This window comes from Mercenaria mercenaria, chromosome 8 (genome assembly GCF_021730395.1).
Source record: "Mercenaria mercenaria strain notata chromosome 8, MADL_Memer_1, whole genome shotgun sequence".
NCBI classification, from domain to species: Eukaryota; Metazoa; Mollusca; class Bivalvia; order Venerida; family Veneridae; genus Mercenaria; species Mercenaria mercenaria.
Window position 1 is genome coordinate 24,369,215 of NC_069368.1, and position 53,799 is coordinate 24,423,013.

The 53,799-nt window shown below is 34.9% G+C and overlaps 2 protein-coding genes across 2 annotated transcripts in view; both read right to left on the reverse strand.

The window, feature by feature from the left end:
• Positions 1-3,192: 3,192 nt before the first annotated feature.
• Positions 3,193-41,353, reverse strand: LOC123565456 (prelamin-A/C-like). Its single transcript, XM_053549551.1, has 11 exons — positions 40,828-41,353; positions 24,538-24,670; positions 23,693-23,842; positions 21,886-22,056; positions 20,197-20,322; positions 15,079-15,299; positions 14,148-14,358; positions 13,716-13,820; positions 13,124-13,237; positions 8,776-8,868; positions 3,193-8,122 (listed from the first exon to the last, which is right to left on the reverse strand). Exons 1-11 carry the CDS (start codon positions 41,229-41,231, stop codon positions 8,102-8,104), a joined length of 1,749 nt encoding a protein of 582 aa, XP_053405526.1. The 5' UTR covers positions 41,232-41,353; the 3' UTR covers positions 3,193-8,101.
• An 11,272-nt stretch (positions 41,354-52,625) lies between these two features.
• The window catches only part of LOC123565835 (fibrinogen alpha-2 chain-like), a 14,478-nt gene continuing 13,304 nt past the window's right edge, over positions 52,626-53,799 (reverse strand). Inside the window, exon 7 of the mRNA XM_045359615.2 lies at positions 52,626-53,587. The gene's annotated coding sequence lies outside the window, so the exon portion shown is untranslated. The remainder of the gene's footprint in view (positions 53,588-53,799) is intronic.

The window sequence follows — 53,799 nt, forward strand, 5'->3', positions numbered from 1 at the left end:
GGATCTCTTGAAGTTCAGTTGAACTTTGCTTGAACTTGACCAGACCAGCAAAATTTGTACAAGTTATTATACCCACAAAATGAAGTTTGGTGGGGTGGGGATATAGGAGTGAGCTTGTTGGTCTGCCTGTCAGTCTGTTGGTTTTCATGGTTTCCAGACAATAACTTTTGAAAGACTTGACCGATTTACATAATTTTTTGTACCCAAATGTAACATCAGAAAATACAGGGCAAGTTCGACTTTGAGGTCAGTAGGTCAAAGGTCAAGGTCACAGTGACCCTGAACAGTTAAACTGTTTCTGGATGATAACTTGAGAACACTTGGGCCAAGGGTCATAAATTTTGGTACACAGGTGTAATATCATGAAATACAGGTAAAGTTCGACTGACTTCAGTAGGTCAAAGGTCAAGGTCACAGTGACACAGAACAGTTAAACGGTTTCCGGATGATTACTTGAGAACTCTCGGGCCTAGAATTATAAGTTTTTGTACACAGTCGTAACATGATAAAATACAGGTCAAGTTTGATTTTGAGGTTAGTAGGTCAAAGGTCAAGGTCAGAATGACACAAAACAGTTAAATGGTTTCTGGATGATAACTTGAGAACGCTTGGGCCAGGATCATGAAAATTGATAGGGAGGTTGGTCATGACTAGCAGATAATCTCTAGTGATTTTGAGGTCAGTAGGTCACAGGTCAAGGTCAAAGTGACCCGGAACATATCGGACAATAACTTCAAAACGCTTTGGCTTAGGATCACAAAACTTAATAGGGAGGTTGGTCATGACCAGCAGATGACCCCTATCGATTTCGAGATCAAAAGGTCGAAAGTCAGAGTGACCCGGAACATTTAAACATTTTCCGGACAATAACTTGAGAATGCTTGGGCCGAGGATCATGAAACTATAGGGAGGTTGATCATGACCAGCAGATGACCCCAATTGATTTTGAGGTCAGTAGGTCAAGGTCAAGCAAGTTCGGCTTTGACATTGGCTTAGTTCTGTGACAAGGCCATAAAAATCTTCTTGTATGAAACCACAACACTTAGACCTTTGATATTTGGTTTGTAGCAATTTGTTCAATATGTACCCCTTGGGTAAAGAGGCCCTGCCCTGGGGGTCCCAAGTTTGATATAGACTTATATAGGAATAAGCTTTAAAAAATCTTCTTGTCTGAAACCATACGAACTAGGCTTTTGATATTTGGTATGATGCACTGTCTAGTAGTCCTCTACCAAAATTGTTCAAATTATGCCCCTGGGGTTAAAAGAGGCCCCGCCCTGGGGTCACTTAGTTATTATGTGAGTTACCGGTATATAGGAAATACTTAAAACAAGAGGGCCAAGATGGCCCTAGGTCCCTCACCTGAGAAACACACCATAACAGTGTAAACATGTTTGACTTAGTGATTTCATGGAAAAAAAATATTCTGACCAATTATCATTAAAATTGGAGCAAAAATCTTGAGTGTAAATAAGTACTTTCTTTGATTTGACATAGTGACCTAGTTTTTGACCCCAGATGACCAATATTCGAACTTGACCTAGATTTCATCAAGGCAATCATTCTGACCAAAATTCATGAAGAGTAATTGAAAAATACAGCCTCTATCGCATACACAAGGTTTTTCTTTGATTTGACCTAGTTTTTGAGCCCAGATGACCCGTTTTCGAACTCAGCCTAGATTTCATCAACGTAATCATTCTGACCAAAATTCATGAAGATTAATTGAAAAATACAGCCTCTATCGCATACACAAGCTTTTTCTTTGGTTTGACCTAGTGACCTAGTTATTGATCCCAGATTACTCGTTTTTGAACTCGGCCTAGATATCATCAACGCAATCATTCTGACCAAAATTCATGAAGATTAATTGAAAAATACAGCCTCTATCGCATACACAAGGTTTTTCTTTGATTTGACCTAGTGACCTAGTTTTTGACCCCAGATGACCCATTTTCGAACTCCACCTAGATTTCATCAAGATAATTCTGACCAAAATTCATGAAGATCAATTGAAAAATACAGCCTCTATCACATACACAAGGTTTTTCTTTGATTTGACCTAGTTTTTGACCCCAGATGACACATTTTCGAACTCAGCCTAGATTTCATCAAGGTTATCATTCTGACCAAATTTCATGAAGATCAGTTGAAAAATACTGCCTCTATCGCATACACAAGCTAAATGTTGACAGACGACAGACAGACGAACATAGAGTGATCAGAAAAACTCACCTGAGCATCTAAAAATCATCTGATCCTAGTTCCAAGACTGTTTAATTATAATTACCTGATGACCCCAAGTAATATGTCACTTGACTATGACCTTGACCTACTGTCTTGTTTTTTAAGATACAGCCTTGAAATTTTGATGACATACACAGTTTTGCACACAAATCTTAAAACTGAATTTCGACCATGAATGTGACCTACTGACTTTCTTAATATTTTATCATCAGTGACATTTGAAACATGTAGCTCGTATTACTCAGGTAAGCAATCCAGGGTCATCATGACCCTCTTGTTGATTTATGTACATGTTGTAAATGAATAGCGATTAATAAAAAATTGTTTAAACCAATGATGCTACAGACCCAAGTTTGATGAAAGACTATCAAAAATTGTTTAGAATTTTCTATTTTTAGCTCTTGCAACCCCTTAAAAAGGCCAAGCATCCTAATTTAAACAAACTCGATAGTGGACCATGCCAGGATGATATAATGTTTGGTGCAATTCTGACTAGTTTGAAGTTTGACAAGTATGAATCGAACCATTCCTAGGTGTTTACTATATACTGATGAGTCTACTGAAGGACAAAATGAAAATACCTCCTTTTCTTGAAATGGGACATGAAATTTTAGGAAGCAAGTTCTAAAGGGGAAATATGCCATCAGATGCGACAACTTCAGTATTACCAAGCAAAGCAAACCTCCACAACGTATGAATCTGGTAATAAGGCTTAACCCTTACCCTGCTTTATTTCTAAAATGGACTGGTCCATTATTCAATTTGGGCAGTACCACTTATTATTCAAAGGGGATTTCACTAAAAATTTACTGAATGAATAGCGAACAGTGCAGACCATGATCAGACTGCACAGATTGCAGAAGGCTGATATTGGTCTGCACTGGTCACAAAGGCAAAATCATTTGCCGCCAGCAGGCTAAAGGTTAATAAAGAAACCAACACCACTTTGTTACAAATATTTTATTACATATAAAAGCTTGAATATGACAAGTCTACCACCAAAGTGCAAAACCTATAGATAGAAAAAAAATAGTACACAAAAAGGGTTAATATTAGCTTGAAATAAAAAAAATAGAAGCTGGGTATTTTGCAGGGACTTGTTAGAACAGTGCAACCCCTCTTGGTAGGAACCCTTCAAAGACAGGAAGTCAGAGTAAGTTATCCCTGAACTGGACTTTTCTTTAGCCGATTTGTGTTCTATGGTGCACCAACACTGTACATATTTTATGGTAGCAAATAGGACTGAAAATTTTGGTTTCACATATCAGTTACATCAAAATGAAAATCTGAGGTACAGAATCAAAACATTTATACCTGCTGGAATCACAGAGATACAGCAAATCCAGGTGTTCAAATCCTGTAAGTCGCCTCTTATGGTCAAACAAGGGTAAGACAATAGTCTGATTCTTTTCATATACAATACACCCCAGAATCAAAAGGGACAAGCTTTTCATTTTGGTTCCAAGAAGGGTTCCACTGTATTTGCTGATAAAAGACATTAAATTTGACAGAAAAAATATTACCTTTTATTATTCATGTAAATTCCATAAGCAATTAAAAACTGCTTTTTTTTTAAAGAAAAATAATGGAAGCCATTACGAAATATAAATCTATCTAAATAGTGATAACTATCAAAAGAAATGCAAAATTCCGAAGATGATTTGAAATATTGGGTGCCTCATTCATTTCAAAATATGAATATCAAGAAATAAATGGAAAGCTTTAGACCTTTTCACAACCTGATGTTGATAGCGTAGTTGTGTGTAATATTTTCAGGAAATACTGGCATTCAAACTAGAATTCATTGGTAACTTCCTCCTAGCAGTATATTAATGTCATTTTTTACTATAAGGGGAGACCTCTGCATAGAAGATTGACTTGCTTCAGCGACTAAATCACTAAATCTAATTTACTAAGCTGGTCTATGTTCCTGGATGTGTAACCAGTACAAACCATGTAATCATATGCCAATTATTCAATTTCCAACAGAGTTATCTGTTCCTTAAAGGGTCCAAATTTGTAAGAACATGCACTCGTATCGTAAAAACATTTAACTACAGCTAAACTTTATATGCACTAATTTCTTTATTTCATGAGCAGTGTCGCTAAAAACACAAAAAATGTGAATGTTTCGAGCAAAAAATATAAAACAAAATGATATAAAAACATGGGAGTAACAAAACATACACAGAGCTTTAAAAAATCACAATCTGATTCAACATAATAAACAAGGTAATATAAAGATGCTGCAAATATCAAATGAAACTAATTGTAGTCGATTACAGAATGTGGTAATATATTTATAAGCAAATGGAGAAAAAAAATCTATACTAACACTACCTTGTGTCACGAGGACTTTTTTCAATACAACACCGAGCAACACAATATAATTATCTTTTTTGTCAATTTAAAACGAAGCTGTCTCCGCCCCCAAACTTATGGTCTTTTCAATCAAGTCAAGACTATGAAAAATTATTGCTGAACAATGGGATAATTGTGGCAAGATTTTTTTCTGCTAAAAAAAGAAAGTTTTAACATCAGACTTACTTAGTAGTATGTTTTTCCCAAAATGAACTCTTAGACTGACCAAAAAAGAATGATGCTAAATGGATTTAGGTTTCAAAATGTATCAAGTAAGCACTGCAAAAACTGACACAACCTTGCTAAAAGAAAATTACAACAGCAAGACTAGTGTCATGCATCTGGTACAAGAAATAAATACCCAAATGTTCTTTGCAAGTTTATGCCAAAATGCAGTAACTGAAAAAATCAATTTTGGTCACTTTCAACATTTCAGGGCTGTATTAAAAAAAAAAAAAATGTAAATAATATGCTTTTTCATCATAATCTTAACAAAAAAATTCTAAGAAAACGGGTAATTACCAAAAACAATTCAACGGACTAGAAATTTTCTTGTACATTTTCCTAACAATTTTAAACATTTTTAATAACGATATAAATGAAAACAATTGCACAGATTTTAATTGATCAAAAAACAATACAAAAAAGTGATTAAAACAAAGGACACTGTTACACTGCAAACATTTACAAAGGTGAGGCATTTTACAGGATGACAACCAAGATAATCACATAGTTAACAGATGATATAACATTCACCTTCCAAATTTTCTTCCTTATATTTTTTATTTTTTTTTTTTTTTTTTTTTTTTTTGCAGTGCAGACAGTATTTTTATTTCTATGACAAAATGGGTTTGTTGTAAGGCACAAAAAGGTGTTTTAACAAGAAAACAGTTCTTCATTTTTTTGTAAATATATTTAGTACTCCCAAACACAGATTTTGTTTCCACTGACCAAATTGGTGCACGTTAACAATTATCATAGCATGAATTTGCGAATTATTAGGCAGATATTTATGAATCAAAATGTGCAAACCAAAAGCACAAAAATAAAGTTTCCCCAATAATTTATCTACATTATTACGGCATCTTTTCTGAATGCCACATTTCTTCAGAATCATAATTACCCAAATATCCTAAAATTTGACTACAAACTTCCTATTCATCACAATTACAAATATTTTTATAAAATTTCTGCATTTATTTCCCCATTTTTATGCTAGTGGTATATATGTAAAATCTACTAACAGGCCAGTTTTTTTTATATCTTTTTAAATATTACAAAAAAAAATCTTTAAGATTTTACACATATTTCGTGAAGTAACTGTATTCCAGCACAATACACAACATTGAATATATATGTATATATAAAACAAGCATTTATAACTTAATAATTATATCTTCTATACCATCAACTATTTCTACTTACATAGTTAACCCAAAATCATTTTTATCAGATTTATTCTACAAATTTCTACATTTACCTAGAACATTCCTTCCGAAAAGATTTTATAACTATAAGAACATTATTAATAGATGAACATTTTTTCCTGTTTTTCTCATCCTTCAAAAACTTCAAGTATGATATGAAAATCAGATTCATTTTATTGGATGCAAGATAAAGATTTTAATTATCAAGGGTGCGTGCAATAGACATCCAAATGTGTATAAATAAAGCACTTTCGCCCCTCTTAAAAAGGTTAGTATTCTAACTATAGTAAATACAAACTTATGTACAACAAATTGATAAAACTTCAATAAATGAGATTCAATTAGTCTGGAAGGCTTCTAACTCTCTACTACTCTTTTACCTGGCAAGAAACAAAACTAGGCCAAAATTTTAAATGCATCCTAACAGAAAGTGGTGAACTGACATTTATTTATTTTTCCTACTGATTTTGCATATGATGTCATCAAGAAAGTACTAAACATATACTGACAACAGCTCATCGATTTCTGAGCAATTTTGTATCCTCCCATTTACTACAATTTCAGGCAACAAAAAGATGAAAATCATCCACTTTTTCTATGGACCATGGGAACTATCTCAACTATAATCATAAATTAGTTGGTCCGCATAAAATTGTCACAACCATTATACATAAACATCCTTGCCAAAATGTCTTAAAAATAACTTACTTTTACTTTTTGTCTATTGAAACTCACTAAAAAATTGTAAATCTGTGTAGCATGGAAACCAAGTAACGATTGCAAAATCGGTGGGCATATAATGTACTTGCATGTAAACACAATTATAAAACTTCATCTTGCTTCAATTTCTACAGGGCAACTTAATTTCATTTTTATAAAAAAGGTTTTCAGAAATTAATATCCAAACATTGGTATAAATGCACAGTAAAACATTTATGCATAAACCCTGTCTAAAATGAAAAAAAAATTCTATCAAATACTTTGTGCACTATAAATTATTTAAAGACTGGCTAAATTCAGCTGGACGAAAAATAGTTCTTACACATAGCAGACTTTTTTTATTAACCTCGCCTGTAACTGCCATTTCACAGATGACCATTTAAATACATAGCAAAGCATTCTAAAACATTTCTTCTCAAATATGAATATCATACAAATTGCAATGATGATTATATAAAACATCTGAAATGAGTATAAATGAGAAATACATGAACTGAACACTTGATGTGTAAAATTCAAACTTATTCATGAATTTTTTGACTTTTTAACAGATTTTCCACAATATTCAGATATATAAACAATTTGATGCCACAAAAATATTACTATTTCTCAGCTCTATCACATTTTATTTTCATGTTTCAATAATCAAGGTATGTGTTTATTTCGAAATAAGATAGAAACATCCTTCACCAAGTGCACACCAGATACTTTTTTTTTTTTTTTGTTATATCTGGTATTAACATGTGAAAGTATATTTTGATCAAATTCCACAAACTAATTATCTTTTCATTTCATATCTTTTGGCTTTTAATAAAATTGTATAAATATTATAGTTTCATAACAAATATAATCAGTGAAAATAAATTTGATATTTTTCACATAAAATTACCAAATATATTTCACTTTTATATTTCAATAAATCGCTGAAAAACATCAGATAAAAATATATGACAATAAATTTTTTATCTGTTGTGAAATACACAATCAGAAAAAAAAAACTGGACCTGTATATATCAATTTTTCAAGACTGAAATTTAGATTTGAAAGACATTAAAATACTAAATACTCTATTAGTCCTATATTCGAAAAAAGACTGCATATATCTTAATGAAACTTTGCAAGTTTCAACAAACGCCAATCAGCAAAGTTCCATCTATATAGGTAAGTCTTAACGAGGCCAAAACAAAATGAGTATTTTCGCATTTTCAAGTCTACATCTATAAATAAGACTGAAGAATAATGGAATCGGGTCATGTAGATATGGTGAAACAGTGTGTCTATCCCTGATGGTTCACCAAGCATGATGATCTGACTGTGAGATATAGCTGCCTATTTGTTCCTTCTCTTTACATTATAGAGCACTTTTCCTGAAAGTAAAAAAAAAAAGTTTCCTTATACAGAAGATTCTAATATTATCAACCTTCACAGTAGCTATGGAAATTGTGATACATTTGTAATGCACATAAAGCTGTGAAGTCTCAACTTCAGAAACCATAATTCTCACATATCTTTTGGCACAAATTTGTGGCAACCAATCCTTTCTGGCATACACTTGTGCAGTGAAACAGAGATTCATTCCTGACCTAAGTGATCAAAGTGTTCCAATTCGTTTCATAAGTTGCCTGCAGCAAAATTGCTGCCAATACAAGCTAAGGATCTTTTCAGCCAGTTACATAAAACATATGAGTGCCTTATAGATATTGGCTGACATACCAAAATCAAAGAAATTATTAAACAGTAGAAGCGAATGTTTGGTGCTACATCATCAGTGTTATTACGCATATCTTGGTTTTAATTCAAAATGGAAATGTTTGAAAGAACTGTCACACAAAATAAATCTTGCCAGATAGTAACTGTGACAACAATAACTCTTCTAAAATTTCTTTCTTTTAAGTACATATACATTACAATTTTGGAACATATGTAGTTTCTTTGAGAAGCATACATGCCTATTCATTTTAATGAAAATGGTACAGAAAACCACAAAGGCGAAAATAGGTAAAATTCAATAAAGACTCACCCGTCCATCAACTTCATCGTCCCCGTCACGCAGGGTTCTGTAAGTTCTGGTTATTCTACGTTGTGTTTTCTTTAACACTCTAGATGCCATTTCCTACAATACAAATAGTCCATATTCATGACAAGCTTCTTCTTTAACAAAAAATCTGAACATCATTTTAAGGTAGTTGTTAAATACACTGCTCCCACAGAAGATAAACTGCTTAACCTACAGGCTGCTGGCCGCAAGCGGTTTTGCTTTTGCGACCAGTGAAGACCCAAGATCAGCCTGCACATCTGTGCAATCTGATCATGGTCTGCACTGTTCGCTATTCAGTCAGTAAATTTTCAGAAAACACCCCTTTGAAAAACAAGATATGTCCGTAAGACAGCGCGCTCCGCTATTCGGCGATTTGACAGTTAAATGAATATATGTCTCAATAAGAGACCTCAACTTAAAAAGGAAGATACACCAAGGGGCATAATTCTGATAAGAACACAAATTAGAGTTATTGGGATTGTTAGAGGAGTTTCAAGTCATTTTCTTACATAATACCAAAGTTATGTCCATAAACCAAGTTTGTCAAAAGATTTAAGTATGAAAGGGGCATAATTTGGTCAAAAATACAAACCAGAGTTATGGGGATTGTTACCACACATGCAGATGATGTTTAAGTTTCAAGTCTTTATCTTAAATTGTACTAAGGTTACATCTAGAGAGCCAAGTTTGTCAAAAAACTTTAAGTACGAAAGGGGCATAATTCTGTCAAAAATACAATTAGAGTTAATGGGATTGTAACCACACATGTAGATGATGATTATGAAGAAACCTTTTTAATTTTAAGTCATTATCTTTTAAAGTACCAAAGATATGTCTATAAACAAAGCTTTCAAATTTTTTTTACATGACTTATTCTAAGTATAACACCTTGGTGACCTTGACCTTGGATATAATGGGCCCAGCCCCTGCACATACTTTGTTTGTATGCTGGACAATGTTTGTGTGAACTTACAGTAAGATATAAGCAATAGTAACAAAGATATGACCGAAAAACAAAGGTTGCCGAAAAACTAACCTTAAAAATAACCTAAGTATAACACCATGGTGACCTTGACCTTAGGTATAATGAGCCCAGTCCCTGCACATACTTTGTTTGTATACTGGACAATGTTTATGTGATCTTACAGTAAGATATAAGCAATAGTAACAAAGACATGACAGAAAAACAAAGGTTGCCGAAAAACTTTAACCTTAAAAATAAGCCAAGTATAACACCTTGGTGACCTTGACCTTGGATATAATGGGCCCAGTCCCTGCACATACTTTGTTTATATGCTGAACAATGTTCATGTAATCTTACAGTAAGATATAAGCAATAGTAACAAAGACATGACAGAAAAACAAAGGTTGCCGAAAAAAACTTTAACCTTAAAAATAAGCAAAGTATAACATCTTGGTGGCCTTGACCTTAAGTATAATGGGCCCAGCCCCTGCACATACTTTGTTTGTATGCTGGACAATGTTTATGTGAAGTTACAGTAAGATATAAATGACAGTAACAAAGATATGACAGAACAAGAGCTGTCTCCATAGGATGACACATGCCCCCGATGGCACTTTGAATGAATATATAGTTTTGGCCGATGTTAGAGTTAGGACCTTTGACCTACGGAACTGGGTGTTGCGCGCGACACGTCGTCTTACTGTGTCACACATTCATGCGTAGTTATTTTAAAATCCATGCATGAATGACAAAGATATGGACCGGACACGCCCAACAATGCACTATCTTTTAACGTCTAAGTGTGACCTTGACCTTTGAGCTACGGACCTGGGTCTTGCGCGCGACACGTCGTCTTACTGTGGTACACATTCATGCCAAGTTATTTGAAAATCCATCCATCGATGACAAAGATATGGACCGGACACGCCCATCAATGCACTATCCTTTAATGTCTAAGTGTGACCTTGACCTTTGAGCTACGGACCTGGGTCTTGCGCGCGACACGTCGTCTTACTGTGGTACACATTCATGCCAAGTTATTTGAAAATCCATCCATCGATGACAAAGATATGGACCGGACACGAAAATTGCGGACAGACTGACAGACCGACAGACAGACCGACAGACGGTTCAAAAACTATATGCCTCCCTTCGGGGGCATAAAAACAAAGGTTGCCGAAAAACTTTAACCAAGAAAGCTCACGCCGACGCCAGGGCAAGTAGTGTAGCCCCATTATTCTCAGAACAGGGAAGCAAATAATTGGTATTGCCAAAATTAAATGATGGACCAGTCCATTATAGAAATTTAGCAGGGTAAGGGCTAAACTAATTTATTTCACACTGTGGTAACATATTTTTGTTTGGAAAGGTATTTAAAGAAATAATTACAAATACAGCGCTTCTCAAAAGCCAACTGTTTAAAATCGGAGATGGATACAGTAAAAACACAGCTTGCTCGAGCTATTCCCATGATCCCAGCTGTTTTCTTCATATTTTCTTTATTTGGATCATTCTGTACCCTGAATAACTCGGGGCACTTTGCACATCTCCCATGTAACCTAGACTGATCAGAGTTTTATTGTATATCATTTTCACCTTTTTTACAAAAACTCAACTGTGACTAGAACAAAGTTGTCTGATCCATTTTTTTTCACAGTCTGTTCACTTTTTTTGTTCAAACAGGCTTGAAGTGGACAGTGCGCTCGACTATTCTTAGTGCTTGATAGTATAATATAAGCAATGAGTAAAACTTTAACATTATAATAAGCATATTCTAAGTCGAAAAGGGACCATAATTCAGTCAAAATGCTTGATAGAGTTGCCTCTTCCTTTTTACAGACTGGGGTCATGATGGTAAACAAGTATGCAAAATATGACAGCAATATCTCAATGGACTTTGAAAATATTTGGGGTGGTACGCAAACTTTAACATTTATTCTAAGTCGAAAAGGGGCCATAATTCAGTCAAAATGCTTGATAGAGTTGCCTCCTCCTTTTTACAGACTGGGGTCATGATGATAAACAAGTATGCAAAATATGAAAGCAATATCTCAATGGACTTTGAAAATATTTGGGGTGGTACGCAAACTTTAACATTTATTCTAAGTCGAAAAGGGGCCATAATTCAGTCAAATTGCTTGTTAGAGTTGCCTCCTCCTTTTTACAGACTGGGGTCATGATGGCCAACAAGTATGCAAAATATGAAAGCAATATGTCAATGGACTTTGGAAATATTTGGGGTGGTACGCAAACTTTAACATTTGTGTGACGCTAATGCTTACGCCAGGGCGAGTAGGATAGCTCACCTATTCTTTGAATAGTCGAGCTAAAAATGCAATACAAACAAGAGCTGTCGGAGGACAGCAACGCTCGACTATTCAACAGCCTTGTCGCTTGAATGAATATGAAAGTCGAAAAAGGGGCATAATTTAGTATAAAAGTAAAATAGGGTTATGGAACCTGCATAGTGCTTATCAGCTCATGACAGTGGACAAGTGTATGAAGTTTCAATCCATTCCCATTAGTGGGTACTGAGATATCAGCTTACATATAAGAATTTAACCCAAAACTCCTAAGTTGAAAAAGGGGCATAATTTTGTAAAATGCGAAGTTGAGTTATTGACCCTTTGCACTGCATGTCATATCATGACAGTGAACTAGTGTGTGAAGTTTCAATCCTTTCCTATTAGTGGATACTGAGATACCAGCTTACATACAAAAACTTAACCAAAAATTTCTATGTTGAAAAAGGGGCATAATTTTGTAAAAAAGCAAAATAAAGTTATGGGACCTGCTTTGTGCATGTCAGATCATGACAGTGAACAAGTGTGTGAAGTTTCAATCCATTCCCATTAGTGAGTACTGAGATACCAGATTACATACAAAACCTTAACCAAAAAATTCTAAGTCGAAAAAGGGGCATAATTTTGTAAAAAAGCAAAATAGAGTTATGGAACCTGTGCAATTTATGTCAGTTTATCACAGTGAATAAGTGTGTGAAGTTTCAATCCATTCCCATTAGTTAGTACCGAGATACAAACTTACATACAAAACCTGAACCAAAAATTTCAAAGTCAAAGAAGGGGCATAATTTTGTAAAAAAGCAAAACAGAGTTATGGAACCTGTGCAATGTAAGTCAGTTTATCACAGTGAATAAGTGTGTGAAGTTTCAATCCATTCCCACAAGTGGTTGCTGAGATACCAGCTTACATACAAAAACTTAACCAAATCGTGATGCAGACGCCGACGCATGGGCGAGTCCAACAGCTCTACTATTCTATGAATAGTCGAGCTAAAAACCTCTTTATATTCCTCTGTAAGCCATACCGATATTCATAATTATATTAGCACTATTATTTTTATACCTGATCATCATGAAGTAGAGTGGTTTTCATTTCATCGTCTGTGAACCATTGCTGACCCTTCATCACAAGATCAGTTGGTGGGCTGTGTGTCTGACCTGCATTTGAACTCCATACCTGAAAGTACAGCATATCATAAAACACAATTCCAACACTACAGTCTGTTCTAACTTGACAAGAAATGTAACTCTAGTTCGACCAGTATCATTTCACCTTCACGGATAGTAAAGTCTAAAGCATAGTTTTATCATCTGTGCTCCAGATAAGCAGGTTATTTGTATACAGCATATTTCATGCTTACTTGAAACTTGAAAATGCAATGTCATAATCATCTGTACAATTTAAGCTCATGTTTCAGAATTTATATGAAACATGAAAAAGAAGTTGCAAGCATAATTTCGATTTCTGAACAGTTGATTTTCACTTTCATGCTACTTGCACTATTTCTATAAGATAAATATTCACTGAAGTGGTTAACATGTGTGAAAAATGTAAACCAGTCTCGAATGCAGTTGAACCAAACAAGGACCTGCAAGTGGATCAATTTCAGCAAGATAAAGACAGGCCATATACAGTATCCATATTCTATACTCACAGTAACAAAGTGTCCTGCGGGCAGTTTGAGATTTCTGTGAAACTTGTAAACTGTTTCTTTATCTCCAGCAGCATGCTTCAGCATCCAACCTCCAAGAGTTATGTCCTGCAAAGATTCATAAAATCTTTGTTACACATAAACAAGGAAATGAATGCCACTAATTTGTATTTATGTTTTTCTACATTTTTTTTTTTTTCATACATGAATTCTATACGAAGAAGCTGTATGTTTTTATTATGTCTGTTAACAAGTTTATAAGAGTTATTTCAATGTAAATTTATATGTGTTATTACTCACTTCATATATCTAAGAAATACATACACTTTAGTTTTATGTCTAACTGCTCCATTACACTATGAGTAGACAGCATAATTAAATAAACTGCTTGAAATACACACCTAGAATTACTTATAACAATGGAAGAAATCCTACCTCTTCTCCGGTGTTAAACAATTTTATGAACTTTCCGTCATGGTCTGTGTCATGGATCTCTATCGCACCTTTAGCTGCTGCCTCTGACTCGTATTCATAACCAGACTTGGAGCTCGATGACTCACTGACATCCAGAGTAACACGCTTACGCTTGGTCCCCCTTCCTTTCTTAGGCGTGCTCGTTTCTGATGATGTGGCTGACAAGTTCAGTCTAAAAGAAGCAGTAAAAGTAAGTACTACGTTAAAAAAAAGAAGAAATTCTTCTTCCATCAGCAATGTTGTATCTTCCCAACAAGAAAGTCAATTGTTTCGCTAATACTGTTTTTCAAGTGAACAGTATTTAAAGTTTAATACTGTAGATGGTTTAACTACCCTGGATTATGCACCGCTCATTTAAGGAAAGAAAAGAAAGATATACTTAACAAAACTTGGCATGTTTCTATTCGCTACTTTGCGCTCTCATCACTGCGCTGTACAAAATGGTTCTTATATTTCAAAGTTAAATACCTGAATATAAAAAAAATGTATATGGAAACAAGGAACACGAAATCAGGCCCCAGGGTGTATGACCAGATGTTGTTTTTGAGGGTGAAGATCATATGAAGGTCAAGGTAATCTATATACAGGTCAGTTTGTAGGCCTTGCCACAAGCTTTGTTGAGTGAGTATGAACTAAATCGGCTAATTAATGTGGGCTGTAGGCAATCTGGTTCAAAAGGCCGAACAGAGAAATGCACAGTTCAATCGCTATGTGCCCGGAAGCATAAAAAACAATTTAAAAAAACAACAACTGCATTTACAAGTCAATTTTCCTTGCAAGATTTAAGGAAGGTTAAGGAATTTCAACCTGAGACAAGCTTTTAGGTTTTCTCAAATTAAACTGTTGAAATCGTATCAATGTGGCAGCTTCCACTAATTCAATTTAAACCTACCTTGACTCTTCTCCTTCCAACAGCCTCCTGTAAGCTTCAATCTCACTATCCAATCTCAATTTTACATCCAGAAGATCGGCATACTCCTGTGTCTGATCGGCGAGAGCCTGACGGAGATCCATAATCTCTGTATCCTTCTGTAACAACCTCTGCTCAAACAACTCCTGCTCACTTCTCAACTGATTCTCCAGGTCTTCGATCCTAGACTCGTATGCTGCATTCTTTAACAAAAAGAATTAAAGAATTAATTTTCTGAATAAAATATTAACTGTTAAGAATTCCCCTGCTGGATGCATAGGTTTTCTTTCAATTTATACCTTGGTTTAGCTACAATGCACTCCAAAGATCCACCATGTCAAAACTGTCAATGTTCCTATTACTTCTTTCATTGTAAAACAAGCAAATTCGATGAATTGGTATCCCCCGCCGAATGGGTTTGTGGTGAGGAACGGCAAAACAGTATATCCGGCAAAAAGTTAAGGATGTTACTAAGAGGCAAATAATTTCATTAGTCAAAATCAATTTAACAGAAAATGGATGCTATTTTTTGGTGTGTGTGTGTGGGGGGGGGGGGGGGGGGGGGGGGGGGGGGGAACTGGATGAGGGTTCAAAACATCATATGTTGATTATAAATATTGATGGAAAATTAAAAATGAAACAAGAGGACCATGATGGTCCTGAATCGCTCACCTATCCCAACATGACCCAGTGTTGAACTGAGTATGACGTCATTATTTCTATTATTTGACATAGTGACCTAGTTTTTGAACACATGTGACCTACATATCATCAAGATAAAAAATTCTGACCAATTTTCATGAAGATCCATTGAAAAATATGGCCTCTAGAGAGGTCACAAGGTTTTTCTATTATTTGACCTAATGGCCTAGTTTTTGAAGGCACGTGACCCACTTTTAAACTTGACCTAGATATCATCAAGGTGAACATTCTCACCAATTTTCATGAAGATCTCGTGAAAAATATGGCCTCTAGAGAGGTCACAAGGTTTTTCTATTTTTCGACCTACTGACCTAGTTTTTGACCGCACATGACCCAGTTACAAACCTGACCTAGATATCATCAAGCTGAACATTCTCACCAATTTTCATGAAGATCCGTTGAGAAATATGGCCTCTAGAGAGGTCACAAGGTTTTTTCTATTTTTAGACCTACTGACCTAGTTTTTAACCCCACGTGACCCAGTTTTGAACTTGACTTAGATATCATCAAAGTGAACATTCTGACCAATAATCATGAAGATCTCATGAAAAATATGGCCTCTAGAGAGGTCACAAGGTTTTTCTATTTTTAGATCTACTGACCTAGTTTTTAACCCCACGTGACCCAGTTTCGAACTTGACCTAGATATCTTCAAGGTAAACACTCTGACCAATTTTCATGAAGATCCATTGAAAAATATCACCTCTAGAGAGGTCACAAGGTTTTCCTATTTTTAGACCTACTGACCTAGTTTTTGACCGCACGTGACCCAGTTTCGAACTTGACCTAGATATCATCAAGGTGAACATTCTGACCAATTTTCACGAAGATCCGTTGAGAAATATGGCCTCTAGAGAGGTCACAAGGTTTTTCTATTTTTAGATCTACTGACCTAGTTTTTGACCCCACATGACCCTGTTTCGAACTTGACCTAGATATCATCAAGGTTAACATTCTGACCACTATTCATGAAGATCTCATGAAAAATATGGCCTCTAGAGAGGTCACAAGGTTTTTCTATTTTTAGATCTACTGACCTAGTTTTTAACCCCATGTGACCCAGTTTCGAACTTGACCTAGATATCATCAAGGTGAACATTCTGACCAATTTTCATGAAGATCCATTCAAGGGTATGGCCTCTAGAGAGGTCACAAGGTTTTTCTATTTTTAGACCTAATGACCTAGTTTTTGACCCTACGTGACCCAGTTTCGAACTTGACCTAGATATCATCAAGGTAAACATTCTGACCAACATTCATGAAGATCTCATGAAAAATATGGCCTCTAGAGAGGTCACAAGGTTTTTCTATTTTTAGACCTACTGACCTAGTTTTTGAACCCACGTGACCCAGTTTCGAACTTGACCTAGATATCATCAAGGTGAACATTCTGACCAATTTTCATGAAGATCTTATGAAATATATGGCCTCTAGAGAGGTCACAAGGTTTTTCTATTTTTAGACCTACTGACCTAGTTTTTGATGGCACGTGACCCAGTTTCGAACTTGACCTAGATATCATCAAGATGAACATTCTGACCAACTTTCATAAAGATCCCATGAAAAATGTGACCTCTAGAGTGGTCACAAGCAAAAGTTTACGGACGCACGGACGGACGACGGACACCGCGCGATCACAAAAGCTCACCTTGTCACTTTGTGGGGGAGGGGGGGGGGTGAGGGGGGGATGCATGCTTGGGGTGGTGGGCATGACTGGGTGGGGGAATGGTACAACTTTGCATGTTGATAAATATTCATGGAAGGTTTGAAAAAAACAAGAGGACCATGATGGTCCTGAATCGCTCACCTCTTCCCACATGACCCAGTTTTGAGTATGACGTCGTTTTTTCTATTATTTGACATAGTGACCTAGTTTTTGAGCTCATGTGAACCAGTTTTGAACTTGACCTAGATATTATCAAGATGAAAATTCTGACCAATTTTCATGAAGATCCATTGAAAAATATGGTCTCTAGAGAGGTCACAAGGTTTTTCTATTATTTGACCTATTGACCTAGTTTTCGAAGGTACGTGACCCTGTTTTGAACTTTACCTAGATATCATCAAGGTGAACATTCTCACTAATTTTCATGAAGATCTCATGAAAAATATGGCCTCTAGAGAGGTCACAAGGTTTTTCTATTTTTATACCTACTGGCCTAGTTTTTGACCGCACGTGACCCAGTTTCGAAACTGACCTAGATATCATCAAGGTGAACATTCAGATCAATTTTCATGAAGATCCATTGAAAAATATGGCCTCTAGAGAGGTCAAAAGATTTTTCTAATTTTATACCTACTGACCTAGTTTTTGACCGCAGCTGACCCAGGTTCAAACTTGACCTAGATATCATCAAGATGAACATTCAGACCAACTTTCATACGATCTGAAAAGTATGGCCTCTAGAGAGGTCACAAGGTTTTTTTATTATTTGACCTACTGACCTAGTTTTTTAGGGCACGTGACCCAGTTTCAAACTTGACCTAGATATCATCAAGGTGAACATTCTGACCAATTTTCATGAAGATCCATTCAAGGGTATGGCCTCTAGAGAGGTCACAAGGTTTTTCTATTTCAAGACCTACTGACCTAGTTTTTGATCGCAGTTGACCCAGTTTCAAATTTGATCTATATATCATCAAGATAAAACATTCAGACCAACTTTCATACAGATTCCATGAAAAATATGGCCTCTAGAGAGGTCACAACATTTTTTCATTATTTGACCTACTGACCTACTTTTTGAAGGCACGTGACCCACTTTCGAACCTGATCTAGATATCATCAAGATGAACATTCTGACCAATTTTTATGGAGATCCATTCACAAGTATGGCCTCTAGAGAGGTCATAAGGTTTTTCTATTTTTAGACCTACTGACCTAGTTTTTGACCGCACATGACCCTGTTTCAAACCTGACCTAGATATCATCAAGATGAACATTCAGACCAACTTTCATACAGATCCCATAAAAAATATGGCCTTTAGAGAGGTCACAAGGTTTCTCTATTATTTGACCTACTGACCTAGTTTTTGAAGGCACGTTGTCCACTTTCAAATTTGACCTAGATATCATCAAGATGAACATTCAGACCAACTTTCATACAGATCCCATGAAAAATATGGCCTCTAGAGAGGTCACAAGGTTTTTCTATTATTTGACCTACTGACCTAGTTTTTGAGGGCACGTGACCCACTTTCGAACTTGACCTAGATATCATCAAGGTGAACATTCTGACCAATTTTAATGAAGATCTCATGAAATAAATGGCCTCTAGAGAGGTCACAAGGTTTTTCTATTTTTAGACCTACTGACCTAGTTTTTGATGGCACGTGACCCAGTTTCGAACTTGACCTAGGTATCATCAAGGTGAACATTCTGACCAACTTTCATAAAGATCCCATGAAAAATGTGACCTCTAGAGTGGTCACAAGCAAAAGTTTACGGACGGACGGACGGACGATTGACGACGCGCGATCACAAAAGCTCACCTTTATCACATTGTGACAGGTGAGCTAAAAATAAAAAGGAATGAAATTTATCTTTTTTTTTTGGTGGTGGGGGGGGGGGGGGGGGGGGGTGACCAAGGCAAGGTGGTGACCAGGTGTGGGTACACAACACATGTTTATAATAAATGTTCATGGAAGAGAATGAAAGACGTTTAATGAAATTCTACCAATTGGTTGGTTTGTTATGTACAAATCTGTAGATTTTTAAACAATTAAAGGGCAATAACTCTAAGGAAAATTGACCAATTAAAAAAAAAAATGACAGGCATCATCGAAGTATGTTGGTTCATATTTATTTCAAGTTTCATGAAATCCTACCAGCTTGTTACTGAGAAATTGCTGCAGACGTGGATTTTTCATTAAATCAAGGGCAATAACTCTAAAAATTGACCAATCAAAAAAAAAACTTGATGGGCATCATCGCAGTATGTTGGTTCATGTTTATTTCAAGTTTCATGAAATTCTACCTGCTAGTTACTGAGATATGGCTGCGGACGGACGGACAACGCCATTTCAATACCCCTCTCCCGATTTCATCGGCGCGGATAATATGATAGAAAGAGAGATTACAAATGAATTCTACTTCTAACATTAATATTTTTTTCTAGGTGACTGATGTTCTTAGATGAGAAATAAGCTGGGTTTCAAGTCTTCTAAAGTTTATATGCAGGATAATTGAACAGCACCTGAATTGTCTGTAGAAAAAATTTATCACATCAACAGTTTAGCTACTGCCTTCATCAGAATATTAAAACATTCCCACTTTTTTCTCTCTTTCTAATGTTTAGACCTTAATGTAGAAACAAATCAAAACACCATAGATTTAATTTACAACTGTTTAACTGTAATGTAAAACACACAAATTCAGCAACAGAAAGGGGTTCTTACCTGTGACCTAAGTTTTGTGACCTCGGACTGCAGTTCATCAACACGACGTTTTACAATTAAGTAATCTTCTCTGGATGTGTTGCCTACTGACATACTTCTGTCCAAAGCTCCCTGGAGATCAATCACCTTTAAATAAAAACCATTCAAAATTGAATAAGGTCAAAAGACACTTGGAAAATGTCCTAAATTGCAGGCTTGGGATTCCGTTAAAATGACGGGACCGAAAACCTGCTTTCTTAACCAGGAAATGTTATTTTTCAACAAAACTATATAGGGAAATTCTAGCAGTTGAAAGCCTGAAATCAGGACCAGTCCTTAAAACATCATTGCCTGAAATTGGCATGTCAAATTTTAGACAAGAATCAATATGCTAAAGTCTCTATCCGCTTTGAGTTCTGTACTCTTGATGACATGTTCCAAGTTTTAGAACTACGAAAGAAATATTTTCCCAAGTGATCTCAGATCCCTCCCCCACTAGCTTCATATCAATTTTTTTGTCCCAAGTAATCTCAGACCCCTCTTCATCTGTAACTTGATGTCCTGAATATTTTCCAAAGTAATCTCAGACCCCTCCCTCTGTGACTGACAAAAATATTTTCCCAAATAACTTTAGATCTCTCCCTGTAACTTTTGATGTCAAGAATATTTCCCCAAATTATCTCGAACTCTTTCTCCCCTGTAACTCTGATGTCTGGAAAATTTTCCAATGTTTTGACAATCTCAGTATTTTCTGCAAATTCTAAGGATCTAGGGTAAAACTGATCTAAAGTTTTGATAGTTCCATCTATCATTTCCCCAAGTCTCTAGATATCTTTTAATGCCATAAATTTTAGCCAAATTTTAACACAATCCTCCAAATTCTGTCACAAAGTTTGTAAATTCTAAACCCCAACTTTATACATCTGTCTATAAAATGGTCATCAATGACAAATTGTTTGCTTAAATCTGTGAAGTTCAATAAACCATAAACATACAAATTGATCCACAATGACCAACAATGTAATAAAATTACACGAATTTATTTGCAATTGTCTTAATAACATCATTAAGTATACAATTACTATTTAAAGGTAACAGAATACTAAAAGATTAAATACCATCTCTATTGAAGATATAAAACAAATGCCTCACAGCTTATCATATTACCACATCAAAAATACACATTTGAAGGCAGAATGTAACTTTTGAAAAATTCGCAGAAAAAAACACCAGCTGACAGTCAATTATATTCAGAGAGGAAAAAAACTGATCTGAAATTACAGCTTGTAGTATTTTCAATCTCACATTTCATTTTTTAGTACTGGTCCCATTAAAAAAAAAAAAAAAAAAAAAAAAAAAAAAAAAAAAAAATTGAAAGAAAAATAACATCCAGACATAAAAATAATCTCTGTTTTTGTTTGGCTCAAGATTACTTCTTCCCAACTTTAACACTTTCCTAAGAAAAATACCATAAAAGAGACAGCTGACATAAGTCGAGCAAAGATGGAAAATTAAAACTCAATTCTTTCTTTTTTGTGAGAACTTCTTTCTTAAAACCCATAAAAAGGGCATAGACCATCCTGCTATTCAAATCTCTTCCACACAATGCACACTAACTTATTTCCGCTGTCACAATTTTTTTCAGGACCTTAAAATACAAATTATTCCTTTTTAACACATTATTTTGATTTCACTGAAGTTGGGCATTACCTTTCGTTCAAACAACTCTTCTACTTCTTCGCGCTGTTGGCGTATTGCATCATCCTGCTCCTGTCTCATCTCGTGAAGGGCATCGGCAAGTTTTGAGTCATAATCTTCACGTAATCCGGCATCTATTTCGTCAATCGTGGTTGTGGTTCGTGAACGTGATTCACTTAGCTCCTATATAGCAATTTATAGCAATATTAGACCGGCATTATGTATACAAATGCAACAGACTTTACAGCATTTTAAAATGGTCTCCATAACTGAAAGATCTAACTGCGTCTTCTGTAGCTTTTAAAGTCATAGAATTGAATTTCTGTAAACCCTTTCAAAATTTTAAACCAGTGTCAAGATCACAAAACTTTAATTTTTCTCTGTTTTGGTGCCTGTTATCTTAAATCAGATTCAAATTGCTGACAGAAATATATGATTTATTTACGTCTTTTAAACAGTATTCTTTAGGTTGAGGTTACATATAACTATATGTAAAAAGTTTTCATATATTTAAATTAAAGTCTTCACATCTTTAAATTCAAAACACTGATTTTTTTCAATTCCAAGTGATGAAATTAGCTCTACCCCAAAGGTTCAGTAAGTATGGGCTTGTAAAACTTCTCATAAATACAGTTAACACATATAGGCTCATGCTGGTAAAACTAGAGCTATCACTAAAGGTGATGAATGTACCCCCCGCATGCACTGACATAGTACATTACAATTTGACGCACACAAGATTGCATAATTATGTGGACTGTATGTATATAGACTGTATGTATACAGTTTAGTAACAAAAAACAAAGTCCCATAACTATGCAGAATATTTATCTTAAAGAATGTAACATGCACAATGCACAACTAGGGTTGGTACTGATCACTTGTGTGAAGTTTCATTAAATTGTGTGCAAGGGTTCGGAAGATTAGGTGCGCACAAGACTGCATATGCAGACTGTATGTACATAGTATGTTAACAAGAAACAAAGTCCCATAACTCTGCAAGTTTTGTCGTTGAAAGAACCTTACATGCCCCATGCACAACTACTGTTGTTACTGATCATTTGTGTGAAGTTTCATTAAATTGTGTCAAGGGGATGAGGAGAGATGGTGCGCACAAGATTGTGTCTATGTATATAGTTTAGTGACAAAAAACAAAGTCCCGTAACTCTGCAAATTTTTTTTCTGAAAGAACCTTACATGCCCCATGCACAACTACTGTTGTTACTGATCACTTGTGTGAAGTTTCATTAAATTGTGTCAAGTGGATGAGGAGAGATGGTGCGCACAAGACTGTGTCTATGTATATAGTATAGTAACAAAAAACAAAGTCCCATAACTCTGCAAGTCATTTTCTGAAAGAACCTTACATGCCCCATGCACAACTAGACTTGTTACTGATCACTTGTGTGAAGTTTCATTAAACTGTGTCAAGGGGATGAGGAGAGATGGTGCGCACAAGACTGTGTCTACGGACAGACAGACGGACAGACAGACAGACAACCTGAAACCAGTATACCCCCCCTTACAACTTTGTTGACGGGGGGTACAAAAATATAGCAATACCAATTAATGCTTGAAAATCCTAACTTCTTACTCTAATAAATGTCATGTAAACCACATTTTGGATGATTTTGTTCAATATAGGTGTACATTAACATTCAACAAGAAACCTGATTAGTCTACCCAGAATCTGGTTTGGGCATCACTTTTTCCTAAGTATAACCCATGCGTACAGGAGTTTTGAATAGAAGCTTATATTGTTTTAACTGAAGCAGAATCTGTGCCAGTGGAGTTTAGAAAGGGACAGCACCACTATTACCTGTTCGTAAATTTGACTCTTAAAAGCAAGCTCCTCTTTTAGGCTCTGTATTCTGTTCTCGAGGTCCACACGTTTCAATGTCTCCTCTTCCAGCTGTTTCTTCAATTCCTTTATCTGTCTCTCCAGATTGGCTACTTCTCCACGCAGACGCTGGAAAAAGTATTTATATGAATTTAAATTCAAGTTAAGTCTTAAAGATAATATGTTAAATCTTTATTAAATCAATTTATTGTCTAAGAATTTCAAGAGGAACAACCCTGTGGACTTGGATGCTTCTACAAAAGTCTAATCTAACAACTACCAAACTTGAATCAAAGGTAGAAGGAGAATGACCTTTAATCTAGATGTATCCTCTTCAGTCAACAACCACAAGAAAATATACAATGCACTTTCTAAATGAGTTTCTTGTACTGAGATTAGAAGCAATACTTGTTTTCATAGTACACCCCAATAGGTAGACTAATATCATTCCAAGATAACAAATTGACAGCAAGAAGTACAAAACAATAAAATTTGCTAAAATAGCAAATATACATGAAAACTACATTAACAGATGTTTACATGTCTTGAATGAGGCAGATGGGGAAGAGTGGGGTATTTTCTATCATGTTTACTAAGCTCTCACAAGCTAATTTAGAAAAATTAATGAGTTGTGACATGATTAAACCTGCTTACTCTCAATCACCAACTTTAAACATTTTTACAGACTGTTGAAAAACACCCGTGTTTTCTATAAGAATACAAGCTTGCATTTTTCAATTAAAAAAATGAAACTTTCAGACAGAAAGGATGGACATACAGACACAGACAGCCTCAATTTCAATTCCGGAGCTAACATAACTTACAGCTGCCTCAGCCTCTGCATATTTCTTATTATTTTCAGAATCATTAAGCTTGGCCTCTAGATCGCCTAACTGACTCTGTAGCTCCAAGTTCTTCTTTTCTGCATTTTTTGCATCTCTGTCTCTTCTGTGAAATCTGAAAAGATACACATCAAATGTTCCATTAAAACTTGATTAAAACCCCATTGGTCAAACTTGTGATCTGCTTTGAAAAACAGATGTGGGGTTACTTGTTTTCAATAACTTTTTAACAAACACATATTCCCTTATCAATGCCCATCCCTTAATAAATGCATTCCCATACCAATATTTGCCAAAAAAAAAGAGAGAGAAAAAATGTTCAATTTGGTCACAAATGAATACCAGGAAGCGCTATAATTGTTAAAATTCATTGATTGAAAGCTGATATTTATTGTTTACACAATATTTACTAAAAAAAAAAATAAAACAGCCAAATAAACCCTACCCCACCTCCTACACTTTTCAAAAGGTCATGCCTCTTTGGACAGGAAGCGGTTATTTGAAGACCTATGTATGACATTTGTGACTCCTAGTTTCAACATACATGTAAGTGGAATATGCTGCTTGAACATATACATTTGTACAAACTTTTAAAAGTACCAGTTAGTTTGAAAATAATAACTGAACAGTAACACAGATATAAAGAACATGATCTCATCTATGAAGCATATATAATGTTGCATATTTAAATCATTTTATTTACCTTCATGGGTGCATGCATTTGTACAGGTCTACTAAATTCCTCTCTGTAGTAAATATTACATTTCTATCGGGTATACATGAAACACAATATTAACCTTGGCTTTATCCTGGCGGTGCATTTTACCATTTTTTAAATTAAGTTATACTAGAGGTTAAATTTCACTGGTAGATATTTTCTATTATTATGATACTGGGAGACACTGTTTTTCTATGAAAAAAATCTGTAACATTAATGAGGTTTCACTAAAAAATGAATTACAGTTTGGTAACAGTAACTATGGCCCACAATTTTTATATAAATAACGCTTAAATATTAAATTTTGCATGTTTTTCTTTAACAAAAAGCTTTCCTATTATGCACAAACTCAACATAAAATCAGAAATAATCAAGAGTGATTAATGTTTGCCAGATATCATTTTTAGTCCTGATGAAAACTGACAGGTTTTGAATTTATATTAAACCTTGTATCACAAGACCATTCTTTAACTTTGCAAAATTTTGCCACTAAGTAATAACTAAAAAAATCTGAAAATGTCTAAATAAATTGAAAAAGAACATGTGGGTGCAGTCACTTTAATCTTTATAAGTGTGGGCTCAGTCATTGACCAAACAATATTTTATTTGAGTCATTTTCCATCTGTGGCACTTGAGCATTTTTTGATAAAGTAATGTTTATTCACACAAAAGGATATGAGTAAAACTTAAAAACTATTTTTTCAGCACTTCAGAAAATTTGCAATTTATCATTCAAGTTTTGTTCTAGACCATGACTGATCAGTCAAAAATCACAAAACATTATAAACCCATTTATCACCATATAGACAGCAAAATAAGATCTTATCAAAGGTCCCTTAACACACACCTTTATAATCGCAACATATTACACAATACCTTTTTTGCCCAAGGACTAACGCTGACTTAAAACATTCAATGTTTTATGTACATTACTATTTTTGCCACCGTAAAATAATCCTAGTATTGTAATGTAGTAATGTTATAATAAGGGCTTACACTAGACTATTTTCAATAACCTTGGGCATGAAAAAAAGTTAATGATGCAGAAGAACTATAGTCTGTTTCAAATTTTGTTTTGCACATTCATTAATAATACACTTGCAAGTATGAAAAAAGCCTTTTTTGATTAAAAAAAAAATCCAGTTCTGAAGTACAAAAATTGTTTAAGCATATAATAAATGTAGGGACATTAAACCACTTCAAAACATTAGATCCAAGTTTTTATGACAGAAACTATAATAAAATTTCATGGATGAATACAAATGCATACCAAATGGTTCACAGCCACAATAAACCTCTCCCTACAGAAGTACTGGCAGCAACCAATTTAATCAATTAAAGGTGCCAGATGTGATTTAATTAAATCAGCTTTGAAGAATGAAACAGAACTGGTGGGGAATCACTTTGGGACATATATTAAGTATGAATATTATTTCTTTATATTTCCTTAATTTTGTGTCCCTAGGTCAAAGTCAGGTCAATTTCTAAAATCTAACATATTAAAATTAATGCCATGTAAAATTCGAGCTTTAAATAACAAGAGCTGTCTGATGACAGCGCGCTCGACTATTCGAAGAATTGATTGAAGAATGGGGTCAAAATATTTCCACGGATATTCAGACAAAAGAAATAAATAGATGAGACAAACAATGTTCCTGTATTACTTTGATTTCGATAAGTCTTGCACTAAATGGCTATATGATCCAATTTTAAAGTCCAAAAAGGGCCATAATTCAGTCAAAATAGTTATGTACTCTTGCCTACAGATGGAAATCATAATGATAAACAAGTGTTCGAAGTTTAAAAGCCATATGTCAAATAGTTTTGACAAAACATGGACTTGTATGAAAACAGAACCAATTTCAAAGTCCAAAAAGGACCATAATTCAGCCAAAATAGATGACAGAGTTACGTTCTCTTTCCTACAGATAGAGACTATTATACTAAACAAGTGATAAAAGTTTCAAAGCCATATGTCAAACACTTTACAAACAAGAGCTCGTCGAACACGAAATGCCCCCCTTGATGCATTTAGTAATTGCACAAGGAACAGAAATTATATGCACACTGTAAATAAGTATATGTAAACCATGTGACCCACAGGGCGGAGCCATATTAAACCTTGGGGAATAATTTGAATAATCTTAGTAGAGGATCACTAGATGATGTCATATACAAAATATCAAAGCCCTAGGCCCTGTGGTTTTGGACAAGAGGTTTTTCAAAGTTTTTTCCTATATAAGGCTATATAAACCATGTGACCCTAGGGGTGGGGCCATATTTGACCCCAGGGAAATAATCTGAACAATCTTGGTAGAGGACCACTAGATTTTGCTACATACCAAATATCAAAGCCCTAGGCCCTATGGTTTTGGACAAGAAGATCAGAAACCATTTAACTGTTCCTGGCCAATGTGACCTTGACCATTGACCTAATGACCTCAAAATCAATAGGTGTCACCTGCTGGTCATGACCAACCTCCCTATCAACTTTCGTGATCCTAGGCCAAAGCGTTCTTGAGTTATCATCCGGAAACTGTTTTACTGTTCAGGGTCACTGTGACCTTGACCTTTAACATACTGACCTCAAAATCAATAGGGGTCATCTGCTGGTCATGGCCAACCTAACTTTCAATTTTCCTGACACTAGGCCCAAGCGTTCTTGAGTTATTGCCTGGAAACCATTTTACTGTTCAGGGTCACTGTGACCTTGACCTTTAACATACTGACCTCAAAATCAATAGGGGTCATCTGCTGGTCATGACCAACCTCCCTATCAACTTTCATGATCCTAGGCCCAAGTGTTCTTGAGTTATCATCCGGAAACCGTTTTACTATTCTGGGTCACTGTGACCTTGACCTTTGACATACAGACCTCAAAATCAATAGGGGTCATCTACTGGTGATGACCAACCTCCCTATCAACTTTCATGATCCTAGGCCCAAGCGTTCTTGAGTTATCATCCGGAAACGGATAGGTCTACATTCCGACCGACCAACCGACCGACAGAACGACCGACCGACCGACATCTGCAAAACAATATACCCCTCGTTTTTCAAAGGGGGGCATAAAAATATGAACTGGTACGAAAAACTTAACCAAGATTTCTAAGTCAAAAGGGGCCATAATTCAGCCAAAATCCTTGATGGAGTTGTGTACTCTTGCCTATAATTGGACATGGTGATGGTAAACAGGTGTTGAAAGTTTCAAAGCTTTATCTCAAAAGACTTTGTCAAAATATGAACTGGTACGAAATATTAACCCAGATTTCTAAGTCAAAAAGGGCCATAATTCAGCCAAAATCCTTAATGGAGTTATGTGCTCTTGCCTATAACTGGACATGGTGATGGTAAACAAGTGTTGAAAGTTTCAACGCTTAATCTCAAAAGACTTTGACTAAATATGAACTGGTACGAAAAACTTAACCAAGATTTCTAAGTCGAAAGGGGCCATAATTCAGCCAAAATCCCTGATGGAGTTATGTACTCTTGCCTATAACTGGCCATGGTGATGGTAAACAAGTGTTGAAAGTTTCAAAGCTTTATCTTTAAAGACTTTGTCAAAATATGAACTGGTACGAAAAACTTAACCATGATTTCTAAGTCAAAAGGGGCCATAATTCAGCCAAAATCCTTGATGGAGTTATGTGCTCTACCCTATAACTGGCCATGATGATCGTAAACAAGTGTTGAAAGTTTCAAAGCTTTATCTCAAAAGACTTTGTCAAAATGTGGACTGGTACGAAAAACTTAACCAAGGTGTGACGCCGACGCCGTGGTGAGTAGGATAGCTCTACTTATTCTTCGAATAGTCGAGCTAAAAATCCAGATTTGGACTTTTGGAAGTGTTGCAACATTATCTAACTTAGTTAGCTTGACAATATACCATCAATCACGTGAACACTTGGAGAGTTTTCACTTCAGCATTTATTGCCAAACTGATCATTATTTATTCACCTATAGATCAGTGTATATTACTATATAAACACTATAGATCAGTGGTATATTACTATATAAACATTTCTGTATCCCAGGAAGTACCATTTATACAGGATTAGACCACGATAATCCGTAAATAGCCAATCGCAAAGCAGACTTGTACCCGTCTATATTTCATATACAACAGTAGAGTTGTATATATATCGAGGGAAACTTGGGCAAAAAACGCGTGAATTTTCGTGCCAATTTACCATCTAACAATACAGGCTAACGCCGGAGTTAAATGACCTTGCAATATTCTCACCAGTTATCAATGGGATAAAAAATAAGACTGACTTGGAGGTAGGGGTGACTATTGAGGCCAATTTTGACTATTGCAATACTATTGATATTGCTTTAAAACTATTGCGATACTATTCTATTGCAGGTTACTATTGCGATACTATTGCAATAGTTATCGGCCATCATATTTTATACAGTAAAGCTACCAACTTGCATTGTTACACAGTGTAAGAGACGGCATTGTTTAAAATTGCTGTTAACACACATTGAGATGTTTGTATAAATGAAATGGACAGAAATAATTCTAACATTAAATATTTCTTGCCTTCCTTGGCTTTGGAACAATAAGGCCATCCTTAAAAAATTGTTTGTTTGCAGTAACGCGACCGACTCACGAAAATCGCCGCGACTCAAACAATTTTTTAACCCAAAACTCGGATTTTTTTTTTTATCGGTGCCGTGTTTTTATTCTTTCCTGTTTCGTTATTTCTTTTGGGTAACTATTTGTATCGCTAAGTTTTCCTAGACAGTGTTCGTTGAGGTTCAACTACATGATTGATCGAATTGACCGATAAGAAACAAAATATGTGAATGTTATGCTTTCTGTATACCGCTAATTAACAAGTGACACAAATACGATAACAGGCTGCTCTTCTATGCATTGTTTATCAATTAACTTTTACACATTGATCAATAAATACCTTTGGCAACGACGAACATTATTGTACCAAATACAAACCGCGAGAAGCCCACGTGTCAGTCAGCGCGTGGCATGACTGACATCTGCCAGAAGCTGATTAATATACCAAGATCCGCCTACTGCCATACTTCCGCTTATGGCGGCGAACAATATTAGAATTCACCGGGATTTTGATTGACAAGGGGCAGTACTTTCGAACTCGAGACGCATAAAAGAAAATTTCCTCGGGTCAAGCCGACGCACGGGACATTTTTTGTGCGGGTCAAATACGAGTTTTTCTCGATAAGTGCGAGTGAAAACCCAGAACCTCGGGTCTACCGAACACCCTGCCAATTTCCTGATATACTACAAAAAATTCATGCAAAAAGTTGTTTAGAAAATTCCACAATGGACAAATCGTGGTACATAGTGTTATCTGTGCAATACTGCAGACGTATTTAACCGAGTTTTAAGATTTGTAAAATAATGATTTTTCTCGTACGTAAAACATCTGGGATAGATAAATTCTTGGAGATCATTCTGTCATAATTTCTCAAACAATTTTGCAAACAAATAATAATTTTAGTTTCGATCTTTTGTCGTTGCATAATCTTTTTAATCTGCCCCGAGGATAAAACTGCAGTGACACTGCACAAGTCACTTGGAAAGAGCACAATAAACGTCAAAAATATTAGACAAACAAAATTTTCTTACCTGAAAATTTATTTATAAAAGTTAAACATCCTTTCAATGCAATGACTAAAACCAGCGAAAGAAATCCATAATGTTTACATTTCTAGATTTTCCTATTTAAGTGAAATTAAATTTCCATGGGTCCACTTTTTCCTATTTTTCAAAACCCAGACTTTAGAAACATTGTTATTATTACTGAAACTTTCTCTCTTGTTCTGTGTAACTGAAATTCATGCAAATTTTTGACACCTGCCATCAGAAACTGGGTTTAACCTGTTAGACAACTGTTTCTTTTAATGTGTGGGGACAGTAGCAGATCAAAGAAGACAGTAGCAGATCAAAGAAGAGGTGTATTCTGTGTGATGTCATAGTGATGTCACTGCTATTGACATGTATTTAATTCAAGAAGTGACTGTGAAATGCTTTTATGGGTTTTTGTGTTTTGACTTTGAGTGCATTAGCACTGGGAGCTTGATTTATTTTTTGCTGATATGGAATTAACCTAGCTTTTTTTAATTGTATTCATATTCAGATTAGGCTTTTCTTGGTTAAGGCAATCATTGCAAGAGTGAAAAAAAAACACTTTAATTTGCAGTTTAATCACATTAGATTCACAAGGATAAGAAATTAGGTTTACATTGAACAAAGAAGTATATTTTATAGCTCTTTGCATTGGAGGATAAGAAAACAGAATCACTGATATTTTCAGTGAATTTGTTATTTACTTTAAATCAACAGACTTAAACAAAGACAGGAAATAATAATAATAAAAAGTATATTTATTTCCATTTTCAACTTGCATGTCATGGCGCTATTAAAAATCTTTCCACGTTTCCCTAAAATCACTCCACCTCTCCCTAAAATCTCTCCACTTCTCCATAATCTTAGCTGAGGAAGAAATGACTTCTCCCTAAAATATTAGCATAGCTTAGGCCATACCAAATTGATTAATAGTTCTTCGGAAATTTTTCAAAAAAAATAGGAGCGAGCGAGCGAAATTTTTTTTCTTTTTTTTTTCCTCAATTTTGATTTTTTCAGAGGCGGGCAGATTTTACATGGAGCGAGCGGGTATTTTTTTTTTTTTTTTTTTTCCAGCTTGGACCCTAAAAGGAGGCATAACCAGTTATGATTATACATGAAGTTAACATTTCTTTAAGAATAACACAGAAATCAAACATTTACAGTGTGACTAACACAGTAGATAGCTTTTCTATATGTTTTAAAGACTACATGAATGGTTTTGCAAATAAATTCTTGCCAAAACTCACTGAATCAGTTTGTTTTTATTTTGTATTTATAATTACTAAGGGATGAGTGTCTTATTTTTAATTTTGATTGTTCTACATTAATCTGAAGGCGTGCCTATTTATCGGCAGAGGATGGTGAGGAATATTTAAGACAAAACGGGAAACCCAAGTGGAATAACATATCTTCTGAAACCCAATTAGATGGCTTCGACACATGAGCAACTTTGTGCCCCTAGTGAAACTCCAAACGGTAGAGGTGAGGGGAAAGTAATAAATCACTTGACCAATAAGACCAAACGGAGTTGGGCACACAAATGCTTCAACATTGCTTGAATCCCATTGGAATAATTTCTTAACAGATCAGGATAGCTTAAGTTTTTGTGGTAGAGGTTCATTTCAGTCAAAAATGATAACAGATGGACAAAAAATGATCCCAATATGGCCACTCTTAAAAGTGTTATTTGTTGTGCTTTGATTGACCAAGAAATTTTGAGTTGGGAAGGTCTGTTTTTTCAGTTTCTTTCTTTCAATCAATGTCACAGCCAATTAATATACAAACAGGGAAAATTGGGGTTACAATACGACAGAAATTATCTTTATATCTACACTACTTATTTGAAAAGCTAAACATTTTTTTAATTGAATATATGCATTTTGATAGAATATCTGACTGCCGTACTAAAGAATTTACGTTCAAAATGATTTGGGCCCGAGACAATTAAATTTAATGTGATGGATCAGTCAGGATCTGTGAACAAACTTTTTTTTTTAAAGAAAGCACTTTGTTTTGGCTCTAGATCTAACATATTGAACTAAACAACTGATAACAAATAGTCTGAAAACTTTATCTGAACAATATTTCTATGTTTAATCCAAATATTTTTAAATGAATCCCCGTGCACGTCTTACAAGTCGGGCTCTGTTCTTTTCACAGTATTCTGTATTGAACAATCGTAGAACGTGCCTACTTCATCACCTACCGGCACATCGAAGGCCAAGTGTGGCATTAGCACAGACACTCCAGATTTAAAACAAATGATGAACAACATCATAATTCCTGACTTTTTTAGTTTGAGTCATCAGCTACATGTATTACGAACGCATGAATTCCGATCAATATCACTTTGACGCATTAAAACAGCGATAAAATCTGTTTTGCCGTTATCATTCCGGACCGCTTAATCAAAAAAAAAAAAAATTTTTTCGGAGATTTTTACGTACGTGCGGGCGGGTGAATTTTTTTTTCTTTTTCTCGAGAATGAAATCATTGATGCGGTAGTTCCGACGAACGACAAATCAATTTGGTATGGCCTTAAGCCCTGAGTAAACAATATAAAACAATTAAGTATTGTCTAAAAATTACATGATACATAGGCTTTGAAGGAGTGCTGTGCTAGTAATCAGACTCAGGTCTACAGGGTAAAATATCAAAGATTTTGCTATGTACTTCAATGCTGTCCATTCAATGGAGTAGGAATCCTAAGGAATGTAATGTTTTTTTTATTACCCCAGCCAGTGCAAGGACATTCAAAAGGTCTGGCCAATTATTTTTGTTTAATATATTGATAATCTTAAATTTTTAAGTTTCATATGGAGACAATAAGCTCTGTTTCTGACTGGTGTCAGGCTATCTGTTGTTTTTACTGTTATTAAAAAGGTTATATTAATATTAGTATTCATACTATGTGAAAACTGCCACCCTTGCAGATATGTTACAATCAATTTAGCATTCTACAGAGAAGTGTTAGTACCCAAAAGGTGTATAAACCAGAGGGTTAAAAAGAAAATGCAGGTGTTGTACAATTAGCATACAAAAAAAAAAAAAAAAATGAAAAAAAAAAAAAAACCCCTACCTACCTACTCACACTAAAAATTCCGGGTCGCGTTACTGCAAACAAACAATTTTTTAAGGATGGCCTAAGTAAAACAATAAACCTATGCAAGGTATACTCAAACGAATCGGCCATTTTGTTGCGAATGTCAACATGTTTAATAACCCAAAGCATCGAAAAAGACGAAAATTAAGGTGTACCAGCACTAAATGAAGGGCCCTACCGAACAGTTTGCTGTATAATACAAGTAGCCTTCTTTCTCAATGTCCATAGTACATTTTCTCATCTAAGATTAACAGGTTATTTAAATATATTTAATCACAGTTTCTAAGAAACTAAATTTATTAATTATCTCCCAGACTTCTCAGTCCTTTATGGTAGTTAAATTCCGTGAGGGTAATTATTGTAATGGAGACGTAAACATTTTCCGAGGCGCAAATGAAAGCTGGCTCTGTTTCTTGGTTTATAAATGATAAATTATTTCTGTATTTACACAAATTTCAAAACTATCGAAACTATCGATTGTTGAAGGTACTATCGGCGATTGTTATTGGATCGTGACTTTTCTATCGATGCATGCTATCGGGACACTTAGTATCGCAATGCATCGATAGTTCGATGTATCGTTACACCCCTACTTGGAGGTAAATTCAGTTGACAACGTCTAAATATTAATATTGTAAAAATGACCCCGTGTTATTAGATATCAATAAAAATGAATTACAATAAACTACATATTTGTAGTGTAGAACCAACTGGGTAAAAACGTAATTTACACATTCACTGAAACGTTTCCAACAGTTGTAACTTTTTATGTTCACTTGTTATAAAAAGACATGTCAGCACGATCCTTACATTTGCAATCAACTGGATCCAGTTGTTCGAAACTTTAACAGGCGATTGAGTTAACGGTCGATTGACTTTAGCAGTAGATTTAGTTTAGAAAACTTAGAAAATCAAATGCACTTGTTAAGGATTATAAACACTAAACCATCTTTACAGTAAAATTAAAACATCATACTAGTGTTTCCCACCCACCAAGACTAGTATCATAAATAGAAATTTAACAGGCGGTTAGTTTAACAGCTTAATGCAGTGGTCGTGGGTTCGAGCATCATTGGGGTCACGACCATGATTTCTCATATGACACCAGTACTAGTTTTCATAGGAAACGGACTCGAGAGTGGTTACAATAAGCTTAAACAGTTAAAGCTTTCATCACAATCGAGCTAAAACAAATTAGTATAAACTAAACTAAACTAAATTACAGTCCGTTAAAGTTTCGAACAACTTGGCCCAGTTAGAAAGTAAAAAAACTACATCATTCTTACAAGAAGGGCACGATATAGTAAAAGGTATTCGTAGTCCTACGAGCATCTACGCACTAACTATATCCTGATAAACAAAGTAAACAAATAAAAAAAAATAACTAACTAACTAAATAAATAAATAACCTGGCTATCTTCTTGAATCAACGAATCAACGTATCTGTCATCGTGTTTCGCCAACATGCAAACTCCTCACAAAAACTAATTGTTCAGCATGCAGTCCAATTTTGAGTATTTTTGAGAAATCCATATTTAACTGTTTAGCATTAATTTTGTGATTGCAAATGACTCAAAGTGTTAATGAACGTTAAATCTTAGTAAATCCGGTATTTGAGTAAAACTGAATTTATACAAATAACCTGCATTCTTTCATATGCCCTACTGATAATTAAGCGCTAACGGTACAAAGATGATATTACTCTTATAAAACACGCTAATCCTAATTTCTATAGAACGCGTGGGAGAGTTTTCAATAATTGCAGTTTTTATGTCACGTGGTCTAAGTCGGATAGACAACTTGTGCCGTTGTCTACGGGATATATACAACTCGCTTTGCTCGTTGTATATATCCCGTAGACAACGGCACTCGTTGTCTATCCTATACTTAAAATTTGGTGAATGATTACCTAATTTTAATAATATCAGGTAGCAGGTTTTTTTCCTTCTATAATAGCCCCTTCCCCTAAGAAAATTTCTTTTAAATCATGCATTTCCCCCAAAATTGACTTTACGTTTGGTTTTTTTTTTATTCTCCTTTGCACAAATATAAAAAAAAAAAACCAACCAAAAAAACTATTTATCTTGAGCACTATTTACAGAGGAAAAATAACATTGTTTAGATTCAACAAAATAATTTGATTTTCAATAAGTGAATTATCTATCTTACTGATTTCAGCATCTAATGCTACGGAAAATAATAATAGTAACAAATATTTCAATAAAAATAGGCTGGGTTTGCTATGACTGCTGTGTAAAAGTTCTTGTTAAAAGTCATTATCCTAATAAATGAAAAAACAGCAGTGTTCAGCTATAAATATCCATCATAAGCGTCAACAGTTACTGTGAATATTGACACGCTCTAGCAGTATTCACTACATGGACCTGATGCTCCCACGCTAACATATCAATTAGAGCAGCAAATATATCGAAATTGCCTACTCATCTGTGAAAAGACGCTACTTACGTTTTGAACTTAAAACTATTACCGGTATTTCAAAAGGTTATTAAAAGTTGCTGACATCAAATGTTTATATCCTGTAGTGTTTGTGTTATCTGTTTTATCTTCTTCAATAAACCATTGATCTTTAAGTTTTTTTTTCAAGAGCATGAACACACAGTTGGCAAATTGCAACAATACAGTATACATTAAATGATTGAACAATATCTTTTCAGTTTCTTTAAACTATTTAGGCCTCACCAAATTAAAAAGTTGTTCATCGGAATTGCCGCTCCTATATTTTCAGAAACACAAAAAAAATATTTTTTTTTGTTTTTGGCTTGCGCTCGCCCCATTGAAAAAAATCAATCCAAAAATTTTTGGTGCGCTACTTTTTACGGACGTAAAAGTGTATAAATGCTTATAATTTCAGTCCTAGATTGTTCTCAAATGGATTTTAATCAAAATAAATACATACTACGCACACATCGTCTATAATAAGTCATAACCTTATATTTAGTTGCATTAAAGTTGTTTCCCCTTTATGCAATTACGCCATTTTCTTCAAATGTTTACCAAATTACATGCTACAAAAAATCGATTTATTTCATTGAAAACTGGACGAAGAAAAACATACTAATTTATTTGATAACATCAATCTACATTATTTTGGTAAGGGTAAATACTTATTGATGCATGTCACTTATCTGTTTTCTGTTTTTCCTTGCCAAATGATCAGCATTTGCATACTAAAGTTGGTGGGATAAGGAATTTACATTATGAGTTGTTTTCAGAACAGTTTCGATTTTCAAATTTTCCAATCATTTAGTAGACTAATGTTAATGCACGTTAATCTCCATTTCAGACTTTAATTGAGACTTTGTTTCAACAAATTTAATATGTTATGAAAGTTTAAAGTTAGAAAAAGAGCTGTACATAAGACATCATGCTCGACTTTTCTGAATCAGAGCTTTGCCAGTAAAAGGGGCATAATAGTCAGAAGCTTTGAAAGTACAGAGCTACTGGTCATTATATAAAACTTAATTAAAAATATTCTATGTTAAAAAGGGGCTTAACGCTGTCTACATTCAGACTTAAGAATATTGTTTCTCCAGGTGTAGACTTTGACAGTAAATATCTGTTCTAAGTTTAAAATCAGAAGCTTTAATAGATCTAGTAACACTCGCATAGATATTTGATGTATCAAAAACTTTGTAAAGTCAGCTAAGAATGCTACATCAAGTCACATATGTGTGATAAGTATGGTGTAAGGTTATGCATTGTTGTTTATTACATATTTTCTAACAGCATTTTCAAAAGCATGCATTATTTGATTACACTGTACTGTATGACAATGTTATTACCTTTTTTTCATGAGTTCGCTTTGTTGTGCATCTGCAGGTCAGAATTTCTCAATCCCTGGGGACTTACTTTTTAATTTAAAAGGGCTATACATTCTATTTCAAGGTTTTTATTAGTCAGTCGAGAGCCAAATGAAGACAAATATATTTCTTCGCTCTTCGCTCGCTCCTGATTTTCTCAAAAACCTAAAAAAATATTTAAATTATTTTTTCGCTCGCCGCCTCAATTTTTTCAGAAAAAAATCCGATGAACAACTTATCAATTTGGTGTGGCCTTATCATAAAATTTTGTTTATATTATTAACGGAGCATTCAGTTTATTTCTCAAGACAATTTCGCTGATTTAATTTACTGCCAAGGACATTCAATCTGTTAATCATCAAATTATGAGCATTTATATCAAAAATCAAGTTTTATTTAAAATAATATACAACTGAAGATCAAATTTTAAATGGCTGAATGAAACCTCAACTCACATCTCAACAAATCTGTGACATAAAGTTGGCACTTGTTACATCCAGATACCCATACCAATGAGATGCAGCATATTAGCAGTGTTTGTTATGTCCCAAGTTTGTTTTTTAATCATATACAGTATAAGAATTTAGATGTACCCACTTGACTAACTTATCAGTGGCACTTAACTTGGTATTTAATTAAGTCTGTCAGGATTTAACAAGTTTGATATATAAAAGAAATACTCTGGCATGTTTTTGTTTGGGATTAGTTGGTTTTATAAAGGTAAATGTTAATGCTATTGTTGGTTCTCTAACACTAATAACCAATATAATGTCTGATCTAAAAAAGTGATATATTCACATATTTATGATCTATGAATTTACAGATCAAGTATATGGAAAGTGCTGTAATTGCCTGTCCCAAAAATTGCAGGTTTAAATTCTAGTATGAATAAATAAGTAATTAAAAAAATTCTGACTTTCAATCATTTGTGTCGACTTTAAAAGATTTTTTGATTTTTTAGAAAAATCAAAGTGAACAAACAACACCGACACTCAAAAATGACCCTTTTAAGCACATACTGGGGTACAGACTAAGCCACAGTAGGGGAGAACATGCCAGGCAGCCAGTTACATTGTAGCTCAGTTCGTAGAGCACTCGCCTTGTAAGCAGCGAGTCCCAGATTTGAGTACCGTATTGACTCACCATGTGACATTTGTCTCTAAACGGGATGTGGCCTGCTTCCTTGGTCAGTTTTGTGATGCTCACAATATCACAAACCTCTTAATTCGACATACAAGTTTCCAATTTGTTTGTGTATATGTTACATAGGTCACTGGTCAAATTAGGGGAGAAATACAACAGACAGCCAGTAAGCTCAGTTGTCAGGGTTAGAACCCAGTACTTACTACAGATTTTCACACCATGTATAAAACACTCGAAAAGTAACATAACTTCATCCAAAGTATTCTTTTAGCAGTTTTTATACATCTGACCTTTAAATAAACCACTTCATTTGACCTAAATATGTGGCAATTAGAACTCTTGTTTAACCACAGAATAACATAGACTCCTTGCTAGACTTATGGATATCTTATCGTCTTCTGGGCTTTGACACATGTTTTATGTAGTCAAAATAATTTGATGTATAGACTGTTTTATATAAATTTGTGACAGGGCGATCTAAACTTCGAAACATCGAAAGACCAAAATAATGGAGGCTAAATCACAGTACACGGTCAGGTAAAGTTATTGGTTTTATTGCTTGCGCTATTGGCGCAGATCGGTAAACGTTAATTGTGTACAGTACATACATAGGAAATTCATAATTTTGAAAATTATTTAATACATTTTACATAAATCAATGAGGAATTGAATCCCCTTCTGATAAATCATTTTTTTATTATTCTAAGTTTTATTTTAATTTATGGCCAATTTGTGACATCATTGGCATCTGAACCATGTAAACCATCAGCAGCACTGAAAATTGCATCGACAATTTTCTCCACTATCTTGGTCTTTCGATCGAGTGTTTGACGTGAGTGGGGATTGATATGAAAAAATGATCTTAATATTTCCTATGATCAAGTCAAATATGTTGGACAAGTGTTTTATTTTATTTCATTTCATTACCTTAAGGTTCATCAAAAGTGTTTGGAGACCACCCCTCAGGTGAATTTTGATTTTGGAAATTTATTCCTCAAAGACCGTTACTATTTATTATAAATACACTGAATTCTTTAGAGGAAGTAGGGAATACATTATACAAAGGTAAGCTACTTTAAGAATAAGTATTTTGTGTAAAATTACATGTACTCTGATCGTCACAGTTCTATTTTGTAGAAAATATCAAACTTTTTTTTCAAAAGTATTTTTTCTTTAAATATGTTTTGTTTGTGTCTGTAACATATTCATCCAGGTACTCCCAGTATTGAAATACAGTTAACTTACATATTTTCTGAAATATATGAGTTTTTTTTTGTCATTTTGACAGCTCTACTTTCACTTTCGTTTTGCAATTTTTGCAACGTTTTGAAATGTGCATGTATCGTAACAATTTTAACACTGGGAATACCTGGAGAAATATGTTAGGCACACAATAAGTATAGACCTAATGTCAAAATATTTTTGAAAAAGAAGTTTGATATTTTTTTACAAAACAGAATGTGGACAAGCAAAGTACATGTGATATAAGAGAAATATTATTATACCGAACAAAACAACCTCTCTTGAAAGACACTTCTACTCTTTCTGAACAGTTTGGTATACAATTTATGAAAAACAAAGGCCTATGAGGTCTAAAGACATGAAGCGAAAATTCACCCGAGGGGTAGTCTCAAACACTTCACATGAACCATAACATTACTTTTCAAATTTCTGAAACATTTTTAGTGCGAGTGACATTAAATGCAATGAAATTCCATACCAACATGTTCTTGGTAATTGAGTAACATGAATAAATACATGCGCCTAGACTAAGCAATTTTTGCTCCTCCATTCATGAAACAGACTATAAAGTACTTGTCAAAGATCATTAATGAAGCATTTTAATAATCAAAATAAATGTAATTAAACTTACTTTGACTGCCAGTCATCTGCTTCTGTCTTGTATTTATTCGCGTCTAATTGCAACTTCGCTTTCTCTTTAGCTGTATCATCCAGAAGCTTGCGTGCCTCACCGAGTTCCGATTCATACAAAGATTTTATATTTGTCACTTCGCGAGATACCGTTTCTTCGGTGGATTTCACTTGAACAAGTAACCTGCTGTTTTCAGTCTCCAGGAAACGAACTCTGTCAATGTATGCCGCCAATCTGTCGTTCAGATTCTGAAGCTGCTCTTTCTCCTGCAAACGCGTGATACGGGCGGGTGATGGGGAGCGTGCGCGTCGTCCTGGAGAGACGCCGGTTCTTGGCGTTTCTCCCGAGGTAGACTGGGTAACCGTCGTCGTCGTCATAGACTTCCGACTCTGTCTTGACGCCATGATTGAATCTGATCAACAAATCCTACAATAAAATCTTATTATCACTCCTATTTGCTGAACAAACAAACCTATCACAAACACAGCTACCGGTAAAAATGGCCGACTGTCTCGCGATAAATCCCGCGGTTTACATCACGTGATAAATCATTTGCATATTTCACCTGGTTGAATGTTTTCGAAAGGATTAAATCCCAATCATTTGAATTAAAAAAAAAGATATATATATAATTATATGTATATAGTTAGATCTATATTTCATTTACCCTATTAATTTGTGTGCCTCAGTGCATTAATTCTACAATATTAAATCTTTCATTCCATAATATTTATATAGGTGGCCTACTGAAATCACACTGGTTAGGCGAAACGACATAAAAGTTCCATTCTTATCTCGGGCATTGTTCCGTTTTTAAGGTGATTACGTAACAACGAAAAATTTCATAAAAAATTTACTTTGGACAGCTGTTGCAACCATGAGTTCTGAAATGTGTTTCATACTACGATTTAATGATAAATAATTGTTGAAAATACCAAGAAGAAAACTCGTACGAAAAATCCCTATTCAAGATTATTTCCATTTTTTCACCATTTTTGTAACATTTTTTTTTCACTTTAATATAATAAGACAATGTCATTCATATTAAACGTTATTTTACAGAATAGTTGCGGTTAAAGGAACTTTGACACTTTCAAGATGTCTTGATTATTTTGGAAGTTTTATCGTTTGAAAAAATGCACGGTATTGTAAACGAGAAAAAAAAGAGAAGAAAAAACGAAAAGTCTTCTTGCGGCAAGTGATTCTGCCTTTGCGACCAATACAAACTAAGATAAGCCTGCACATCCATGAATGCTGATCACGGTCTGCACTGCTCGCTATTCAATCAGTAAATTTTCATTGAGAACCCCTCTGAATAATAAATAGTATAGCCCAAAGTTAATGATGGACCAGTCCATGCTAGAAATTTAGCAGGCTAAAGGTTAAAAGCAAAGGGATGTCATAAACTATCACTGGATATGTTTATTACAGCGAATAGCTCATATCTGAATCTTGCAAACAATGCACACCTTGATACGAAAAAGAAGTAAAGTTTATAGTATTTTTATCTTAACAAAATCTGTAATTAAATAACGCCACTAAATACTAGCCATTTTTAAACACCTTCACGCAGGTGCTATCTAGATAATGTGTTTTACTTTATATTTAAAAACAATACTTCTGAGAAGATAATTTATATGCAATAAAACATATCACTGTGCAGGTACTTTATCCCTTGCATTAAATGTATCAATACATAACACCTCTACTAGCCTTACATGTCATAGGCAATAGAGGTGATATAACCCCTTGCATTAAATTTATCAATAAATAACACCTCTACTAGCCTTAGGCAATAGAGGTGATATAACCTCAGGGGAAAGTTTTAAAATCTATACCCTATAATTTCCAAATTAAAATCAAAAGCGACAACGTCAATAATCAGAGGATTGAGCTCATATATGCAGCTCGTCTGGGCGTGTCATGTAAGGCTTGCGGCACTGGTATAGGCAATAAAAGCAATACATCCTCAGGAAGAAGGGCGTTGTCAGGTTTAGCTGAATCTAAAATGAGCATAATGTAAAAGAGTAAACAGCCCGAAAGAGGTACCAGAACTGTATATTTTATTGTTATTTTATCTTATTTGTTTAATATATGATAAATGTGTTATATTTGCCGTATATTGTTTTAAAATGCAAAACTAAAAGGCCTCAACTGCAAATGATAACTTATAACCTTTTTAAACTATACCTAGTTTTAAACCTAAACATAATTTTAAGCTATATAAAGGCTAATTTTAGATTACAATATTAAAACTAAGAGATATATCCTTGCACCCGATTTACATTTCGGCAAGGATGGTCACCTGTTTTTACTAAATTAGTTTTAAATATAATTTTAGAAAAAAAAAAATATTTGGGCACAATAAAAGTCAGAAATCCGAGTCTTTGTGTTTTCGTTTTTCGGCAGGGCCGACTCTGATTTTATCAAATTTTATCACATTTTGCCAAATTTGACTCAATTTTAACAATTTAGGATACACTAACTTTAATATTTATTCGCAGCCGCCTGCTCTCAAGTCGAAACAAATTCGAGTAGATTATTAAGGTACTTGTTTTATTAACGGTACTCTGCCTCGGTAGCCTAGTGATATAGAAATAGAAGACCATCTTCAAGTATGGGAGGTTGTGAGTTCGCCCCCGGGACGCATCATACAAAGGACGTGGAAAATGGTACTTGATTGAATTAGCCCCCGCACCCAACACCCCCGCCCCGCACCATATCCGCTTTGCGCCCTACCAACATTTTGTTTAAGATACTGTGATACATATTAATTAGTACATTAGTACACAGTTGTGAAAATATGCTAATAATCTAATGTGCTATAAATCTGCTTTTATATTGTATATACCTGTAATGATTTTTTGTACATGTGCTAATGCTTTTAATTTTGTATTTTTTAATTTATGTTCCTACCTTCTATAGGTTGTCAGTTTCCTTGTTAGAAGGATAGTCTTGTTTAATCAGAAAATAGCTTCTATTAGTTCGTATTAAAATGTTTATTATAACCCATGCACGTAAAATAAAGATGGTCTTATCTTATCTTTCTTTTTCTCACACACCCGCCTTTAGGAATGAGGAGCGTGATTTCAATAGACAGCCACATTGTTCTAATTTGATTTTTCAACTATGTCGACCAGATAAAATATGCAAATTAATGTTATGAAGGCAGGTTTAGATTTCAAAGAATTACGTTTTATGCTTTCTCATGAACAAATTGATTATTCTATCTATTTTCAGAAGGCGATAATGTTTATTTATCGGCCCTGTTGTATCGTACTGCTTCCTTGTTCAAGATCATGTAAAGGGGTATGGTTGCATTTTTTATCCAATGCTTATATACGAGAGTCTATATAGAGGACGGGTATAACAGAATTGTAAAGTATTGTATCAAAAATACCCTCTGAATGCAAGAAATCAGTACTAAGTTTTCGGGACAAGAGTATGAGAATCAAACTGGCATTTCAACTAACAATTGATACCTGTTCAAATGGAATTCTATATTTAGCAATTTATACAATTTACTGTTTTTTGAGGGTTTGGAAATTGCAATGAGTTTTTTTTTCCAGACTTTCACAACCTGTTTGAATGTGAAGTTTGGATAGGATGGTGGAAATGACATTATCTTTTTTTCGAAAATCATTTAAGGTAGTAGACCCGTAATGACAATCAGCAATTTCCGCAAGATTTCGTATTCCCGTCTGGTATTTCTAAGATTTCGTATTCCCGTCTGGTACTTCTAAGATTTCGTATTCCCGTCTGGTATTTCTAAGATTTCGTTTTCCCGTCTGGTATTTCTAAGATTTCGTTTTCCCGTCTGCTATTTCTAAGATTATAAGAATCTTTCACTGGTCGCGGGTAAAGATGGGAATATCCGGCACGAGGGTAACTGTTTAGGCGGTAACGAGGCTTCCAGCCGAGTTACCGCCTAAACAGTTACCCGAGTGCCGGATATTCCCATCTTTACCCGCGACCAGTGATTGATTCTTTTTCTTGCATACCGATTTCAAGAAATAATAATAAAAATAAAATCAATCGAACGGCTTTCCTTTTAGAACTATTTCTTATAGCAGTGTATTTAAACAAAGCGCGGGAAACCAACGTCCGTAAACAGGAAAGACGTCATGACGTTTCAAAACAAATAACAATGTTTAGTTCCGGTTTTGTTTTATCAGTTGCAGCGTAACGTTATGAATGTTTGATAAAATAACGTGATTTGAATCGAGAAATATACTATCAGGAACTAATAGGAACAGTCAAGGTATTGAATTTTTATTCCGTTTTTTAAATAAAATATCAATTACTACATAAATCTTCTACATATATGTAGTTCGTAATACGTCATTTACAGCACGAGAGTCATCTTACACCCTGGGGTGTAAGATGGAGTTTTCCAGCACCGGTAAAAATACCGGAAATCCCCGTCTGGTATGCAAGAATTCGTTTTCTTGCATACCAGACGGGGATTTCCGGTATTTTTACCGGTGCTGGAAAAATCCATCTTACACCCCGGGGTGTAAGATGACTCTCGTGCTTTAAATGACGTATTACGAACTACATATATGTAGAAGATTTATGTAGTTATTTATATCTTATTTCGAAAAACGGAATAAAAATCCAGTACCTTGACAGTTCCTGTTTATTCCTGATAGTATATTTCTCGATTCAAAACACGTTATTTTATCAAAAAATCCATAACGTTACTCTGCAACTGATCAAACAAAACCAGAACTAAACATTGTTATTTGTCTTTGAAACGTCATGACGTCTTTCCTGTTTACGGACGTTGCTTTCCCGCGCTTTGTTTAAATACGCTGCTATAAGAAATAGTTCTAAAAAGAAAGCCGTTCGACTGATTTTATTTTTATTATTATATCTTGATATCGGTATGCAAGAAAAAGATTCTGTCACTGGTTATAGGTGCAGATGGGAATATCCGGCTCTCGGGTAACTGTTTAGGCGGTAACGAGGTAGGATATCAAGATATAATAATAAAAATAAAATCAGTCGAACGGCTTTCTTTTTAGAACTATTTCTTATAGCAGCGTATTTAAACAAAGCGCGGGAAATCAACGTCCGTAAACAGGAAAGACGTCATGACGTTTCAAAGACAAATAACAATGTTTAGTTCTGGTTTTGTTTGATCAGTTGCAGAGTAACGTTATGGATTTTTGATAAAATAACGTGTTTTGAATCGAGAAATATACTATCAGGAATAAACAGGAACTGTCAAGGTATTGGATTTTTATTCCGTTTTTCGAAATAAGATATAAATAACTACATAAATCTTCTACATATATGTAGTTCGTAATACGTCATTTAAAGCACGAGAGTCACCGGTAAAAATACCGGAAATCCCCGTCTGGTATGCAAGAATATGAATACCTACATCAATATGTTTGTTTATTTGCGATCTCCCGTTTTTTTTTATCTGATTCTGGTGACAGGCTATTTCCTGTTCGTTCATTATGTCTCAGTTTTCCAAAATATTTGAAATTTCTTCCGACTCTTCAACACATCTTGCAGCCCGGCTCTATTATTCTTTGACGTCTGCTTACTAAACTAGCAAGTGTTTTTGGTCAACTGACAATGAAAATTAGGACCATTTACAAGTTGTAGACCGGTCATACAGAAAATAAAATCAATAAGAAGATCCTACGGATGCATAGAAAGCAACCAAGAAAAACAACAACAGGTTCGGTTTGACTGAGTCTGTGTATATAGCGTAACGAAATATCCATCACACCTCCTCGCACTAGTTGTAAGCGGAATGCTGTTATATCAATATTGAATGGACTCCATGATACCAAAAATAAATATATAACAACACGGGGCTCTTTTTCCGTTTGTTTGTTTGTAAGTTTATTTATTGTCGACACCGATAACACATATGGGTGACCCCTCCAGAAGCAGTTTAGCAATACATTATGGGGAAGTACGGAATCCTGTTCGTGCCACTTTAATTCTCGCCTCACCGACACGCGACAATGCGATAATTATCGCGTTGTCGCCTTGTCCGAAAATATATATGAGCCGTGCCATGAGAAAACCAATATAGTGGGTTTGCGACCAGCATGGATCCAGACCAGCCTGCGCATCCGCGCAGTCTGGTCAGGATCCATGCTGTTCGCTGACGTTTTTTCTAACTGCAATAGGCTTTGAAAGCGAACAGCATGGATCCAGACCAGACTGCGTGGATGCGCAGGCTGGTCTGGATCCATGCTGGTCGCAAAGCCATTATGTTGGTTTTCTAATGGCACGGTTCATATAAATGCGAGATTTAACAATCCCCGCGAGGTTAAGAGGGCGACAATTATCGTCTTAATGTTTGCGTGTCTTTCTTAAATTGTCGCGTGTCGGTTAGGCGAGAATTAAAGTGGCACGAACAGAATACAGTAGGGAAGGGGGTAATGAAAGATACAGTAGACACTCCAAATTCAAGAACCTTTACTTGTTCTTTAGCGTGCAAGATGTAAATCACCCGTAAACGGGACTCTTATCCCAATGTTAGTAATTTCTAGGAGAAGCAAAAGTTAGAAAGTTTTTCTTCTGAATCAGTGGTTGGTAGGAAAATAAAAAGTAATAAAGTTTCAACGATAATGTATAGAAAAGTATCTACTGCGTTAGACATGATTTGAAGAAAGCTTTAAAGAATTAGTTTGTGTGTTTTGTGGTGTTTTTGTAATATACTCGTAAGGAATCTCCTTAAATGAAGTTGATTTCTGTTTCTTTTATACCTTAATTCTTGATGATGGTATCGGATGAAAATTAACCTTTTTTTTGTTCTTTTTTTAAAACTTTTTCTTATATAACACGATTACTCATAAAGAATATATCTTAAGTGATGTTGACTTATGTTTTTATATCTTGCTTTTGATGATACCATGTGATAACTGGCTTTTGTGATTTTGAAGTACTACTAAAAAGAATATCACCTTAATTGACTATGAATTTGACATCTTGTTGACGATGGGAGCGGATTTACAGTAGCCACATGAGAGATATCCGCCTTTCAGGTTGTATGATGTCTTCCTTTCTACTTACTGGATTGTCAAGAGACGCGAAAGAGGATAAACTTGAAGTAATTTAAGATCACTTCTAAATCAATAAATTATACTTAGTTACATTGACTTTGTCTCTGTACTATATACTAAAACGTGGGGTATGATGCTGGATAATATTATTCATAGAGCTGCAGTACCTGGTGGCTGTTGTAACATAATTTCTGTCTGCTGTGTCTTCTTTAGTACTGTTAGTGATCAAAATCGGTTTAAAACAGAGAAGGTTTTCTTACGTCTTAGGAGCGTAACAGCAATTGAAGAGAATAGAATTTTATGATGAAAATTCCAAGTGCCTGAGGCGGGATGTTCGAGTCGCACGGGCGGAAGTCCAATGCTCTAACAACTGAGCCAAAGAGTGGACTCCCTGACGCATTTGTCAGAGATTGGATTTAAACTTACAAACTACGAGTAAGCGACCGTAACAATTTCGAAAAATAGACATCTCTGTTGTTTTTTTCAACTTGAACGAAACAAATCATGACTTACATCTTGTACTCAAGGAATGTAAACAACATTCTGTTAAAAGGATACTTTTAAATAAATAATTCAGCGGTGTGTTGAAAATGTAATATATATGTGCACTAAAATCTCTGCCTCCACGGTGAGCCATATTCTTAAATTTCAAACTGCTATATTATTTCGAAAGAAGTCTGTTAAAAAAAAAAAGAAAATAGTTTTACAAACGGCTGGACGCTGACCTTCCTAGTAAAAGAATCAACTTATGATTAAGCTATCCTTCCCATTTAGAAATAGTGCACCAAAACTTTAACCTAAACTTTAAATTAAAAAGAGGGTCATTGACTTTAAAGCGCTCACCTGTGTACACGGCTACAAGTGCGTTTGTATATAACGTAACGGAACAAGTACGGAGTAGGGTTTCTTCTATGTTAGCCTAGATATTATATACATGTCACACACATTTTTTGAACCTAGGGCAATAATTTGAACAATTACGGTTGACAGTACAATCAATGCCAAATATCAAGGCTCTAGCTATTATTGATTCGGAGAAGACTTTCAAAGTTTCCTATATATAAGCCATTCAGTGGTTTTGGAGATGCTGTTTAAAGAAATTGTTGATGAAAAGTGACCACGCCCTCTGGCGGCCATGTTTTTTTGACGAATCTGAAAAAAAAAAGAATAATATTTGTAGAAGACCACTAAAGGACAATTTGTGTGAAATTATTTCAAAATCGGGCTAACAGTTTTATACAAGAAGATTTTATAAGTTTCTACTATATGTATAATAGGGAAAAGTGACCACGCCTCCTGTCAGCTATATTTTTTGACGAATCGGAATAATTTGAATAATCTTGGTAGAGGGTCGCACAAGGACCATAGCTGTGTAAAATTATTTCAAAATCGGACAAGCAGTTTCACACAAGAAGATTTTTTAAAGTTTCCATTATATACATACAGGGAAAAGTGACCACGCCGGCCTGGCGGCTATATTTTTTGACGAATCAAAAGAATTTAAACAATCTTGGTACAGGGTCACACAAGGACCATTTGAGTAAAATTATTTTAGAATCAGGCTAGCAGTTTCACACAAGAAGATTTTTAAAGTTTTCATTATATACATATAGGGAAAATTGACCACGCCCCCTAGCGGCCATGTTTTTTTAAAGAATCGGAGTAATTTGAACACTCTTCGTAGTGGGTGACATAAGGACCATTTGTGTAAAATTATTTCAAAATCGGGCCATCGGTTTAGGAGGAGATGTCGTTTGAAGATTTTTCTATTTTTAGCTTTGGTGATCCCTGTGTGCAACCACGCGGAACCGTTTGAACAACTTTGGAAGAGGACCACCCAAGGAACAACCAGGCCAAGGTTCATTAAAATCCATTCGGTGGTTTTGGAGGAGATGTTGTTTAAATACAATTGGTGACGACGGACGACGGACACAGCGTGATCACAATAGTTCACCATGAGCACTTTGGGATCAGGTGAGCTAAAAATGGGACATAGTTCATGAAAAAATGGATTACAGAGTTATTGACCTTGTGTCATATGATGTTGTTGATGGTGTAGAATAACTATTTTAAGCTTGAATCACATCTATTTATTGTTAACAGAGATAGAGTGAAAGTGCACCAAACTTAAGCTGAAATTCTAAGTAAAAAGTGGAAATCATTCATGACATATTAGTGCAAGAATTATTACCCTTGCATCATATGATGTCAGTAATGAGGTGAAACAAATATTTTAAGATTGAATCAAATTCGTTCTGTATTAACAGAGATATAGTGAATTGTATTAAAATTAACATTAAATTATATGTAAAAAGGGGGCACAATTCTTGAAAAACTGGTTCCTGACTTCTTGCTCTTGTGTCATATGATGTGGGTGTTGAACAAATATTTTAAGTTTGAATCAAATCTTTTCAGGCATAAAAGAGATACAGTGAAAGTGCACCAAAATTTGTACATAAAATTTCAAATACAAAGTGGGATAATTCACGACACATTTTTGCGAGAGTTATTGCCCTTGTGTAGATAATGATGAGATGTAACTAATTTTTTTTTAAAGTTTGAAACAATTCCAACATGTAACAATAGAAGTAAAGTGAAAGTGCATCAAAACTTTAACCAAGGTAATGACGTAGAAAAGGCAACAGTTCGAGCAGGATAGCTCTTCATATTTTTCATGTAGTGCAGCTTAAAATAGGAGCACTTTCAAGAAAGCAGGAAAAAGTAGGAAAATTAGGAAAGCTGGATCCTCTGTAGTTTTAGTTTAATCATATTTTATTGTAATCATCACACAAGACATTATGGTAATGTACATCAAGACACTATTATACAGATACATATGTAAATATATATATACAATAGCAAACTATCATTATACAAGACATATATATTACTACTGTACATTAGGAAGTATTCAGTAACTTTGCGAATGTGCGATCATACAAAAGGGTTGGACCACAAGTTTTACCAACATTAGAAATCGGTCCGTCCCTGGGAGCAGACCTCTATTTTAAAAGTCAGTTGGCTTGAGCAGCCACTTTTGCTACTTATCTTTTTTTTTTTTTTTTTTTGGAGATAGGTTTGACTAGTCAGTTGCAGAATACTCACTCTGTATACACTTTTTGATAAAAAAAATTTCGCCTAAAATGTGTGGGTACTCCCTTTAAGAAGCCACTTTATCTTCTTTTCTATGCTTTGGAAGAAAAGGTTTGACCGTTCATGTAGTCTGCAGCAGCATACATATTAAACAAGATATATATAAAAAAAAATCATTAGGCCTACTCGAGTTTAAAGGGATTGCAGTAGTAGGATATTCTTTCTATTTTGAAGATATTTTGAGCAGAGGATATTACATGAGACCTTTCATATTGAATTTATTTTTAAACGAGTTGAATAAAATAAGTAGGTCAATAGGTCATAATGACGGTCACTGAAAGTCTGTTTAAAGATCGGCATGCAAAACTATACATTTCATTCAAATTTCAGAGCTGTATCTTTAAAAAAAATAAGAAAATAAGTCAGTAGGTCACATCCATGGTCACTGAAAATCAGTTTAAAGATCGGTGTGCAAAACTGTACATGTCATCCAAATTTCAAGGTTGTATCTTAAAAAAAAACAAGGAGTAGGTCATTAGGTCACATTCATAGTCACTGAAAGTCAGTTTTAAGATCGGTGTGCAAACCTGTACATGTCATCCAAATCTCAAGGCTGTATCTTAAAAACCAAGAAAGTAGGTCAGTAGGTCAAGGTTACTGACAAGTGACCCCTAATTATTTGGGATCATAAGGTTATTATAACTAAACAGCCTAGGAAATATGATCAGATAATTTTTGAAGTATTTTTTCCTATATAACTCATATAAAAATTATGTGACCCTCGGGGTGGGGCCTCTTTTCACCCGAGGGGCATAAGTTAAACAATCTTGTTAGAGAGCCACTAGGCAATGCTGCATACTGAATATCAAAAGCCTATGCCGTGAACTTTCAGTCAAGAAGATTTTTAAAAGTATTTTTCCTAGGTAAGTCTATGTAAAACTTGGGACCCCCAGGACAGGCCTCTTTTTACCCAAGAGGCATAATTTGAACTATCTTGAAAAAGGACCAATAAGACCATTTCCTTATTTCCTTATTGTTACCAGTTACTGAAGATGACTAAGAGCCACGCCATGAGAAAACCAACATAGTGCATTTGCGACCAGCATGGGTCCAGACCAGTCTGTGCATCCGCGTAGTCTGGTCAGTTTCCATGCTGTACGCTAACGGTTTCTCTATTTGCAATAGGCTTTGAAAGCGAATAGCATGGATCCTGACCAGACTGCGCGGATCCATACAAGAGACATAATTTGAACTTGAAACAGGACCACTAGGCAATGCAACATACCAAAAATCAAAAGCTTAGGCCTTGCAGTTTCAGACAACACGATTTTTTCCTATATAATTCTGTGTAAAATTTTGGATCCCTGAGGCGGGTAGAGAACCACAAGTCAATGCTACATACCAAACATCAAAGGCCTAGGTCTTGTGGTTTCAGACGAGAAGATTTTTAAAATATTTCCTATTTAAGTCTATGTAAAACTTGAGACCCCCGGGGAGGTGTCTCTTTTCACCCAAGCGGCATAATTTGGTAGGGAACCAAAAGGCAATGCTACATACCAAATACCAATGCCCTAGGTCGTTTGGTTTCAGACAAGAAGATTTTTTTCCCAATATAAGTCAATGTAAAACTTGGTACCCCCGGGACGGGCCACTTTACAACCCAACTTTATAGAGGACCATTAGATTTTCCAATTTTTCCCTATACATTGTATAAGTCTATGTAAACCATGTGCCATATTTGACCCTAGGGGAATAATTTGAACAACCTTGGTAGAGGACTACTAAATTATGCTTCATGCCAAATATCAAAGCCCTATTACCAGTGGTTTTGGACAAGAAGATTTTAAAAGTTTTTCCTTTCGGTTGCCATGGCAACAAGAGTTCTTTATTGAATTCAATTTTTTGAACACTTTTTACAGAAGACCATCAAAGGAACGTCCCTGTGAAGTTTCATCAAAATTGGTGTTTTAGGAGGAGATGTTGTTTAAAGGAAAGTGTGGACGGACGCCGGACGGTGAGCGATCACAATAGCTCACCCTGATACTTTGGCTCATGTGAGCTAAAATGCAAGGCTCTGCGTGTTTAAAACATTCAGTGTGGAAAGTCACAGATGTAATATTCTTTTTATCATATGTTAGCTTTTCCTGCCGTAACATAAAAATTCTACTTTCTTTACTACAATAAACAAGTCAATTTGAACAACGTCTATACTTTAAACAACGTCGACGTCAAAGCTTTATTACTCTAGTGTATTATCAATTTTATGTAATGGCTTTATTTCATTCCCGTGACGTCAAACATGGGATAAATAGTATTAATTGGTGGGCAGAAAATCATAGAAGGTGTGTCTTGATCAGGATCTCAAACTCGCCGAAACATCATTTTTGTGGTTTTAAGTGATTCTCCACCTTTGAACTGGTGGTAGATCATTCCAACCCAAAAACCACTTGGATGCGCTGTCCCAGGTGTTACATATTCTCCGTTTAGATTGGCACCACCGCAGGCATTGTACCACCAACCACCATGTTCATGGTTGGCACAGTTTTGTTGAAGATCTGAATCTCGGTCAGCATCGTATGTTGTAAAATGTTGGTCATTGTGATAAGAAAGACCATAAAGTGAAACGTCATCACCTGTATTTTCAAAAATGGAAGAACAAAAATGTTCAATAAAGAATAATCCATTTACTAAAGAACACAGTCTAATTTGTTTACAGCGGTCTTCGAAGGGAGAGACTAAACAGATCACAATAGACAGGTGACCACTACAGACAGGTATCTCTAATACTATAATAACTATAAAAGCATTCATTATCACATTTTTGTGTGAATTATTGAAATATTAG

Coding starts and splice junctions, on each gene's coding strand:
- LOC123565456 (XM_053549551.1), bottom strand. CDS start 41,231: ATGGCGTCAAGACAGAGTCGGAAGTCTATGACGACGACGACGGTTACC. Junction 15,300..20,196: donor TCACAAAACTTAGGTCACAG/GTAAGAACCCCT, acceptor TTTTTGTTAAAG/AATGCAGCATACGAGTCTAG. Junction 13,238..13,715: donor CCGCAGGACACTTTGTTACT/GTGAGTATAGAA, acceptor CTGTACTTTCAG/GTATGGAGTTCAAATGCAGG.